Source organism: Taudactylus pleione, unplaced genomic scaffold, assembly GCF_031769625.1.
Source record: "Taudactylus pleione unplaced genomic scaffold, aTauple2 ptg000484l, whole genome shotgun sequence".
Classification (NCBI taxonomy): domain Eukaryota; kingdom Metazoa; phylum Chordata; class Amphibia; order Anura; family Myobatrachidae; genus Taudactylus; species Taudactylus pleione.
The window spans coordinates 2,903,116-2,975,204 of record NW_028284886.1 but is presented as its reverse complement, the minus strand read 5'-3'; the positions used below and the strand labels follow the sequence as shown (position 1 = coordinate 2,975,204).

Below are 72,089 nucleotides of genomic sequence, written 5' to 3'. Positions count from 1 at the left end.
GCATCTAATTACAGCTGTACCCATGTACTGTAGGATGTTGCATCTAATTACAGCTGTACCCATGTACTGTAGGATGTTGCATCTAATTACAGCTGTACCCATGTACTGTAGGATGCAGCATCTAATTACAGCTGTACCCATGTACTGTAGCATGCTGCATCTAATTACAGCTGTACCCATGTACTGTAGCATGCTGCATCTAATTACAGCTGTACCCATGTACTGTAGGATGCTGCATCTAATTACAGCTGTGCCCATGTACTGTAGGATGTTGCATCTAATTACAGCTGTACCCATGTACTGTAGCATGCTGCATCTAATTACAGCTGTACCCATGTACTGTAGCATGCTGCATCTAATTACAGCTGTACCCATGTACTGTAGGATGCTGCATCTAATTACAGCTGTACCCATGTACTGTAGCATGCTGCATCTAATTACAGCTGTACCCATGTACTGTAGGAAGCTGCATCTAATTACAGCTGTACCCATGTACTGTAGGATGCAGCATCTAATTACAGCTGTGCCCATGTACTGTAGGATGCTGCATCTAATTACAGCTGTACCCATGTACTGTAGGATGTAGCATCTAATTACAGCTGTACCCATGTACTGTAGGATGCTGCATCTAATTACAGCTGTACCCATGTACTGTAGGATGCTGCATCTAATTACAGCTGTACCCATGTACTGTAGGATGCTGCATCTAATTACAGCTGTGCCCATGTACTGTAGGATGCTGCATCTAATTACAGCTATACACATGTACTGTAGGATGCTGCATCTAATTACAGCTGTACCATGTACCGTAGGATGCTGCATCTAATTACAGCTGTACCCAAGTACTGTAGGAAGCTGCATCTAATTACAGCTGTACCCATGTACTGTAGGAAGCTGCATCTAATTACAGCTGTACCCATGTACTGTAGGATGCTGCATCTAATTACAGCTGTACCCATGTACTGTAGGATGCTGCATCTAATTACAGCTGTACCCATGTACTGTAGGATGCTGCATCTAATTACAGCTGTACCCATGTACCGTAGGATGCTGCATCTAATTACAGCTGTACCCATGTACTGTAGCATGCTGCATCTAATTACAGCTGTACCCATATTACTGTAGGATGCTGCATCTAATTACAGCTGTACCCATGTACTGTAGCATGCTGCATCTAATTACAGCTGTACCCATATTACTGTAGGATGCTGCATCTAATTACAGCTGTACCCATGTACCGTAGGATGCTACGTCTAATTACAGCTGTACCCATGTACTGTAGGATTCTCTCTCTAATTACAACTGTGCCCATGTACTGTAGGATGCTGCATCCAATTACAGCTGTATCCATGTACTGTAGCATGCTGCATCTAATTACAGCTGTGCCCATGTACCGTAGGATGCTGCATCTAATTACAGCTGTACCCATGTACTGTAGGATGCTGCATCTAATTACAGCTGTACCCATGTACTGTAGGATGCTGCATCTAATTACAGCTGTATCCATGTACTGTAGCATGCTGCATCTAATTACAACTGTACCCATGTACTGTAGGATGCTGCATCTAATTACAGCTGTACCCATGTACTGTAGGATGTTGCATCTAATTACAGCTGTACCCATGTACTGTAGGATGTAGCATCTAATTACAGCTGTACCCATGTACCGTAGGATGCTGCATCTAATTACAGCTGTGCCCATGTACCGTAGGATGCTGCATCTAATTACAACTGTACCCATGTACTGTAGGATGCTGCATCTAATTACAGCTGTACCCATGTACTGTAGGATGCTGCATCTAATTACAGCTGTACCCATGTACTGTAGCATGCTGCATCTAATTACAGCTGTACCCATGTACTGTAGGATGCTGCATCTAATTACAGCTGTACCCATGTACCGTAGGATGCTGCATCTAATTACAGCTATACCCATGTACTGTAGGATGCTGCATCTAATTACAGCTATACCCATGTACTGTAGGATGTAGCATCTAATTACAGCTATACCCATGTACTGTAGGATGTAGCATCTAATTACAGCTGTACCCATGTACTGTAGGATGCTGCATCTAATTACAGCTGTACCATGTACCGTAGGATGCTGCATCTAATTACAGCTGTACCCAAGTACTGTAGGATGCTGCATCTAATTACAGTTGTACCCATGTACTGTAGGATGCTCTCTCTAAATACAACTGTACCCATGTACTGTAGGATGCTGCATCTAATTACAGCTGTACCCATGTACCGTAGGATGCTGCATCTAATTACAGCTGTACCCATGTACTGTAGCATGCTGCATCTAATTACAGCTGTACCCATATTACTGTAGGATGCTGCATCTAATTACAGCTGTACCCATGTACCGTAGGATGCTACGTCTAATTACAGCTGTACCCATGTACTGTAGGATTCTCTCTCTAATTACAACTGTGCCCATGTACTGTAGGATGCTGCATCCAATTACAGCTGTATCCATGTACTGTAGCATGCTGCATCTAATTACAGCTGTGCCCATGTACCGTAGGATGCTGCATCTAATTACAGCTGTACCCATGTACTGTAGGATGCTGCATCTAATTACAGCTGTACCCATGTACTGTAGGATGCTGCATCTAATTACAGCTGTATCCATGTACTGTAGCATGCTGCATCTAATTACAGCTGTACCCATGTACTGTAGGATGTTGCATCTAATTACAGCTGTACCCATGTACTGTAGGATGTAGCATCTAATTACAGCTGTACCCATGTACCGTAGGATGCTGCATCTAATTACAGCTGTGCCCATGTACCGTAGGATGCTGCATCTAATTACAACTGTACCCATGTACTGTAGGATGCTGCATCTAATTACAGCTGTACCCATGTACTGTAGGATGCTGCATCTAATTACAGCTGTACCCATGTACTGTAGCATGCTGCATCTAATTACAGCTGTACCCATGTACTGTAGCATGCTGCATCTAATTACAGCTGTACCCATGTACTGTAGCATGCTGCATCTAATTGCAGCTGTACCCATGTACTGTAGCATGCTGCATCTAATTACAGCTGTACCCATGTACTGTAGCGTGCTGCATCTAATTACAACCACAGAAAAAACGGAAAAAATAAGATTCCCTCCAGCACACTGCAGCAATATTAGCAAAAATACTTGAATCCTACATGATAATAGAAATTCAGAGGTATTGGTTGCATACATTTGCAAATATATGATTAAGCGCCGGGCCAGCATCAAGGCTCCTCTATACCGGGGTCCCTAACATTAAGGGGTTCACGTCCAGGGCGCAGAGCAGCCCAAAAGAACCCAGCCAAGGACCACTCCCAGGGCATCACACGAAAAATGGAAGAAAGGTAATAGTGAAGTCTAAAGTATAGTTGTGTCAAGATAATCAATAAGTGATAATATAATAAGAAATAATTAAAATTACATACAGAATAAACAAACAAATGGAAAGGTGATGAAAAAATATCTATGTGAATTAAGTGGTGATGCCATGAAAAAGGCCCAGCCAGAGCCACTCCGGGGGCCCCACGCCCAAACGCTCACCCCAAAATAATTATTGCTACAAAATAGTAGCACCCACTCTGGGTCATATAATTACAATTAATGTACTGCAAGATAACAGCACATGTATAAGCTGAGAGCTGACTCACCTAGGAGGTACCCCAAAAAACCTCCAAATGGCACTATACGGACCAGCACATCCTCCCAATGCTGGCTCCTTTCATGCCTCTCAGAACTGCAAATAGAAAGTATGGTGGTCGCTCACATCAGCTTAATGATATTGCTCAGGTGCTTGTAAAGGGTGGGGTTTATACTGAACCACAGAAAAAAAGAAGACTCCCTCCAGAACACTGCAGCAATATTAGCAAAAATACTTGAATCCTACATGATAATAGAAATTCAGAGGTATTGGTTTCATACCGATTGCGATCCACCACATGCTATATTAGGGTTCAAGGACACTTGCTCTACAGATCAACCGCAGGTCCTTTGGAGTTATTTCCTTGTGACAATTCAGCTTGTCAATTCACTTACCAGTCCAATTGGACATCATTGTGGAATTTTTAAACTGGACCAAGTATCTTAATTATAGAAATATTACACCCATCGCAATATTTAAACAAAAGTGATGTGCACACACATGAGACTTTTTATGATTATTATCACTATGCTTTAATGTTTGCAGTATTTTCATTATTTATTTCTTATTATGTATATTTTTTATTGTGTATCGATTGTATATTTGCAAACAGCGAGAGATCTATATGTCAACTAATTGTGAGTAAAATAATTTACCTTACGATTAACGGAGCTGTGATTGCTATATCTAATTTTCTGCCATTTCACAAATGAAATATTTTTATTAGCGCAGTCCTTTCAATATATTTCTTTTTTTAGTGTGTTCAATGGGTATTCACAAATCCCAAAATTTAGGACATGCAGCTGTAATCTAATATATGAAATATACAAATGAATTACACATTGGTATTATAGAATAATATCAGGTGTGCTAGATAAGCGCCGAGATCATTCGATTTTTTTTACTGATAAATTGTCGACATGCTTAGAAAGTCGACAAAACATAACTGGTGGTCTAGTGGTGACTTACCTGGCACGGCGGTTCAGGTGGCTCCAGCAGTGTCTTACTCATGACTTCTGGCTCATGGTGCGGCGCTTCCGGCTGTAAGTATATCGCTAACCCCTAACCCTCCCCCAGTGCCTAACCCTACCCAAATTGTCACAAGATTGACCTTTCACGGATGCAAGTACCGAGCTTCAGCATACTGCACATGCACAGAAGCAAGTTCATCTTTACTTATCTCTGGGTGATTGTGATTTGGACGGATATTGGCCGGACCTCTCTTTGCTTGAAATGGGCATTTAGGGGCGGGAACTGGGCAGCAAAGTGATCTGTCTCGTGGGAGTGTCATGGAACTGTAGTGGGTGTGTAGCTAGAGTTCAGTGCTATTCTAAATCGCACGTACGGAGAAGATAAGTCTGTTCCTGTTGGATCTCTTGCACTGAGTGGCTGTGGACAGAGTGGGTGAAGCTGGTTTCCATATGAAGCCGCACATTTCCTTGCATTAGCCCTACGGAAACTCTCATTGGTATTTGCCAACTCTCTCGGAACGACTGGGAGGTTCCCGAATCGTAAGTGCATCTCCAGACCACCTGGAAGAGCATTCAAGTCTTCCGGAGGCTGACCCGCATCCTCCCAGCGCCACCCTCTTTCAGAGTAAAGTGGGAGGTCCGGGCGGCCGTTGACGCGATTCAGCGTACCCACTTTATAATGCTGGTAATCTCTGCATTGTAGATTGGGGGTGGGGCCACGATCGTGTAGTCACACCCCTGAGGGGGTAGCCAGAAAGTCGGCAAGGCATAAGATAGTAAATCTGGCTCATACTTTCCTACCCTCCCGGATGGCTGGAAAAGTGGGCAAGTTTGCTGGAGGCTGCACGCTGCCCAAGTGAAGTGGATAGTCCAGGTGACTTTATTATTCGATTTGGGGTGGGCCATAATGACTTAGCACCCCCATTCGGCAACTATGATCTGGCTTCCGCAACATCATGCCAAACAGGCGCTTCGCGTCCAATTCAGTATCAGCCACCATTTATACTATGCATATAATGGTCTTTATTACTAATTAGTGAGAGATGGGATGTAGTCGGCATCCTGGCATGCGGAATCCTGACGGGCCGGGATCCTGGCACCAGTATCCCAACCGTCGGCATCCCGAAGGTAAGTATCGGAGTGTTAGGGGGAGGTTAGCGTTAGCTAGCGGAGTTAGGTTAGAGTTAGTCATCGGGGAGGGACGATTAGGGTGCGGGGAGGGGAAGGTTAGGTTTAGGCACCAGGGAGGGGGTGTTAGGTGTAGGGTGCTGGGAGGGGGAGGTTAGGTTTAGGCTCTAGAGGGGGGAGGTTAGGGTTAGGCATCAGGGAGGGTGGGTTAGAAAAGTACTTACCATAGCGTCCTATGGGTGTCGGTATTCAGGCTGACGGGAATGCCGCTGTCGGTATTATGACCAACGGCTTCCCGACAGCCGGGATATCATACCCAACCCGTGAGAGATAGCTGCACATAAATATATATAGATAGACTATACAGCAGCGTGCAGAAAGGAGACTTTACTGTTATATACAGTGTTGTAACTCTGAAGTGAGAAACAAGCCTATACCAATCCAAAAAAGTCCAACTTAACGGTTAATTTAATGAAAACCATAAACCTTATTGTAAATTTAATTAAAATACATATAACGATTTCTACAATCTGCCTTTAATGTCTTTACAATGATATTTTTCAGCACAAAATTGGCTTTTATAGAATAATGGATTTTTTTAATACATATTATAATGTAATTGGTGAACTTAAGATATTCTCTCGTTTCCTCCGAAAAAATATTTCAGGGGAAAATTGCCCACTGTATATATTGGTACATGGGGCCTGATTCAGACCCGGTCGCAAGCGCTGAGCGCTCGCAACTGGGTCGATGTTTGCCCACTGGGCATGCGCATGACGGAGCCGGCTCCGTTGTGCGCATGCGCGAGACCCGGCTAGCGGCGGGTGCTCCGTCACTCCAGGTCTCACACCAAAGGGGGCGAGCTGTCGATGGTGATTGACTGCTCGCCCCATTTGGTAGGGGGGCAGGGGGGGGTGGCTGGCCAAACGGAGGCGTTCCCGAAGGAACGCCTGCCTTTTTGGGGTGGCCCCACTGACATCACCAGTTATGTCAGTGGGAGAGCTTCCGGCTCTATTAGAGCCAGAAGCTCTCTGGGGCTTGCGGCCACGAGACCCTACCACAAAACGCCTTGATTCAGAGCGAGCGCTCGTTCAGAGCGTCCGGCGCTGAATCAGGCCCATGGTCCTTTGTATGCACTGAGGAATAATGTTTCTAAGTAAAGATAAAACAATATCTTACAATATGCAACTTTGCACTTATATTAAATAAATAAATAACAAGGCCAAATCAATGTAACAAAAGAACTTTATTATTAAAACATTGTAAGTATTTTTTTTTTTTTTGCATAATTAAAGAAAATTCTAAATATTAAATGCATAAATATTAAATAGTAACTCAAATAACATTACATAAAGGAATTTGGCTACTATAGAACATATTCTTAATATAACTAGCTAGTAAAGAAAATAGTAGAGGAACAGATAAAGTACACACTGGCCCTGATTCAGAGCCGGACGCTCTGACAGAGCGCTCGCTTTGAATCAGGGCCATCCCTCCTACAGCTATAGCGAGCAGCCAAAATGATGGTCGCGATGGTGAAGACCATCGCGACCATCGGGCTTGCGACGAGACCCTTGTGGTAGGGTCTCGCTGTTGCAAGCCCTGGAGTGCTTTTGGCTCTATCAGAGCCAAAAGCACTCCCACTGACATCACTAGTAATGTCAGTGGGGCAGGCCACAGACGGTAGGCTTTCTCATGGGAACGCCTCCGTCTGGGCAGCCACGCCCCCGACCACCCACCAAAGGGGGCGTGCTGTCAATCACCATTTGACAGCACGCCCCCTTTGGTGCGAGACCCATAACGACGGCTTGGCCGTCGTTATTCGGGTCTCACGCATGTGCACGACGGAGCCGCCTCCGTCATGCACATGCGCACTTGGGCAACATCGACCCACTGGCGAGCGCTCGGGAGCGGGTCTGAATCAGGCTCACTATGTAAAGTCTAGTGGGTGCAGAGCCCACTATCAGGTGAAGTGCGGGGCACACTGTGAGGTAAAGTGCGGAGCGAGGTAAAGTGCAGGGCACTGTGTATGAGGTAAAGTGCGGGGCACACTGAGGTAAAGTGTGGAGCGAGGTAAAGTGCAGGGCACACTGTGCAAGGTAAAGTGCAGGGCACTGTATGAGGTAAAGTGCGGGGCACACTGTGTGAGGTAAAGAGGATTTGTATAAAGTGGATTTAAGCAAGTTTATCTGAGCTGTCTGCATCATCTATAGAAGTTTCCATGTTATACATTCCTGAGCATAACAGGAAGCATAACAGGACTTGTTTTAAAAGCCTTGCAACAAATACCCCAGCGTCTTAGGGCCTGATCAGAGATGGACGCTAATGCAATTGCAGCTGCGATTTTTCTTATGGTACACAGCAGCAAAAATCTGCTAATAGTTCCAAACCTTTCCAGTGCATAAGGACGCCCACCGCTGCCTTCTCACCTGCTTCTGACATCGCGTAGCAGCGTTAATATCAGTAACATCGACGCACATCGACCAGCAATGCAGCCCTTTCAGCAGGTCTGACCTATCTCAGATACAGCGTCTCTCCTGACACACAGAGAGCAATGGCTAATTTATGCAAGGCCATGTAACGGCATGTAAATGGTCAGACAGTGCCTGCGTTTTTTTTAACCACCCCCCTTTACTACCCCCAAACGCTGACTACCTGTCACTCACTTTGCTAATGGGTTCTCTGTGCGTGCGTAATCACAAACCAAGACGTCACTCCCATTGTTCCGAGGAGCTAGTGCCGGGGAAGGACGGAAACAGGCACTGGAACGGGGTTTAAGGTAAGTGTTGTGTGTGCGCGTGCGTGCGGGGGGGCTTACTACTGGGGGCACTACAGGATCCTTACTACTGGGGGCATCCTATGGGGGCACTACAGCACCTTACTACTGGGGGCATCATATGGGGGCACTACAGAGCCCTTACTACTGGGGGCACTATTGGGAGCACTACAACTGGGGGCATTACAGGGGCCCTTACTACTGGGGGCACTTCAAGGGGCATTACTACTGGGGCACTGCAGGGAGCATTACTACTGGGGGCACTACTACAGGGGGCATTATTACAGGGGGAATTATTACTACTGGGGGCACTGTATAATGGGCACTACTGGGGGCACTGCATAGGGGGACCACTACTGAGGGCACTGTATATGGGGCACTGCATAGGGGGACCACTACTGGGGGCACTGTATAAGGGGCACTACTGGAGGCACTGCATAGGGAGACCACTACTGGAGGTACTGCATAGGGGGACCATTACTGGGGGGCACTACATAGGCGGGCACTGCATAGGGAGACCTCTACTGACGGCACTGCATATTGGGACCACTACTGGGGACACTGTATAAAGGAACTATATAGGAGGGCGGCAGCAGCTGGGGCTGGCACAGGTGCTGGGAGGTGATAAATTTTAAAATTGGGGGTGGGGCACCAACATTTATGTTGCCTCCGGGCAACTGGGATGAAGTTACTCCACTGATGCATATGCAGCACGCAACAATCGGCCGATTGCGTGCGTAATCGCAGTTGCGATCCTTGCTGACTCAGGGCCTGATTCAGAGCCGCTCGTAAGCGGCCGCTCGTTCGTTCTGACCGATGTTCGCACAACTGCGCATGCGTACGGATTTTAATACGCATGCGCGAACCAGTCACTGCGGCTGAAAATCGTTTGTTCGCTAAATAGCGAATGCCTGCTATTTTGAGTGACAGGAGGAGGCGTATGTGGGTGGTAACGGGAAGGTGCTTGAAAACTGGGAGTGGAAATCAGAACGCAGGAGTGCTTAACGGTCAAAACGGGCGTTTTATGGGTGTGCATAATTAATACAGGAGCTTCATTGACCACGTCACTGGGTTATTTTATAGTCAGAACTGCTCGCATGATTGTGGTAGGAAAAACCAACCACAAGAATAGCGAGCAGTTCACACGCTGTTCGATGTACTCGATTAATCTATTAAATAGCAGACATGACGTATGGTGCGAGCGGCCAGGGGGGCATCTTTTTCAAAATTACGACCGCAAGTTTTGTTCGCTTGTTCAGACATAGAGGTGTGAACAGACCGCAAAGTGCGAACGGTTCATTTGAATAGCCACCCCTTTTTAATGAACGAGCGAGCGCAAATAGCGTCCGGCTCTGAATCAGGCCCATAGAGAATACCGACGGCCTGTTTATCAGCTTTCTCAAAAACAAGCATCCTGCAACCATCAAAAAACACAAGCAACTTGAAAAAAAAACAGCCCAATTCTGCTTGTTATACGCGGATTTGGTAACTGGTTATACACTGCTCCAAAAAATAAAGGGAAGACTAAAATAACACATCCTAGATCTGCATGAATGAAATTTTCTTATTAAATACTTTGTTCTTTACATAGTTGAATGTGCTGACACCAAAATCACACAAAAATTATGATTGGAAATCAAATTTATTAACCCATGGAGGTCTGGTTTTGGAGCCACACTCAAAATTAAAGTGGAAAAACACACTACAGGCTGCTCCAACTTTAATGTCCTTAAAACAAGTCAAACTCAGGCTCAGTAGTGTGTGTGGCCTCCATGTGCCTGTATGACCTCCCTACAACGCCTGGGCATGCTCCTGGTGAGGTGGCGGATGGACTCCTGAGGGATCTCCTCCCAGACCTGGACTAAAGCATCTGCCAACTCTTGGACAGTCTGTGGTGCAACGTGGTGTTGGTGGATGGAGCGAGACATGACGTCCCAGATGTGCTCAATTGGATTCAGGTCTGGGGAACGGGCGGGCCAGTCCATAGCTTCAATGCCTTCGTCTTGCAGGAACTGCTCACACACTCGAGCCACATGAGGTCTAGCATTGTCTTGCATTAGGAGGAACCCAGGGCCAACCGCACCAGCATATGGTCTCACAAGGGGTCTGAGGATCTCATCTCGGTACCTAATGGCAGTCAGGCTACCTCTAGCGAGCACATGGAGGGCTGTGCGGCCCCCCAAAGAAATGCCACCCCACACGATTACTGACCCACTGCCAAACCGGTCATGCTGGAGGATGTTGCAGGCAGCAGAACGTTCTCCTTGACGTCTCCAGACTCTGTCACGTCTGTCACGTGCTCAGTGTGAGCCTGCTTTCATCTGTGAAGAGCACAGGGCGCCAGTGGCGAATTTGTCAATCTTGGTGTTCTCTGGCAAATGCCAAACGTCCTGCATGGTGTTGGGCTGTAAGCACAACTCCCACCTGTGGACGTCGGGCCCTCATACTGCCCTCATGGAGTCTGTTTCTGACTGTTTGAGCAGACACATGCACATTTGTGGCCTGCTGGAGGTCATTTTGCAGGGCTCTGGCAGTGCTCCTCCTGTTCCTCCTTGCACAAAGGCGGAGGTAGCGGTCCTGCTGCTGGGTTGTTGCCCTCCTACGGCCTCCTACACGTCTCCTGATGTACTGGCCTGTCTCTTGGTAGCGCCTCCATGCTCTGGACACTACGCTGACAGACACAGCAAACCTTCTTGCCACAGCTCCCATTGATGTGCCATCCTGGATGAGGTGCACTAGCTGAGCCACTTGTGTGGGTTGTAGACTCCGTCTCATGCTACCACTAGAGTGAAAGCACCGCCAGCATTCAAAAGTGACCAAAACATCAGCCAAAAAGCATAGGAACTGAGAAGTTGTCTGTGGTCATCACCTTCAGAACTACTCCTTTATTGGGGGTGTCTTGCTAATTGCCTATAATTTCCACCTGTTGTCTATTCCATTCAGTGGCGTAACTAGGGCAGGGCGAGCGGGGTGCGTGCCTTGGGTGCCGTTGGACTGCGCCGCCGGCCACGGTATTGGCCCGCCCGCCCTAGTTAGCCAGTGTAGCGCCGACCGTAATGAGTGCGGTCAGCGCTACACATTTACACAGGACCGGCGCTAGGCTTCCAGCGCCGGTCCTGTGCTTCACACCTGAGCCCGTTCCCTCCCCCTGAGCGCTTGCCCAATAGCGCTAGGAGGCGGGCTCAGGCTGTGCATAACACACGCATCGCCACCAGCGCTGGCGGCGATGCGTGTGTTAAACAGCAGCCAATGAGAGTCAGATAGACTCTCACTGACTGCTGCAGCACCCACTGCAAGAGCCGGACTTCCGTCCGGCTCCTGCAGTGGGTAATGGGACTGACGTCATGACGTCTGTCCCATAATGCTGAGCGCGCCAGCCCGGGCGGGAGCGGCGTCGCGAGCAGGAGCAGAGATTCAGGTAAGTATATTTTTATATATATATATATATATATTTATTTATTTTTTAACCTATCTGCACAACGGGGGAGGGGGGTGGCTACTACTGGGGGAGGGGTGGCTACTACTGGGGGCGCCATTGGGAGGACCTCTACTGGGGGGGGCTACTCTACTGGGGACCACTATTTGGGGGGGAACTACCACTGGGGGCATTATAAAAGGGGCCTACTACTAGAGGCACTGCACTCGGGGGACCACTACTGGGGGCAATAATAGGAAGGACCACTACAGGGGGCACTGGATAGGGGGGATCACTACTAGGAAAACTGCATGGGGGGGGGACTACTGCTGGGGGCACTATATAAAGGGCACTGCATAGGGGGGGACTACTACTGGGGGCACCATATAAAGGGCACTGCATAAGGGGATACCGCTACTGGGCGCACTGCATTGTGGGGACTGCTACTGGGGGCACTGCATAAGGGGGAACACTACGTGGGGCACTGCATTTGGGGGGGCCACTACTGGGGGTACTGAGTAAGGGGAACTAATTGGGAGCTGTATAAGGGGGACCACTACTGGGGATACTGTATAAGGGGCACTAATATGGGCCTGCATAAGAGGGACCACAACTGCATACTGGGGTCATGTTGACACGCCCCATTTTTAACTGACCACGCACATTTCATGGTGCGTGGTCAACATGACATGGTGTGTCATGTTGACACGCCCCATTTTTAACTGACCACGCACATTTTTTTTTTCGAAGGCGCGCGCACGTCTCGGGATATTGAGGGGGGGGGGCTCCCTTTTCAAATTTCCCTGGGCTCCAAATACCCTAGTTACGCCACTGATTCCATTTGCACAACAGCATGTGAAATTGATTGTCAATGTTGCTTCCTAAGTGGACAGTTTGATTTCACAGAAGTCTGAATGACTTGGAGTTACATTGGGGCCCATTTATTAAGGATCGCATTTTGCAATGCGATCAGGGCATGCAGTACCGCCCATGATCGCATTGCAAAATGCGATCATACCGGCCGAATGTATGACCCGGCACATGCAGGGAGACGGACTCCGAAAAGAGCCCGTCCCTGCGATGTGGCCGGAGCGCATTCCGGGCTGCTGCGCATGCGCAGTCACGCGGACTGCACATGAGCGGCAACCATTGCCGGCGGATGTATAAGGGAGATCCCTCCGCCGGCTGAAATTCGGGTAAGTGCCCATAGGACACAGCGGCTAACGCGATCTTCAGATGACGTTAGCTGCTGGGGTCAATATCGGGAATGCTACATTTGGCAGCATCGCATCCCCCATAACAACCTATGGGGGAGGCGGCTGCCGGCGGCAATGGAGGGATTGCAGCAGGTATCGGAGATAGCTGCTGCGGTCCCTCCTTCACACATCCGGGGGATACTTAGTATTTAAGGTAGACCCCCGGAATTTACCTCAAATGCACTTTGATAAATGGGCCCCATTGTGTTGTTTAAGTGTTCCCTGTATTTTTTTGAGCAGTGTATATACTGTAAAGCTTCTGCCACCACCAAGCCTGGCCCCGCCCCTGCAGCGGCACGCCACGCCCTCTCCGGCTGTATGATATGTGTGGGTGGAGTCAGACGCCCCTCCCCCTCCCTTACGCTACTGTGTGGGCGGAGTCAGGCGCCCTTCCCTATTTTGTACACAACTGTGTGGGCGGAGTCGGGCGCGGAGAACATTCTGCTCCGGAAGTGTTGTCAGAGGTAGACCACGCCCTGTTGTTGTTGTCGCTGCTGTCACCGCTCGGTAACATGAAGTGGATGTTTAAAGAAGATCACGCACCTGGTGAGAAAGAAAGAGGGGTCACCTGGGGGCGGCGGGGCCTCTGTCCTCCCCTCTGTCATATCCGCTCACTGCTGCCAGCCTCCATTATATATGTCCTCCTTACAGCTCTCTGTCCTCCGTCATACACTGCCTCGCTATACTCAGTCATATACTGCCCTGTATCTCTATATCCTCCCTCATACACTGCCCTGTATCTCTATATCCTCCCTCATACACTGCCTCGCTATACCCCACGCCATAAACTGCCCTGTATGTCTATATCCTCCCTCATACACTGCCTCACTATACCCCATGTCATATACTGCCCTGTATCTCTATATCCTCCCTCATACACTGCCTCGCTATACCCAACATCATATACTGCCTGTATCTCTATATCCCTCCCTCATACACTGCCTCGCTATACCCAACGTCATACACTGCCCTCTATCTCTATATCCCTCTTTCATACACTGCCTCGCTATACTCCACGTCATATACTGCCCTATATCTCTGGATCCTCCCTCATACACTGCCTCACTATGCCCCACATCATATACTGTCCTGTATCTCTATATACTCCCTCATATACTGCCTCACTATACCCCATGTCATATACTGTCCTGTATCTCTATATCCTCCCTCATATACTGCCTCGCTATACCCGACGTCATATACTGACCTGTATCTCTATATCCTTCCTCATACACTGCCTCGCTATACCCAACGTCATATACTGATCTATATCTCTATATCCTCCCTCATACACTGCCTCACTATACCCAACATCATATACTGACCTATATCTCTATATCCTCCCTCATACACTGCCTCACTATACCCCACATCATATACTGTCCTGTATCTCTATATCCTCCCTCATACACTGCCTCGCTATACCCCACGCCATATACTGCCCTGTATCTCTATATCCTCCCTCATACACTGCCTAACTATACCCCACGCCATATACTGCCCTGTATCTCTATATCCTCCCTCATACCTTGCCCTGTATCTCTATAGCTTCGCTCATACACTGCATCACTATACCCCACGTCATATACTGCCTGTATCTCTATATCCTCCTTCATACACTGCCTCACTATACCCAACGTCATATACTGCCCTGTATCTCTATATCCTCCCTCATACACTGCATCACTATACCCCACATCATATACTGCCCTGTATCTCTATATCCTCCCTCATACACTGCCTCACTATACCCTACGTCATACACTGCCCTGTATCTCTATATCCCTCTTTCATACACTGCCTCACTATACCCCATGTCATATACTGCCCTGTATCTCTATATCCTCCCTCATACACTGCCTCGCTATACCCAACATCATATACTGCCTGTATCTCTATATCCCTCCCTCATACACTGCCTCGCTATACCCAACGTCATACACTGCCCTCTATCTCTATATCCCTCTTTCATACACTGCCTCGCTATACTCCACGTCATATACTGCCCTATATCTCTGGATCCTCCCTCATACACTGCCTCACTATGCCCCACATCATATACTGTCCTGTATCTCTATATACTCCCTCATATACTGCCTCACTATACCCCATGTCATATACTGTCCTGTATCTCTATATCCTCCCTCATATACTGCCTCGCTATACCCGACGTCATATACTGACCTGTATCTCTATATCCTTCCTCATACACTGCCTCGCTATACCCAACGTCATATACTGATCTATATCTCTATATCCTCCCTCATACACTGCCTCACTATACCCAACATCATATACTGACCTATATCTCTATATCCTCCCTCATACACTGCCTCACTATACCCCACATCATATACTGTCCTGTATCTCTATATCCTCCCTCATACACTGCCTCGCTATACCCCACGCCATATACTGCCCTGTATCTCTATATCCTCCCTCATACACTGCCTAACTATACCCCACGCCATATACTGCCCTGTATCTCTATATCCTCCCTCATACCTTGCCCTGTATCTCTATAGCTTCGCTCATACACTGCATCACTATACCCCACGTCATATACTGCCTGTATCTCTATATCCTCCTTCATACACTGCCTCACTATACCCAACGTCATATACTGCCCTGTATCTCTATATCCTCCCTCATACACTGCATCACTATACCCCACATCATATACTGCCCTGTATCTCTATATCCTCCCTCATACACTGCCTCACTATACCCTACGTCATACACTGCCCTGTATCTCTATATCCCTCTTTCATACACTGCCTCACTATACCCCATGTCATATACTGCCCTGTATCTCTATATCCTCCCTCATACACTGCCTCACTATACCCCACATCATATACTGTGCTGTATCTCTATATCCTCCCTCATACACTGCCTCACTATACCCCACGTCATATACTGCCCTGTATCTATATATCCCCCTCATACTCTGCCTCACTATACCCCACGTCATATACTGCCCTGTATCTCTATATCCTCCCTCATACACTGCCTCACTATACCCCACGTCATATACTGTCCTGTATCTCCACATCCTCCATCACACACTGCCCTGTATCTCTATATCCTCCCTCATACTCTGCCTTACTATATCATACGTCATATACTGACCTGTATCTCCATATACTGCCTCCTCTCTATCCTCCCTCATACACTGCCCTGTATCTCTTTATCCTCCGTCACACGCTGCCTCCTGTCTCTATATCCTCCCTCACACGCTGCCTCCTGTCTCTATATCCTCCCTCACACGCTGCCTCCTGTCTCTATATCCTCCCTCACACGCTGCCTCCTGTCTCTATATCCTCCGTCACACGCTGCCTCCTGTCTCTATATCCTCCGTCACACGCTGCCTCCTGTCTCTATATCCTCCCTCACACGCTGCCTCCTGTCTCTATATCCTCCCTCACACGCTGCCTCCTGTCTCTATATCCTCCCTCACACGCTGCCTCCTGGCTCTATGTCCTCTGTCACACGCTGCCTCCTGTCTCTATATCCTCTATACACTGCCCTGTATCTCTTTATCCTCCCTCACACGCTGCCTCCTGTCTCTATATCCTCCCTCACACGCTGCCTCCTGTCTCTATATCCTCTGTCACATGCTGCCTCCTGGCTCTATATCCTACTTTATATTGGGTATAGGGTGTGGGGAAGGGGAGGTTAGGTTTAGGGTAAGGAGAGGGGAAGGGCTAACATACCTACCGACAAGTGTCGGTATCCTTTCCCTGTTGGGATCCCGTACCCATCCCCCCTGACGCAGAGAGAGCCATGAAACTCTTTTATTATGTGGTTCGAGATAGAGAAGTTGAATTGAGAGCGATGAACATTCCGATAACTATTGGCAGCTGCATACAGCCCATTGCTAATTATCAAATTAATTATTCAACATTCTATTGTCTCAAAATGAAAAGCATATTCTAATTTCTATCTTCAAATGAAGTAATCACTGTACGTAGCATGCTTTAAAACGTCCTACAATTCATCCAAAACATATAGTACTTTTTTTGCATTAAATACAATACAAATAGGGGTATTCAATATGGAGCGAAAACTTAGTTTTTGCGATGTTTTCGCACCAATGATGTCATTTTCGGAGGTTTTGGTTTTACACCGTATTCAGGGCCTGATTCAGAGCCGGACGTTCTGACCAGAGCGCTCGCTCTGAATCAGGGCCCTCCTACCTAAAATTGGAGCGGCCTCCTGGCCACTCGCATAGCTGTGGGTTACCACCCACAGCTTATGCGAGCGGCCAAAAAGATGGTCGCGATGGTCAAGACCATCGCGACCATTGGGCTTGCGACGAGACCCTGCGGTAGGGTCTCGCTGCCGCAAGCCCAGGAGTGCTTTTGGCTCTATCGGAGCCAAAAGCACTCCCACTGACATCACTATTGATGTCAGTGGGGCCGGCCCCAGACGGTAGGCGTTCCCATGGGAACGCCTCCGTCTGGTAGTAACGCCCCCGGCACGCCCACCAAAGGGTGCGTGCTGTCCTCACCATTGACAGCACGCCCCCTATGGTGCGAGAGCCATAGCGACAGCTTGGCTGTCGCTATGCGGGTCTCGCGCATGCGCACGACGGAGCTCCCTCCGTCGTGCGCATGCGTACTAGGGCCCCATCGGCCCGCTTGCGAGCGGGTCTGAATTAGGCCCTCAATTTCAAAGACTTTTCGCAGGTTCGAAAAGTCTACGGGGATAACTTTTCACCACTGAATAGGTGGCGAATAGGTGGCAGAATTGGGGTTTAGGGGTGCAGGCTTAAAAAAAAATAGCCTGCACCCCTGGGAATGACATTTTAAAAATAACTGTGTCAAAAAAAGTTTTAAAAAAAAATAGGGACACCACAAAAAATTAATTAAAATTGGGGTGGAAAAAAAATGGGAAAAAAGTGTTTAAAAATAGGGAAATAGGTTCAGGGCTATTCTGCAAGTATGCGGCAGGTGTTTTCTAGAATAGGCTATTAGCGGCAGGTGCATAGTTGCAGAATTTTTTAAAACTTACTTTAGGGACATAAAAATATGCTAGTACCCATTTTCATGTACCCCAAATTTGATGGGACCACTTAAAAAAAGGAAAAAAAACCCCAAGGGCTCTTCTGCAAGACTTCTTCAATGTCGGGAAAAAACACCTGCTGCGGCTATTTAAATCCCAGACTTTCATTTGCAGGCTAAAATGGGGGTACCCATAGTGATCCGCCATGTTTTTACAACTTTAGGGGGGTCCTACAATTTATTCCAGGAAAATTTCGTTTTTTTTAGACAGATCCCACTTCGCAACTTCCCGTTTTCGTAGGTTTTATATTGAATACGGGGATAAAGCGGGCGCCTGCCCGCCCGATACTTTATCCCAGGAAAATCTCCGATGTGGAGCGAAAAGTCCAGCACGGACTTTTCGCTCCCATATTGAATCCCTCAAAGTGTCCTCTTATTTATGCAAAAGTGTGCAACGTTCAGTCACTGCACTTTGCTATTAATAACTTGTTTGCAACAGTTTTGGTTTCACTTCTGCGTTTGGCATCTCTATTACCAGTACAGAGCTAGAGTCATTAACAGTTCTGGGGTTTCAGTTTTCTGTTTGTTCAGCTACAGATGTGTCCACATACATCTATCCTCCATGCGCTACAAGTCACGCCACACATAACGCGGGAGCTCTGTGTGCCTCGGTAGCGCTGAGCGTATTTCGTGCAACTTTTTACCTTTAAATGCATCTTATTCACACAGTGATTCAAATAGCTAGCACAAGCAGCTTCTGCTGATTAAAATGATATACAGCATGCCTATGTTATATGTGCGTCTGCTGGTCTATCTGTATGTGAAATGCTACGTTACAGTGTCAGCGACTGTAACACTGGAACGTAGCGTTTTGCATGCAGATACACACGGAGACGCACACATAACATAGGCATGCTGTATATCATTTTAATCAGCAGAAGCTGCTTGTGCTAGCTATTAGCATCACTATGTGAATAAGACGCATTTGAAGGTAAAAAGTCGCACACTAAGACGCTCAGCGCTACTGAGTCATGCCACGGCATGGCGCCATTAGAAGGGCTGCTTAACTCCCAAGGAGGCTAGATGTATGAGGACACATCTGTCGGCACACACTATAAGATTTGCCAAACGATGGAAATGACTAGACCGGTTTTGACCAACCAAAACGATCCCAATGTACAGCCTACACACTACACAGTAATCGGTTAGTTCTAAACAATCCCTTTGATTCCAATTCATCTTGTCTCCGTAGGGGAATGCTAATTAATTAACAGACATTGGCCTAGGTCCGCACACACCGCAATTTCTGAATGATACCAAAACGACAGGAAAGACAGCGTGTGCAGTACATGCTATATCAGGAGCCCATCCTATGGGTTTTTGATCAATCTAGCACCCTTGCACCTATCACCAGTGCAATTCTTCTTTCCTGCCTGGGGTGTCACTCTTTGCTCTGGTGCCTCTAGCACACTCAGCTGATGCAACAAACTGCTGAGTTACAGACCAGAGTGTGCTAGAAGCACCAGAGCAGAGAGCGACACCCCAGGCAGGAAAGAGGAACTGCACAGTGCAGGGTGCTAGAATAAATACTAGGTTTTGGACCGACCGTCGGGCCCTGGTGCAGCGACCCAATATCTGTCAGTTGTATAGTGTGTACATGGCTTACTGTGGCCTCAGAGTTTGCAGGTATACAATGTTTCGGTGGAACGTTCCCGGACTAGGCTTACATATGCAATAGTGAGTACAGAATTAGTGGAATGGACCTATTGGTTGCTGGTTCGGTTACACCTAATTCTGAAGTTTGGCAGTCTTGATCTCTTCCCTGGGTACTTGGGATCTAATTTAAAGCTGGGGAAAATCCAGCTGAAAGTTGGGAATTTGCAGCCAGACAAACCAGGTAGCGATGCACGGTGTGTAATGGCAAGTTTCCTTTATTGCATGCAGGGAAGATACTGCCGGATTTTGCATAACCTGTCCACAGCGTAACATGGTTTTTCTAATGTGTTAAGTTACGCCCCCTTTTATCGGTTGCAGCTGTAGTCCTTAGGCTTGCGTACACACTGGAGCGATATCCGAACGAATGCCCGTCAACAGTGACTGTGCGTCCACACTGGACGACTTTAATGAACGATGTAACGATCACCGTCCCGTCATTCTTTAACAATGCATTGGCTGCTAGCGATAGTGCTAGGTTTGATGTGCAGCACATCAAACCTGGCGGCTGTCGGGAGCGCGCAAACATGCGTACACACTGAGCGATGTAGGCGATATGTCGTAACGAAACGGGATATCGTCCCGACATCGCTCCAGTGTGTACCCTGCATTACTGTAGTGCTGATGGGATTCTCTTTGTGTGACCTCCCTATTGTAATCTCTCCCATCTACACTTTCCTCAGCTACCTCCCCGGTCTTCTCTGGTGCTTTCCCTCTCTATGCTACGCTGCCTGTCACTTCATGTTTCTGGACTGAAATTAGTCTCTGCCTGAAATGTGCTGCTTAATGAACTTCATCATTTATATCTTCTATTTCTGTATCCTTCACCGAGTTCCCTCTGGTCCATAAATCTACTTAAGTTGCTAGAGATACCGGACCTGATACTGAGGCGGACGCAGTGTGTCGATTTTTTTTCTTTTTCCTTTGCACGCGTCTGTGTCACACAGCGCATGCATCCAGATAACGCGCGCACGGATTTGCGATTGAGGCGCACGGGAGACGCAAAGGTCTCAGAAGTGCATTGGAAATATAGTGGGCGTTTCTGGGCTGTGACTGGTGGCGGCTTAGGGCACGCACGTAAATGGTCCGTCTTATGGGTGCGGTATGGGAATGTCGCGGTCGTGTGGGTGAAAGTGGGTGGAGGAACTGCGCTTGCCATCGGGCTAAAGATGCACCAATTAGATTTCAGCACCTACGGACGCTGACATGTGCGCGCACGGATGTGCATCAGGGAAGGTCTTCGTAGTGGCATTTACATAAAGTCGCAGACACGGCTGAATCAGAATGAGCCCCACTGCCTCTTATCTCTCCTTCTGAATCTCCTCTGTCAGTCGTCTTTTACAAGGAAGTAGTTACCCTAAAGTCAGTTGTTGTTTTTTTAAGCTGGGTACACACTGGGCGATCAATTGGCCGGCTGGTGAGTACCCCAGATATGTCTGTGAACCCGTCGAGCTGGTGTGTACCCAGCATTACTCCTCTCTTACTTTATAGCTATTTATTTGACACCATGCAGAAAGCATTATAAACGCTAGTAACCTATATAAAAATAACATCACTAGGTACAAGGCCTAATATGGTTCTTATCCATATATGATGCCGTTCCCTCTGATCATACATGTGCTAAAGTTACTCTACTGCTGAGTAAAAGTTGCTAGCGCAGTCCCCCACACCCCCATCTTTCATGCAGCCATTTTCCCCGGGGCTCCTCCGTACAGCCACAGCCATAGACTGGGGTGTGGGGGTGTAAGGACCCACTGCATCCACATTCAGGGTAATAAGACGTCAAATCTGGCAGAAGAATCATCGCAACAACTGCAGCGCCCGTCTGTTACACACACCTATAGGGAGCCTGACGGGGATAGGTGGGGGCAGGATGTGGCTAGTACAGGGTTTTATAGGCACCTACATAGATCATATTTTATTGTTGGAGAGCTCCTGTAACATAGGCGCACATGAAACAGAATTATTTGACAATGTTTTATTACATATTGTTTATGTAGTTACATATATATAACATATACTGTATATGTAAACTATATTCTTATAATGAAATATATATTCTGTATAATATATTGCAGCAGTAATATAGGGGGCGACTATTCAAAACCCACTGAATTGATTCGCCCCCCTAGAAGTTTAGGCCAGGTACCCACGGGCATGGCATTAGCATTTTTCAGAGCAAACTAAAAGTCAAACGCGTTAGTCACTAGCGTATTTACTAGGCTTTGGCGCTCACTGTAGGCTCCCAATGTGTTTTACCCAGACTAAGCACATGTATAGGACAAGATATGTAACCGCAATGTGTAAGAAGGTAGTGGGTATGGCCAAACAATGGCTCGTTTTCACGCATTTTGGGAGCATTACATATGCTAATAAAGATGATGTAATGACCGCCGGCAGGGATGAGGCCCAGGCATTATATGTATCGGTCAGTTCTATGGGGGGTGTGGGGGGAGAATATTATTTACTAGTATTGATATTATCATTTAGCTCCTTTCTAGAAGTGTGTTATAGAAATCTTTTCCCATTCCCAGATTGAGCTCAGTAAGGGGATGGTGTGCAGATAATTGGGTCAGATAACTAGTTCACATTGTTTGGCTCAATCTGTGAGTTTAATATAATCTAGAAATAGGCCACAAGGATAAGTGCAGGCTATTTATCCCCCTGCCGGCCGGCCGGCAGACAGACAGACATAACTAACAGCATGTTGGGAAGCTCCTTATGCATTCAGTGCCTCTCACTGGTATAGTGCGCAGACTTGGAGTGGGGGGAATTTTTCCCCCCGGATTTTTGGTAGACGCTATTCAAAGAGTGATAAAGTACCAACCAATCAGGTCCTAACTGTCACGTTCCAGGCTGTTTGAAAAATGACAATTAGGAGCTGACTGATCAGTACTTTATCTCTGTCCACGGCTTAGTACATAGACCCCTAAGAACTACATTTCAGCATGCAAGAGTCACATCCTACATATACAGCGTATATATATATTTAGTGACATCACTGAGGCGCTGAATGGCTGCCTAACACTGTGCGGGTCACTGAGTTACATTATAAGTTGCTTCCTTTATCCGTCAGGAATTAGGGACCTTTTCTCATTACATTATCGCTAATCACGGTTTCTCAGTTCATTTTTCTTCTGTAGTCCTTCTCCTCGTTCCCAGATGGTGTGTAAGGGATTAAAACCACACTGCTGACTACTGTGCTATAAAGGCACATGGCATTTAGATGATCATATGCGACCGATGTGTGAATCCTTCCCCATTCCGTTCTGAGAATGACACCAAACAGGTTTATAATGAGGAGGTTTCTGTACCGATCACAACCCAGGTTATTTGACTAACAATCTTTGCTTGTTCTTTCAGAACACAGGTGTGTGGAGTCGGCGAAAATCCGTGCCAAGTACCCAGACCGTGTTCCGGTAAATCATTTTATTTTCCTGCTGCGGTATTTCTGGCGGTGACTGATTAATTATTCAGTGTGCTCTGCTGGACTTTCTACTTGTACTGGTGTTCGTAGCTGTCTTTAGATTGTCTCTGCAAACCTCAGTGAAGATATTCATACTAACAAGCACCTATCACCTATGCTGCCATATGTAATAGCAATCCACCACCAGCCAGTGACACCACTCAGGAGAGCTGTAATACAACTTTGAGATTTGCTTAAAGCGGCACTGTCGCCTGCCCGTTACATGTTATTAATATCCCCCCCACCCCATAGCCAGAGACCGGGGGACTTCTCAATGCAGCTGTGTTTTCTGGGGCTCCTCCAGTTCTTCCGACATTCTTGGGGGCCCAGGGGGAGGGGTACGAGTGCGACAAGCCATAATCTATTGATGTGATAAGTCCTTTGCAACGTTTTAAAGTGGCAAACGGGATGGATAGCAGCTCCATTGAGAATAACCCTGGGAATAACGGTTGCATTGAGAAGCGCCACAGGCTTAAAGGATGGAAGTGGTTAGAAGATGTAACATGTAGGTGGTAATGTAGCTGCTTTAAAATGTTCCTTGCCACACTTAATTAAGCATTCCTAAGATTGTCCAAGTTCCACAATCCTTCAAATATGTAAAGTCATAGGAACAGCCTCTTTAGCATTTGTTTTGTACCTGTAGAATGTGTACCCACATCAGACACAAGGGGAAATGTATCAAGCCTTGGAGAGAGATGAAGTTGCCCAAAGTAACCAATCAAGATCTGTCATTTCAGACTGGTAGATAAATGACAGAAGCTGATTGGTTGCTTTAGAAACTTCTCCTCTTTATCTCTCGCCAAGCCTTGATACATCTTCCTCACTATCACAGTTCTTCCACCAGTTAGATTAAACCAGATTAAAAGTGTAAAGGCCCCATACACGGTGAGATTCAAAGTTGGTAAGATCAGTTGTACAATTTCCCTTGAAATTCTTCATAAGATGTGGTCAAATGGTGTACGATTGATCATTAAGATCATAGGATAAGATGCATAGAAGTGTGTCACATTGTACACGATCAGTTGAGATCTCTCTGCAAAACCATCTGATCTGCGATCCAACTAGACGACGGCGGGGACGCGCATCGGGGTCGCAGAAGACTCAAAATACAACTATTTTCAAACGATCGGTCTGTCCAACCTGGGGAAACTGAAAAAATCGTGTTAAATATCGTCCCGTGTATGGCCACCTTAAGATGTAGGTAATGAAGGCAGCAGACATACAGGGACACCGCTTGGTCGCTAGCAATAATTAACAGCTCGGAAACACTATTGCTGTAATTATGCAGAATTTGTTATCATACATCTATATTTATTCATTAAAAATGTTCCAGATATTTTAGGGATTATGAAAACTGTTGTGCAGGAAATTGTGAAGAAGAGAGATTTAAACCTTTCAACCAATCAGATTACTTCCTTTCATTTATTAAACATAAAACAAATATTAGTTGGGAAATTATCAAGGTCCAAAAGAAATGATTAGACGTGAAATGCACGAAGGGTTTATTTTACAAGTCCTCCGCAGTAACAGGTGATATTAGATTCTAGTTCTGCATGTTACGCCATAAGCGGTGTCCCTTGTCGATTGCATGCACTAAGTAAAAGTTTTGCGCTTCCCAGGTAATCGTGGAAAAAGTTTCTGGCTCACAGATTGTGGATATCGACAAGCGGAAATACCTGGTTCCTTCCGATATCACTGTGGCACAGTTTATGTGGATAATCAGAAAACGCATCCTGCTGCCATCAGAAAAAGCAATCTTCCTGTTTGTAGACAAGACTGTGCCTCAGTCTAGGTGAGCCAAGGATCCGTCACTACAGCGGCTGCTGTTTGCTATAAGATGCATCGATCTGACATTGTAGTGAGGGTAACGTGTCCTGAGAACAGCCATTACATACCACCCCCAAATAACCTACACAGTACTGTAATCATGACCGTTCACAGACAGCCTCATTCACAAGAACATGGTAATATGTATTAGAATTAGGGATGTGCAGGCTCGGATAGGTTCGAGTTTGCACGTGGAGTTCGGATTTTTCCCTCCAAAAAAACGGAACTCAGAACGAGGCAAAACGTCATCTTACATGGACGAACATCATCATTCCTGGACAAAAGTCCAGGAATGATGATGTTCGTCCATGTAAGATGACGTTTTGCCTCGTTCTGAGTTCCGTTTTTTTGGAGGGAAAAATCCGAACTCCACGTGCAAACTCGAACCTATCCGAGCCTGCACATCCCTAATTAGAATGGCTTTGTACTTCATACCTGCAGCATTAGTCACTGACACGCTATCTTGGCATGTAGTATTAGTCACCTAAATGATAGCATGGCAATCAGGATTTTTACAATGCCGGTCACGTGAATGGAGCTTGGCCACAAAAGGATTTTTACAATGCCGGTCACGTGATTGGAGCTTGGCCACAAATTGCCGTGCAGTCATGTGACTGGCTAGGATACTGTCATGTGACACTGTAGTCTATTTATAAGATTGATTTTAGTCACAAGAAAGTCGTAGCATTTTCCAGCAGGTCTGGCCATTAACATACAGGCTAAGGGAGGGCAAGAGACCTACATTATGGCACTAGTGTTCCCTAACACAGTAAATTCATTTTAGAAGCATGCATTTACATAAGGACAATTTTTGTACATACAAAAAAAAAAAAATGGGCAATCCAGAACTGTCACCACTGAAATGTCATGACCTACATTCACCTGGGATGGGTCCGCCCCAACACACCAATCCTGCCACTACCTGTATCACAGCCACTATTTACACTGTGAGCTGGAATTCAGTTCAGGTAAACCAGCAACATTAATTTTTCCCAAGACAAACAATGTGACTCTTTTTAGTACTAGACACAGCGCTTATCAGCTGACTGCGTGTGACAAATTTGTGTGACATACCGGCCTACATGGGACTTGCGAGTGAGCTTCCACTGTCCACAAACGACGGCCATTTAAATGTCAGCTGCTGCTGGCTGTCGGTTACACCGATGGTTATGTGCATACGATTAACGGCAGACCAGACTAAAGGAGCCTCTGCCCTTTGGCTATTTCAGCCCATTTTGTAATCCCAACTTTTAACTTCAACTACATTCATAGGGCCCAATTCAGATCCGACCGCAAATACCATCGCAGCTGCGATTTCTCACGGACCGCAATTGCGAAAATATGCTAATGACCCGACCACGATACTGGGCTAAGAGGCGCCCACTAAAGTCATCTTACTTCCGACGCTCATGCACAAAACCGGAAACTTTGAACGCAGATCAGGTGGCCATAAGTCTAAGGCCGGGTACACACTAGACGATATGTCGTCCGATCCGGCCGGATTGGACTACATATCAGGCACATCGTCTAGTGTGTACCCATTATGTCGCCGACTATGCACGCTCCTGCGAGACATCGCCCGTCGGACCTGCAAGCCAAATGCAGCATGGCCCCAGTCGTCACCGGCAAGTGTCTACGCACTTGCTGATGTTTACACCCTGCCGGGTCCCATCGCTTACGAGGTCGGTCTAGTGTGTACCGGCTTTAAGGTGCCACAGACACAGCGGGTCTCCAGACACGCAGAGGGATCTCCTGCTGCGAGCAAGGACGCAGTGGCTAATTGATGGATGCCATGACAACCGTGTTTAAACGGTCAGACACGCCTGCGTTTTTCTAACCATTCCATGTTACTTCCCCCAAACATTGACTGTCACTCAGTCTGCCAGTGACTCCTCAGTGCATGCATGGTCGCAAAACAATCGCTGCGCGTGCGCAGTGCGACTTCAACGCATGCGCAACGGCTCAAACTACTTAAATAATCGGCATTGCGTGCGGATATGAATCAGGCTTCTAATATTAAAGTCACTAACTTACAAATACAGGTTTACGCTATACAAGACAATATAGTAACACTGCAAATTGGGAAATCTTGATACAGAAAGTTATATATATATAAAAAAAAAAACCTTTTTCTCTTCCAGTCTAACCATGGGACAACTATACGAGAAAGAGAAAGATGAAGACGGCTTTTTGTACGTGGCTTACAGTGGAGAGAACACATTTGGCTTTTAAACCTATTTACAGCTTGTGAATCTTGTAAATAATGTCGGTGGTTTCGTTTTACCATAATGCATAAACTATCCACCCTATAGGTTTAGATCCTCCTCAACTGGATGGTTTCATCTAACCAGTTCTTGTTTCTCATGTACGTCTTTGTCTAAATATTTAATGTAAATTATTTAAAAATAAACCTTCCCGCTTTATGAAGAAGTCACTTTTCCGCCAAAGAGACTGGCGGCGTATTGGAAATAGAGCAGCCATTGGTCTCTTTGGCGGTGAAAAGGGGTTTGCAGTAGTGATTTTAGGAGGTGAGTTGGAATTAACCAAACCACGTCAGTAGCATTCATCAGTATGTGGATTATGTTTTAAGTCAGATCATTCATTCTAGATCTCAAACTATTAGTGATTGGTATTGTTACTCAGTAATTACCGGATGTAACTATGCCCCTTTCCTGCAAATAAAACAATTCAGTACATTACTTGTGTCGTGTTGGTGCACTTCTCTTGTGTGGATATTTACGTCTGATGTTGTATTAAAGATAGTGGCATAGATTGTGAGTTCTTTGGCTTAAACTTTTGAGGTTAGGTTTCCCTAACGTCTTCCTTTATTTTACAATATTAGGGGTCTATTTACTAAGCAGTGTTAGGAGACAGAGTGAAAAGTGATAAGGTACCAGCCAATCAGCTCCCTACTATCACTTTTCAAACACAGCCTGTGAGATGACAGTTGGGAGCTGATTGGCTGGCACCTTATCACTTTTCACTCTGTCTCCTAACACTGCTTAGTAAATAGACCCCTTAAGCTTTTGTACCAATATTCAGCGAATGTTAAACTGTCCAAGAATGCGCTTGTTACTATATTATGTGACTCATTCAGGCAAATCACAAAGTGCTGTACAACCTGAGAGGTTTTGGTTCTGTTCCCAGAATCGCTACTTTTTCTTTTCCTTTCTTTGTCCTACATACCCTTACAGCCACTTTGTGTATGAAGATTATTGTTCTAAATACCATTTACAGGGTCCGATTCAGAGACGGGCGCAAAACCTGTCGCGACTGCGTCTTGAAAATGTGCAAATTTCGCAGCCGCCAGAATTTATCTTGAAATGCCAGCCGGCGGCCACGCAAATCCAAAAACACTTACGTACAAAGAGCATCGAACGCAGATGAGTTGATTATCAAAGTTCCCTATGATTACTCAGAATGTTACGGCGTCATTGCGACTGCGACACACGCGCAGACAAAAACATTGGCCATTTGCGATAAGATTGGCGTTGCGTCCATCTCCGAATCAGGCCCACAGTACAGATTTTATTTCCATCGCTGATAAAAGGTCACAGGAAGGGCATGATGGGGTTGATTCGTTTGCAGGCGATGCCTGCGACGTGTAATTGCGACAGCTTGGAAATGCTGGCAACGCACCCCTAATCACCCCATAGGGCTGCATACAAAGATCTGCAATCTCTGGGCGACTGTAAGCACGGCATATGCATAAGGTAGCCAAAGAAGACAAAAAACGATGCAGAGTGTAATCCTACTAATCTTGTTAACTTAGATAGACAACTTTGATTGATTGATTGATTGATTTTATATATATATATATATATATATATAATCAATCTGCTTCGCATTTCCAAAGGTACATGTTATAGCGCCTGTATGAACTTTACAATGACCTCTTCTGAGAATGTGCATAAGGTCTCTGTATTATAACAACATACCATGTGCACCACCCATCCTCATGTGGAAGGGATGGATGCACACAGTAAGGTACTGTGGGTTAATACAAGTGTTCTCTTAGCGCTATTGGGGAGGAAATATGTATGCATGGACAGTCATCTATTCAGGGCACGAGAGCAGCCTCTTGTAAAATTGATGCTTTGGGTCTTGAAGGTAGTTGTCACCCAATCATACATTTGTATCACCTGCGCTCCATGTAAGACAGGTTTGCTATAATCCAGCAGTTACCAAACTCTGGGTCTCATTCAGACCCGCTCGCGAGCGGGTCGATGATACCCAAATGCGCATGTGCACGACGGAGGGAGCTCCGTCGTGCGCATGCGTGAGACCCGGATAGCGACAGCCAAGCTGCCGCTCCGGGTCTCGCACCAAAGGGGGCGTGCTGTCGATGGTGAGTAACAGCACGCCCCCTTTGGTGGGCGTGCCGGGGGCAGTGGCTGCCAGACGGAGGCGTTCCCATGGGAACGCCTGCCGTCTGGGGCCGGCCCCACTGACATCACTAGTGATGTCAGTGGGAGTGCTTTTGGCTCATCTAGATTGCTGATGGCTCATCTAGATTGTAAGCTCTCCCACATAATGAAATCACCGTCTTATGTTATGTTAGACGGCCCAATCTCCTTGCCCTGCAGTATACAAACTTTATTTCTGTAGAATATTTAACCACTTAACTTCAATTAATTCAGAATCCATGATTTCTGGATAACCAAGTGAGAAAAATAAAGGAATAGAGTTGATCCGCAGGACTGGGAAACCGAGGCAGCTGTCCAAGGCGCCATGTTTGGGTGGCCAGGAAAATGCGGATCGTTCATTTAAAAAAAAAAAAAAAACTACCAATATCGGTCTTGTATACTGTACATCACACTATTAGAAGGGGAGGAGAGGGGCGGTTAGACCCACCTTTGCCTGGGACCCACAAGTCACATGGTGCATGAACCCACAATGCAGCGTCTATGCCCAAAACTCAGGGATAAAGTAGGTCCAACTTATATCTATACAAGATATAGGTCCGAGGCAACAAGTAGATTATTGTGGATGAAGTGGATCAATGTCTTGTTTCTCTCTAATACACAAACCTCACAGTACATCTATGTAAACACTTGTGAATGCTGGATGCTTTCTATAACTGAATAGCAGGTCTGGGATTTTCCCAAATGAGAGCAGAAGTTCAGGTAATCACGTGGGGTCTGGATCCAGGAGGTAAATGCTTGTTCCCGTAACTGCTTCCAGGCGAGCTGGTAGGATACAGCAGCTTCTTTGTAATCACGATAAGTCTTCAGTTCTTTGCCCCTAAGGAAATTCAATCCCAACATATAATACACCGTAAACATTTATAATTGGACAATCTTCTGTAAAATATACTTTTCAACTCATAAAAGTAGAATTAGTTATAATGTAAGATCATATGACTGAAAAAAAAAAATCACTGCTACCTAGTGAAATACATCACAAGCATAAGCAGCTTACACAGGGTAGTGTGAATTTATAGTTTCATAGTACAATTGACTATTATTATTAAACTTTATGAGGGGTATTCAATATGAGAGTGAAAAGTCCGTGCTGGACTTTTCGCTCCACATCGGAGATTTTTCTGGGAAAAAGTATCGGGCGCGCGCCTGCTTTATCCCCATATTCAATATCAAATCTACGAAAACGGGACCCGGCAAAGTGGGATTTACGATAAAATACGAAATTTTACTGGAAAAAATTGTAGGACCCCCCTAAAGCTGTAAAAACATGGGGGATCACTATGGGTACCCCCGTTTTAGCCTGCAAATGAAAGTCGGGGATTTAAATAGCTGCGGCAGGTGCTTTTTTCCCCGACATTGAAGAAGTGATGCAGAAGAGCACTTAGGTTACTTGTTTTGTTTTTTTACGTGGTCCCATCAAATTTGGGGTACATGAAAATGGGTACTAGCATATTTTTTATGTCCCTAAAGTAATTTTTTAAAAATTCTGCATTTGTGCACCGGCCGCTATAATTCTATTCTAGAAAACACCTGCCGCATACTTGCAGAATAGCCCTGAACCTATTTCCCTATTGTTAAACAATAACTGTACACTTGTGACGTTTAAAACCTAAAACTGGATACGACAGCTGTCTCTTATCTGGATTTATTTATTACCAGTTATTTATATAGCGCACACATATTCCGCAGCGCTTTACAGAGAATATCTGGCCATACACATCAGTCCCTGCCCCAGTGGAGCTTACACTCTATATTCCCTACCACATGACACACACAGACACATTAGGGTTAATTTCTGTTGGGAGTGTGGGAGGAAACCGGAGTACGCGGAAGAAACCCACGCAAGCACAAGGAGAACATACAAACTCCACACAGTTAGGGCCATGGTGGGAATCGAACCAGTGCTGTGAGGCAGTAATGCTAACCAGTCTGTGCTGCCCCATTTAGCGGTAGATGGGACAGCGCGGAAGGCATAGTGGTTAGTACTACTGGCTCACAGCACAGATGTCATACCCAATCTGTATATAGTTTGCATGTACTCCATGAGCATCCCCCTCAACACTCAAAAAATACTGGTAGAATATTTGACCGTAGTGTGCATGCATGTCCATGTGATACGGATTATAGACTGTGAACTCCACTGGGACAGGGACTGATATGAATGACTCTGCAACATACTTACCTACTTTTGATGTCTTCCCTCCGGGAGAATCCCAGAGAGGAGATACTAGTGATGGGGGTGGGCCGGGTGCTTCGCAGAATTAGGCCCCACCCCCTCATACTTACTGCTGCGAATCATGGGTCTATTGAAAGGGGACGGGGCCAAAATGAGGCGATTCTCACAGACCCGTGATTCCTGGCATTATGCTCCTATCCTGCGCACTACACTAGGAAATGGACGTGATGTGGGAGGGCGCCTACTCTTCTGGGTGTCCAGGGGACTCCCCGCAAATTTGGGAGTCTCCCGGCCGCCCTGAGACAGTAGGCAAGTATGTGCTGCGAAAGATGCGTGCGCTATATAAATAACGGTATCCGCTGTACAATCTAATTATTGATAGCATTGAGATCCATCATAAATACATTTCATGAACTGAAAAGCAGGACCTGCAATGTAAAGCCATGGTGCTCAATGTTTATTGGATGGGACCCCAAAAGAAGCCAAATAGAATATATGCATATGTGACTATTAGGGGGCTCCAAAAACAGATCTGGAGCCCACTTGGGGTGGCAACACATATGTTGTGTACTATAAACATATAGTGCATGAAAAGTTCTAGGTGTGTTCTGCATATCAGTAAGTTACCATAGTGATCGAAGTAATGTAATGTAAGGCACGGCATCTAGCTCCCCCATGTGGTGGTACATCTAGTGCAGTGGTTCTCAAACTCTGTCCTCAGGACCCCAGACAGGTCATGTTTTCCAGGTCACTCAGCAGGTGCACAGGTGTAATCATTACTCACTGACACATTTTAAAAGATCCACAGGTGGAGCTAATTCTTTCACTTGTGATTCTGAGGAGACCTGGAAAACATGCACTGTTCGGGGTCCTGAGGACCGAGTTTGAGAACCTATGACCTAGTGTGTAGGAGCTCTGTATTTGCTAATCCAGTTTAAACGTCCCCCTCGTACATGTCACTTGTGCTAGGTATTTTTCTGTAAAAAAAATAATTCACTTTTCTCTGCACACACCTGGTACCTATATACAGTGCAGGTGCCTCATGCCTCAGTGACCTCACTAGCTCCTAGCGAATTGATGGTCTACATGCTCATGGCGATTAATTACCTGCATCCACTATGTGTAGATGATAGGTGCGGAGGTATACAGTACAGATGCAATAAAATAGCCCATAAGTCCTTTACGTGACCCAGAACTGTATACCATGCTCTGCCCTCAACCTGCTGCTCAAACAGACCACACCTGTAATTCACAGCTGTCCTAGAGCAAGGCCCAAAGAAAGCAGTAATGCCCCTCCGCACTGTGCCTGCCTGCAAGCTGCCACACTGTACCAGGAGGAGATAGAGAACGTATAGGCAATGGTTTAATATCCTCCCCTTGTGCCAGAGACACTGCGGAGAGCATCAGCTTGTGTACCTAGATCATTAGCACTAGACAGGTTTCCATCTCATAGATAAGATACAGCAGGAAACTGGCTGCTAGGTAATATTCAGTTCTGCCAAACCTTGTGCTCATACAGTACATCCTGCCCACCCAATGTCCAGGACACCCGCAGTGATGTGCACGGCCCCCGGATTCTGCACTAATAAAGGGGGCAGATCTGGGACAACGCAGCTTTTAGATAATTATAGTGTACTTTGATCACCACAAGGTAAAAGAGGTGTTCTATTGTATAAGTAGCCAAAATTGTAATTCTTGGTCCCATTACTAGACCCAAAGGCTGTCCATGGCCCCTGATGGCAGGTCACTGGGATGGGTAATTATTTAAATGCATATGGGATGAACTCTGGGCTTAATTGACTATGCAGCGCTTTCCAAAGCCTCCGCGTCATCAGCAACTGGATTTAAAGGGGCAATTATATTCAATACAAAACACGGCTGGCTGTGTATCATAAATAATACAGAGCAGCCCATTGGCTGTGGCGCTGTACGTCTGAACATGGCGACCGAAATCCGTGCAACTGCGGGAAAAAGTCGCAGTCGCTGACCGCAACACTATCACACCTGGCTAGCTACCCCGTTGCCTCCCAGGAATGCCCACAGAAATTGCCTTTCTTTGTATCCGTATACGTTCAGCGTCTCCCGTCGGTAACCATTGGGATGATTGCACAGTGCGACGTTGCCGCTGCTTCCAATGCTGAATCTTGCCCAATATCTGCAGGTTTCCATTAGCAGTCGTCATTGATGATACACAGTATGTGCTGCGCAACTCGTCATCTGTGAGCAGGGTATGACGTCACTGAGGAGGGGTCCCTTCCTGTAACACCCTTACAGCCATCGTTATAAATGTGATGTAGACAGCTACTTTCTTTTGGACAGATACCTGTGCTCCAGTCTTCACGTATGTCTACAACATTATCTAATGGGTATTCCACCTTCTGAACTGTGCAAAATACATTGCTCTACCTTACGACAGCCTTCTGTGTATTTCATCAAAGCCTTTATATGATCTGGGCAAAGTTGCAGAGGTCTGTTGCTCCTGGATACTACAAAAACTGCTGCACAATTATATCCAGAGCTGTGCTGCAGCCATGGGCAGTCTCGGAAACCAGCTGTGCCTTGATGATATAAAGGCTTTGTTGAAAAGCACAGGAGAAGAAGAAGAACCCAGAAAAATAAAGCAACGCAGTCAGTAAAAGTTGCAGGCATGTACAAGCCAATGAATTAAAAGTAATCCGAAGGTGGATAAGCGCATAGATTAACATCTGAAAATAAACTACTAGATAAGCCGCTGTATTATTATTTATCATCCGTTATATAGTAACGTGGCTTGGAGACCGCACGTGGACACAGAAATTTGTACCAAAATGTTTTTCTGAACAAATGTATGTAATTAGCAGCAGAATGGACATCTCCTGTACAATAGTGCCCTTTTATCCCCTTAAATGCAGCTGTGATTACAAGACATTTGTCTTATTAAAGCTGAAACATCTGCTGGAGGGTGTGAGGGGTTAGATCACTTCATTATAATGTCCCCTTCGGCTGAAATTTCCTGATGCTCAGAAACCAGGCTGCAAAACAAACCAATGTTCTCCAGGCAATATAAGCTTCATTCATAGCTACACTGCACATTCGGCCTCTGTGCAATGACGGACAACCAGGGCTGACTCCCTCGCAGACATTAGCCAACTTTTCCAGGCTCTGGCGCCAGCTCTGACTTCAGACCAGTAAATGTATTTGTCTTTATATTAACAGCATCGGCAATAATTTGGGAGTGGCTGTGTTTGGTCCCTGTGCTGCGGAGAGGGGACTAAAGAACCACTTAGATATCCCATAGTAAGGGGTAAGATGCCTGATGCAGAAATGTGCCTCCAGGCAGCATCTCAGATCCGATCACTGCATCCAAAGACGCAGGATCAGATCAACATCGCTACCATCGGTTTGCGGCATCGGCCATCTGAGTAAGCCTAAGCTTAAGCAGAATGGACACCTCCTGCCCGCTTGCAAGGCCAGTAAATCTGTGACTGCAGACGAAGACACTGGCCTCGGTACTCCCAGAAAACGGGGACGACGTGCCCCCATTTTCTGGGAACACAGGCAGCGCCGCCAAGCCCCCACCTCCAAAGGGCAGCAGCTTGTCAATCATGCTGTGGCTTAGTCGGTGATCGGCACATGCGCCGATCATTAAACATCGGCCCATGGGACAACATTGGTGTTTAAAAGCTCATAGCAGCATGTATGATCGATGAATGCAATGGGATAAATAAGCAAAGCTGTTATTGCCTATGTTCTGAATAAAGCCTGCAAAAAGGACAACAATTACATTATCTGGATAATGCAGACAGGACCAGCCGACCTAATTAATGGCAAAATACACAATAAGGCAGGGATCCCCAAACTCATTCCTCAAGGTACCCTAACAGTCCAGGTTTTAAGGATTTCCATGCTTGTGCACAGATAAAATAATCAAACTGACTGAGGTATTAAGGGCCTGATTCAGACCCACTCGCGAGCGGCTGTCCGCTCGCAAGTGGGTCGATGGTCTGCACTGCGCATGCGCACGACGGAGGGAGCTCCGTCGTGCGCATGCGCGAGACGCGCCGAGCGAAGGACTTTCCTTCGCTCGGAGTGTCTGATCAAAGGGGGCGTGCTGTTGATGTTGATTGACAGCACGCCCCCTTTGGTGGGCGTGCCTCCCAGACGGAGGCGTTCCCAAGGGAACGCCTACCGTCATAAGCCGGCCCCACTGACATCACTAGTGATGTCAGTGGGAGTGATTTTGGCTCTGATAGAGCCAAAATCACTCCTGGCCTTGCGGTTGAGAAACTCAACCGCAGGCTTCTGCTCGCAGTGGCGATGGTCGCGATGGTCAAGACCATCGCGACCATCACCCTGCACGCTCGTATATGCTGTGGGTGATGACCCACAGCTATTCGAGCGTCCAGGAGGACGCTCCATATTTATGGAGGTGGGCCCTGATTCACAGCGAGCGCTGTGGTCAGAGCGTCCGGCTCTGAATCAGGGCCTAAGTCACCTGTGTGTAAGCATGGATATCCTTAAAACCTGGACTGTTAGGATGCTTTGAAGACAAGAGTTTGGGATATTTTCAAGGAGAGCTCTGCCCCAAGTGATTGGTTACAGTTTTTTAATCGGGTTTTGTAAAACTACCAAAACATTTTTCTTTTATGTCCCAAATAATGGATCTCAAACAACCTTATGCAACAAACGTCATATCCGGATAATGCGGATATCATCAATGCATCTGACCTATGTACCAGTTATAGGTGGTCTTTCAGCCTGATGGTAAATTCTTTGGCCCAGATTTATCAACGAGTGATATTTTTGGATACTAATCTTAAATGGTGTTCCAACCAATCAGCTCCTAACTGTCATTTTGCAAACACATGACAGGAGCTGATTGGTTGGAGCAGCATCTAAGAATAGTAACGAGTGATAACAGAATATCACTCACAGATAAATCTGGGCATTAGTACTTGTTCTGTAAGATAGGAGGAGAGCTACCGATGTTCCGGGCTCCCATCCGCCGGGGACCAGATTGGGTTTAACCATCTGGCGGGAGGATCTAATAAAGCTTCTAAAACAGACAAGTGGTTGTGTTGCCCAGAGCAACCAACTTGATTTTATGTAACGTCGTCAGCTCCCAGACTTGTATCTTACCTATGAGAATCATTTATGGCTTCTACGTGTTTTATTCCCCTCAATGTCCATCACGGCGTCCATTTTAAGCAAACATATCAACTAGGAGGAGGATGAGCGCAGTGGGCGGTCCTTCCCCTTAGAGAACTATATACGTAAATAAATGGTTTATATCACAATGCACATTATAAGCCATTCTAATTTAAGAGATGGAATCCAATTCGTACCGCCAGATATCGCCACACTGCCTGGCCGCGCACATTACCATCTATGCTAATTTTAACTCACGCTTCTTGAGGTGCAATTAGTGACTATATTGGGCGTTAAGTTACTGTACCCGACCATTCTGGAGGTACTTTGGGCAGCACGGTTGGCGCAGTAGTTAGCTTTACTGCCTCACAGCAATGAGGTCTTGGATTCAATACCTACCGGGGCCTTACCTGACGATGTGGAGTTTGCATGTTTGTGGAGTTTGTATGTTCTCCCTGTGTTTGCATGGCTGTTGTCCAGGTGCTTCGGTTTCCTCCCACATTCCAAAAACATTCTGCTTTCTGCAGCTGGTAAGCAGCCCCCATCAGGGACTTACAGACAGGTATGTAGTTGATTTAAATATTTACCTGAGTGAATCTGGGAGTCGCTCCTTTGACAGATTCTCTACCAGATGCCGGAATGTGTTAAATAATTCTGCTTTACAGATCCGAGATCTGGGGAAATAAATGTCCGACATTTATCAGCATTAAGATTTACAAAGATCGCCTGTCACATTCAGAGTATTGCAGTGATACAATGCAGTAAGATGGGTCACTCGTTACGGGAACCTATGGTACAATATCTCCTACCTGGACTGTGGGGTTCCAACTGCTTTTTTGGTAGTTCCTTGCCTATACCCGTTAGCGGTGACATCTAGTGGCTGGTTTGGTACTGCACACCAACTAATAGCTGTAGAGGAAAATTCATAGATTGGGTGTTACAGGTGACTGCAGAAAAGAGAAACTCTTTTTTTAAGTAGATAATAAAAAAACAACAACGCTTTCTTTGTATAACTTGCATGGAATCAATCAATGCTGATGGCTGGCAGCTTGCTACGCAGGACATTACTCTAGAACAAGAAGCTAGCCGGAGAATTTATGCTGACACGGGCTACTTATAAGACATAAAGGGATCTCTTCAAGCAAGGCCTCCAGACGATGAGAATGCATTAGTCGGCCGGGCACAGCAAAGGAAGCAATTTTGTGGATTCAAGAGTTAGTGATGTCACTAGTTTCTTGTGACCGGACAGGCAGCATTCTAATTACGGCAGCCCGCACTGTGTTTAGGTGACATGTACACTAAGGGCCTACAGTAATTCAGTAGCCACGACGGTGCCTTTATGCTAATGTCATGGCCGATGGTAATCGTACAGAGACGCCTTCCGGATGCTTCGCTAATCCGCCGCTGTGCATATTAAGACGCACCTGCCCTATGAAGGCGCAGATTACCCGTCTGAACATGGTCTGTCAGTGCAACTGAACTCTGCAACACTTGTGAACTCTGAACTTGTAGCCCCTATGGAGTGCAGTTCAGTTAAACATGGCTCCTGTCGCGCTAACGGTATGCTAACGGTATGCAGCCGACGCCTGTCATTTTACCTACGACGGGAGCCCGACCCCTGGCATCCCAATCGAAGGTAAGCCGGGCGCGGACAGCCATGGGGGGGAGGGTTAAGTTAGGCGCTCCGGGGGGGGACTTGGGGTTAAGAACCCCCCTGGGAGGGTTAGGCTAGGGGAAGGGGGGGCTAGGGTTAGGCACCCCTGGGTGGAGGTTAGGGTCAGGCTACCCTCAGGGAGGGTCAGGTTTAGGCAGCGGGGAAGGGGGGGTTAGGGTTAGGCACTAGGGAGGGAGGTTAGGCACCCCTAAAGGAGGGTTAGGGTTGGGGGGGGGGGATTAGTTAGTACTTACCTTTAGCGCAGTCAGGATCTTCACTGGTGCCAGTCTTCCGGCATCGGAATTTGAACTGCCGGACATGCGTCCGGCGGTAAATACACCGATCCCGCGCTAACAGCTGTGATAGCACAATGGTGGAGGGGCTCAGATGTCTTCAAATTAGCATATATAAGATAAAGCTTTCTGCTGACCAATTATTATCCTGGATCGGCATCAATGCTATAAACTGCATTCACCGTTCTGAGAGGACCAAACTAATATAACAGCTGTGCAGGCAAATCAGCCATCTTCTTGTGCCTCAGAAAGGACTTCACAGGCCTCACCTGCGCCACCAGGGACAAGTTTCCTCGTGCTGTCCACTTTCCTCAGAGCATCCCTCCCATGCTGGAACTGTAGATGTGACTGAATGATCTGTGCCGTATGTACCCGAAATCCTTCTGGCAAACCCGTTACATTCTGGCACCTGGAGAACAGAGCACACGTCACATACCATGTCTTACCTCGTGCCCAGCAGAGGAGAGTTTGTGGCCATACAATACCTACTGTGAAGGGCCCGTTCCATGGACAGCAGACTGAATGGACACTTCCCAACCACAAGGGGGCACAGATAGATCGGCTGCTGCAGGAAGTGTGTGAGCATCGCCCCCTGGCAGCCGACCACGTTCCACCGAGCTATCTTATCACTGCAGGACATGGATAAGGTGCGGTCCCCGCGGCCTGGCTTGACACGGAGCACTCCCACAGTGTGGTAGTCCACCCCTGGGTTGTGACTATCCTGGGCCTCCCCGGGGACACACTTGGCTCCAGTTCTGTACACATCCATGGCTTTAGGTGTGAATTCTCTGACTGTATTCTCATCTTCTACACCAGGTCCAGAACTTCTCTCACTTTCTCGGTCTCCTCCATCTTGCTTTATCTTCTTGTTACCGGGTGAGGGCTCACACGCCATCCGCTTCCTTTTACGTCCCATGTCCACAGAGCTACAAAGTAATGGCGGTTCTTCAGACACTGCAGCGATGGGACACAGTTGGTCCTGTAGGGTCATTGCGGGGATAATTGAGGCATCGCCGCCTGAGGAGAGACAACACATGGAACAAATATGGGATTCTGCCTATAAAATGTACTTAAAAGGGGTAACAGGGACCTATATATGTATTTTAGTGGTGATTTACATTCTATAAAAATGTTATCACCTAAGCATGGAATATATATATATATATTTTATTTTATTTTTAATTATGTGTATTGAAAGGTTCACATGAAATAGTATCACAGTAAGTTCAAAATACAGAACAATTATAAAATGTGAAAGAAGGAATATTTTTAATACGGTAGTGGTACAAGGTCATTCTGCTTCACAGCACTGGGAATGTAGGTTCGATCCCCACCAAGTTCCTATATGTGTGGAGTTTGTATGTTTTCTCAATGTTTGTGTCGGTTGCTTCGCTCCCACACTCCAAAAACATACTGAGAGGCTAAGAGTGTGCGTGCGCCTCCTTAGAGTAAGCTCCACGGGGGCATGGACTAATTACAGTGTCTCTGCACAGCGCTGCGCAATATGTTTGGGCGCTATATAAATAAAATGATAATAATAGTGCGCTGTGCCGATCTTCACAACTCTTTATAAACAAACAAAGTAAAACCTCAACTACGATCTGAGCTGCACTGTGTATCGCTCTAGCTCCACTGACAAATCAGCTGTGTTTACTCCGATGTTGCTCACTGGTCGCGGGATCGGTATGAAATACCGCCGGTTCAAATCCCCACGCCGGAAGACCTGCAGCAGTGAAGATCCCGACAGGGAATTAAGGTAAGTAACCCTAAACCTCCCTTAGGGGTGTCTAACTCTAACCTCCCCCCCCTAGTGCCTAACCCTAAACCATCCCGTAAGTGCATAAACCTAACCCCCCGTTCCCGCAGCCTAAACCTAACTCTCCCGTTCCCGCAGCCTAACCCTAACCCCCCCTTCCCCTAGCCTGACCCTAATCCTCCCGGGGGGGTGCCTAACCCTAATTCTCCCCCAGGAGCCCTTAACCTAACCCTCCCCCGCCGCGGCTGTCCGCACCTTCGTTCGGTATGCCAGGCGTCGAGCTCCCGGTGTAGGGAAAATGATAGGCGTCGGGATTTCGACGCCTATCATTAGTCCCCTGTCGGAAAGCCGGCGGTCGGCATCCCCTGGTCGCTGCCGTTTTTAGGGACTCAACCAAAAGTCCTGTTATAAGCAATGTATTTTTTGATCTCTTATTTGTTTAGGTGTCACACACTACTAACGTATAAAGAGGAGAAAAGCACTGACAATAACACTGATTAAGCCCACAGTCCTTTAGAACAATAGTGTGGTACTGAGCTCCTGGCGGGTACTCACAGGGAGTGTGACTGGTGAAGAATACAAAGGACACCGCTGATTTCAGCATCCACTTGGCAGAATCACTTGCAGGAACAAACACGGAGTCTTTGCTCTCTGACAGTGCCAGGGAAAGCTGGTGGAGGAGGTACCTGGCCAAAGGGGAGAAAACACTTTAATATTCTCTGTGGCTTACACTAAAAACACAAGAGGGCAACAGGCCAAAGGGTCTATAACTAGGAAGCAAAGTATCGTGTCTGCAAGACGAGCGTCCTGGACCATCACTGCCGTCTGTCTGGTCTCTAGGTATTACAGACCGATAGTGCAGCACTAACTCAGAAATGGATTCTGCGCAGTCATTGATACTTACATATTACAGATATGTTCCTTCTATTCCCTAGTTATTCCATTAACAAAGTGTTCATTTGATTAGGTATACCTGCTTGTTAGTGCTCAGCGGGTTCCTCTCCTGCTAATAACAGACATTAGGCTACAGTGGGCATAGCGTCACCAACACCAAATGCCGCCTGGTTTGGCAAATCTCAATTCCTGCTGTGACAGGCAGATGGTAAGGACAGAGGGCCTGAATCAGACCCGAACGCTAAGCCGCGATCGCTCGCTGCCAAAAGGGGCCGGGTATGCAAATTCCGCTATCGCACTGTGTGGCGTAAGGACGCCCTCTATGTCTTAGAGCCACGGCAGTGAGTGAACGCTGGTGTATAAACACGCCCACTTTCCTAACACACATCATCTCCAGGAAGTGTATGATTAATCGGTAACATCGAGAGCCATCGGAGCTGCACGCAGCGCTTGAGGTAGGCACTAACCCGCCGCAAGCACTGCGATCACTGCTGACTGAAATACAACCAGGTGACGTGTACAATGACGCCTCCATGCTAATTATGCACACCTTTTAAACGCCGATTTGATGGCCAGACACGCCTGCGGTCGCATCACCACTCTCCCATTCACAAGCACCTTCCCCTGTTACCACCCACAAACGGCGCTATCTGTCACTCAAGGTATCGCTAAGTCTTTGTGCTACGAGCGCACGATTCCCGATCGCAGTAACTGGCTCGCGCACTGCGATGCATACGCATGGGCAGACGGGCAACAATCGCCCATAGCGAGCGATCGCGGCTTAGCGTCCGGGTCTGAATCAGGCCCATTATTCAATGAAAGTATTAAGCCCCTAATTACCAAACGAGTATTGTTTAAATGCAGCAGCCTACCTGAGTATCATTGCTGCTGACCCCATGTGTCCCTTTATAGTCACAGTCTACCCAGCTCTGCCACCGACATAACGTAAGCTTACAGATGATGTACACAAGCATAAGATGTTGGAACAAGCCGAGATCCTTCAAAATCTGTGTGCAAGTGTACCGAGAAAAATTGGTGCTGGTTTGAAGGCAAAGGGTGGTCACACCAAATACGGATTTGATTTATATTTATCTTCTGTTCATTCACTTTGAATTTTTCAATTGATAAAAAAAAAAAAAAAAAATCTATTAGCACTTCTATTTTTGAAAGCATTCTTACTTTGCAGCATTTTTACCACACCTGCCTAAAACGTTTGCACAGTGCTATAAAGGTTGAGACTCCTTCTGTTTTGGTATTTGCACCCCACCCATCTGCCCTCAGGTGTTTTTAACCTTCAGCCCAGGTTCCTGCATTTCTATCAACATATTAGAATGGGCACTATTACAGGTATAGGTACCCATACATCTGCAACGGATTGTCGCGATTTTGCAAAGCGATCGGAAATGCCGATCTTCCGGGTGGAAATGCCGACCGCCCACTATCGATGTTCAGCGATCAGTCGCAGGATCGCTGAAATTTTACATGTTAAATGTCCCCAATTAGACAATCACGGTAATTTTTTGATCGTCAAATCGGGAAAATCCAACATGTTGGATTTCTGCGATCCTGCGATGCCGGGTTGCAGCTTCGCAGGATCGCGACAATCCGTTGCAGATGTATGGGTACCTTAAGTCCTGGCTACATTTAATATAGTGTGTAGTATTAGGGATGTTAGGGACCCATCTTACGGGGTTCACCTTGACGTGGTGGCTGGTCAAACATTTTTGGACAAACATGTACTAAGAACCTCACTTATACTCCATGTTAATTGTAGAGTTTATCAGGATTATTTTGTCTATCACTGTTCTTAGTACCTAGAGTGTGCGCCTGCATTCTATCTCCAATGCAAAGTTCCACTTCCCAAACAACTTTTCTCAGCAATGTATAGATCAGATCCAGCTTTCATTCTGTTCCAGCTGTCCCTGAGACACCCACAGCCTGACAAAATAACCAGGAGCTCCTTAATGCTACACCCCAAGGAGCTCAGCTACACTATACAGAGTCCGCTGAGAGACGCTGCAGACATCTCTCAGAGCACCATGTGGCTGTTGCCCGGAACTCAGGGATCTGTTCAGGTCACTTTAGGTTCACTTGGGAGTGAGTCCGTTTCCCATGCTTTTCCCAAGGTTAGCTTGCCAAGGATTCTGCTGGATATAAGAGGTGTTTGGGAGCAGTTGTATGCAGGAGAATGTTCCAAGGGCCGGATGCCCAAGACGGCAGCAGCAGATAAGTGAAGGACATGGGACAAGAGTGAGAAAAAGTCGTCTGGTACCACAATAGTAAACAAGGCACCACCAGATCTGGGAGAGGAGGCAGAGCAGGCAAAAGTCCACAACAGGGAATCAGGACAGAATCTAAAGCAATGCCATTATATTGGCACGTAGCCCTGCCTTCTGGTAAAGCACGCTTATAGGATGCCATTTAAGTAGTGTATCATGCTTTCCAAATGGTGCACACAGCGGTTCCAATGCTTGGATCCGACCGGTCACAATGGCCGCCGCCGGCACACAACACAGCTACAAGCAGGGCACATGGCTGACTAATGTGTGCACCAGACAGGCTTACGCCCAAAACCTGACCGTTTATGTAAATGGAGACTACTATTAGCACCTCTCACAAGAACGCAAACCGTAACAAAAACATGGCAGTCACCAATAAAAAAAAATACAATAATATATAGAGCATATCGTTATAATGCCTGGAAACTGTTAAGCTGCATACACACACAACGATTTTGTTACCAACGATTTTATGTCAGATTTTTTAAAGTGTAATGAACGATTTATTTGAACTACAAACGATTTTTGCATATTTACTTAATGAAAACCGTTGTGTGTGTATGCAGCTTTAGCATACAGAAACACAGCATTCCAGCAATATTTATAGTATTAAACTGTCTAAAATAAACATTTTAAAAACAAAATGTTTTTTTTTTTCACTCTATAAGGCTAGCTGACAACAAAAATGGCACTTTTCAGCCATAACTACACTGACAGTAATAACCCCAGAGGCAGTCATTTATATCGGCAGAATGCAGTAGAACATAATTTCATGGAAAAAAAAACGCTACTGATCATCTAAGCATTAGCTACAGCGAATCCATTGATCTACATGCGCTCCTGTACAGGACCGGCTCTAAGTTTCTCAGCACCCAGCGCTGTCCTGTTCTACACTCCCATTCCCTTCCCTCCCACACTCCCTCCCCTGAGGTTATATTCTAATAATTTCACCGTGCGGGTGGAACTGGTCAAGTAGCGATCCTGGCGCCCTTGTGCGCACTGACAGATCATGCCTCGAGTCGGCCCTGCTCCGTGCGGGTGGAACTGGTCAAGTAGCGATCCTGGCACCCTTGTGCGCACTGGCAGATCATGCCTCGAGTCGGCCCTGCTCCTGTAGTTTAGCGAACAGAGAGCCTGATTCAGCAAGGATCGCTATTCTGCTAGAACGCACGACCCGCAGTTGCTAATATTAGCAGCTTACCATAAGGACACCCACTTCCCCTTACACACATCCGTATACTTAGGCAACATAGAAAAATAATTGGTAACATCGAGTAACATCGGACCCATACGCACAGTAAGGCAGGTCAGACCTCACTCAGGGATTGATGACTTCAGCGCAGGATATGAGGCCTCAGGCTGCGTATGGAATTGCAATGGATAATTTATGCGCGCCCATGCAACGCCATCCCAATGCACTAGCACGCCTGCGTTCGCCCGACCACCCCCCCGTCACCACCCACAAACGGCACTTCCTGTCAATCACTTTGCAAGGGGTCTGCGGAGTCTCTGCAAACACAGTTCCCATCGCAATTGCTAGTTTGCGCACTGCGATGCATGTGCAATGCGAATTAATTGACCGATTGCGTGCGTCCTTGCAACTGCGATCCTTGCTGAATCAGGTCCAGACCGCGGGTGAGCGCAGGGAGGGGGATTACCTTCTGGATCTGTGACGCAACCTTCATTAGATGCTTCAACGCAACGTAACTGTCGTAGTGCCCGAGACAATAGCTGACAAACCACCAACGCATTTCGCAGCATTTAATACAGCCGTTTGCGCCTACCAATTCCACCCCACCATTTAGATGTTATTATTTTGAATACTTCAGTCATTTCGCATTTTGTGTTCATAGGATGCTGTGTCTGGGTCTTCCCTTCCCCCACACGGGATAGGAAATACTTTATACTGACATGTATCCTTATGCTATATTAACGTACAGGTACTCGTACTTATTCATGTGATGATTACAAACAGCTATGTTATATTTACACATCAAATTCAGTACTATACAGACTATGCAGAAAACTGCAAACTTAAATTTGCTTTGGGCATAAATGAGGGTGGGGGAAATGTAAACCTGCCGGTAAGAACTGGCAGGACATCCGAGAAACAAATGAAGTCTTCTTGCCGCGATACAGGATTGAACCATTCATTTAAAGATTTAGAGCTCCATAGTCCTTTAACATAAGGTTGTAACTGCTGTACTGCAACCGCAGCCGATTAACTATAAAGGACATTTCAAATAGAAGTTGCCTCATGTATAATGAACGGTTGTTGATCTCCTGAGTGCACCATAATTGATGTTTGGAATTTTTAATAAACAAATACAGAACATTACAGGGTTTCTTCCTGTTCTGGAAGGACTAATGGCTCAGATGACCAGATCTTCCACAATGCAGCGATTCATTGTGGCCTGAGCTACCCTCAGATGATAAGAAATAAGAAGCATCTGTACCTCTGAAAACTCCGCTTTGCGATGATCTCTGCGTGGCTGTCATGGAGGAGATCACCTGCATAGGCAGAAAGAATTGGAAATGTTAATTACAAGACACTGAAACAAAAAGATATAAAAAGGATAAGGATGAATAGTTCAGAGAAACTTGCCGTATCATCCCTTTAATTCGGGACACATGTGAATTACACAGGTTCTGTGGCTAATTAAAACCAGGTGCAATGGAGACTTGTAGTCAGCCAGTCACAGAACATGTGTAATTCATGTCTCCAGAATTAAAGGGATGACATGGCAAGCCTAACTAGATAACTTTTTAAATGGAGATAAAACAGCAAGTACTTTAGCACCTGGGTAAAACCATGTTGCACTGCAGGTAAAAATGTGCAGAGAGATTAGATTTGTGAAGAGCGTTTCCAAACTCAGATCTAAATTGCAGTGTAAAAATAAAGCTGTCCAGCTGTCAAGTGTGACCACTACACTCTATACCCCACAGTCATCCAATGGATGGACAGAGAAAGAGGTCATGTGTGTTCAGACAGCCCCATACTTCTAGAAATACATTGTACAAGTAAAGAAGCAATGCAAATGTCAGTGCTAGTAAAGAAAAGTAATACTGACCACCTGATAGTCATCCAACTTATTAAAAATGAATGCAAAAATTATACTGATCACTCTGGAACATTCTTCTGGCGTTTTAAATACTACAGATTAGCATTGGGACAATTAGTTATTTATTTAAAAACATTATTGCCGAGTTATGCCCATACAAAGTTCCAGGGTCCAGGCTTGCCAACGAGGTAGAGCAGCGCCAACAACATGTTTGGGGAACAACACCCTGAACAAAAATAACCTTATAAAGGACAAGTATAGTATGTATTTATTTTCAGATAACACAATTTGGTGTTTACCTGTCTTGCGTAATTTTGATTGGCTGATGCATTTTGTCCCAGTTCCCATAGCAACAACTGTAAGGGAGGAAACGTCCAGTCACGTTAATAACAAGAACGTCTTCTGACAGATGCTTGTCTAGGTGAGAGCGTGACATCATAGCGACGGGCTGAAAACTACAGAAGGTGGGCACCCAGGAATAGGATGGCATTTAACCCTCGCACCAAATTCATTTCTCTTCTACCACCCTCCTATGTAACCCAATTCTCCCCTACCACCATCCAAGATCCACTACTCAGTAATTTATTACTCACCCAATCTGTCTCTAATGCACTCCCCCTCCCTCACTTTATCCTGTAATTCAGCCCCATCAGTCTCTCCTTGGCTCTCTCTCTTCTAATTCATTCTAGTATCTCTCTCATGTGAGTCACTCTCACCCTCCCTCTCACTCCTGGAAGTCAATCTCCCTTCCCTCCCTCTCACTCACTCACTCCAGTAAGTCACTCTCACCCTCCCTCTCACTCCTGGAAGTTACTCTCGCCCTCCCTCTTACTCCTGGAAGTCACTTTCCCTTCCCTCTCACTCCTGGAAGTCACTCTCGCCCTCACTCTCACTCCTGGAAGTCACTCACCCTCCCTCTCACTCCTGGAAGTCACTCTCACCCTCCCTCTCACTCCTGGAAGTCACTCTCGCCCTCCCTCTCACTCCTGGAAGTCACTCTCACCCTCATTCTCATTCCTGGAAGTCACTCTCACCCTCCCTCTCACTCCTGGAAGTCACTCTCACCCTCCCTCTCACTCCTGGAAGTCACTCTCGCCCTCCCTCTTACTCCTGGAAGTCACTCTCGCCCTCCCGCTCACTCCTGGAAGTCACTTTCCCTCCCCTCTCACTCCTGGAAGTCACTTTCCCTTCCCTCCCTCTCACTCCTGGAAGTCACTCTCCCTTCCCTCCCTCTCACTCCTGGAAGTAACTCTCCACCTTCCTCACACTCCTGTAAGTCACTCTCACCCTCCCTCTCACTGCTGGAAGTCACTTTCCCTTCCCTCACTCCTGGAAGTCACTTTCCCTCCCCTCTCACTCCTGGAAGTCACTTTCCCTCCCCTCTCACTCCTGGAAGTCACTCTCCCTTCCCTCCCTCTCACTCCTGGAAGTCAATCTCGCCCTCCCTTTCACTCCTGGAAGTCACTCTCGCCCTCCCTCTTACTCCTGGAAGTCACTCTTCCCCTCCCTCCCCCTCACTCCTGGAAGTCAGTCTCTCCTCCCTCCCCTTCACTCCTGGAAGCCACTCTTCCCCTCCCTCCCTCTCACTCCTGGAAGTCACTCTCGCCCTCCCTCTCACTCCTGGAAGTCACTCTGCCTTCCCTCCCTCTCACACCTGGAAGTCAGTCTCTCCTCTCTTCCCTTCACTCTTGGAAGTTACTCTCGCCCTCCCTCTCACTCCTGGAAGTCACTCTTCCCCGCCCTCCCTCTCACTCCTGGAAGTCAATTTTCCCCTCCCTCCTGGAAGTCACTCTTCCCCTCCCTCTCACTCCTGGAAGTCACTCTTCCCCTCCCTCCCTCTCACTCCTGGAAGTCAATCTCGCCCTCCCTTTCACTCCTGGAAGTCACTCTTGCCCTCCCTCTTACTCCTGGAAGTCACTCTTCCCCTCCCTCCCCCTCACTCCTGGAAGTCAGTCTCTCCTCCCTCCCCTTCACTCCTGGAAGCCACTCTTCCCCTCCCTCCCTCTCACTCCTGGAAGTCACTCTCGCCCTCCCTCTTACTCCTGGAAGTCACTCTTGCCCTCCCTCTTACTCCTGGAAGTCACCCTCGCCCTCCCTTTCACTCCTGGAAGTCACTCTCGCCCTCCCTTTCACTCCTGGAAGTCACTCTCGCCCTCCCTCTTACTCCTGGAAGTCACTCTCGCCCTCCCTCTTACTCCTGGAAGTCACTCTCGCCCTCCCTCTTACTCCTGGAAGTCACTCTCGCCATCCCTCCCTCTCACTCCTGGAAGTCACTCTCGCCCTCCCTCCCTCTCACTCCTGGAAGTCACTCTCGCCCTCCCTCTCACTCCTGGAAGTCACTCTGCCTTCCCTCCCTCTCACACCTGGAAGTCAGTCTCTCCTCTCTTCCCTTCACTCTTGGAAGTTACTCTCGCCCTCCCTCTCACTCCTGGAAGTCACTCTTCCCCGCCCTCCCTCTCACTCCTGGAAGTCAATTTTCCCCTCCCTCCTGGAAGTCACTCTTCCCCTCCCTCTCACTCCTGGAAGTCACTCTTCCCCTCCCTCCCTCTCACTCCTGGAAGTCAATCTCGCCCTCCCTTTCACTCCTGGAAGTCACTCTTGCCCTCCCTCTTACTCCTGGAAGTCACTCTTCCCCTCCCTCCCCCTCACTCCTGGAAGTCAGTCTCTCCTCCCTCCCCTTCACTCCTGGAAGCCACTCTTCCCCTCCCTCTTACTCCTGGAAGTCACTCTCGCCCTCCCTTTCACTCCTGGAAGTCACTCTCGCCCTCCCTTTCACTCCTGGAAGTCACTCTCGCCCTCCCTTTCACTCCTGGAAGTCACTCTCGCCCTCCCTTTCACTCCTGGAAGTCACTCTCGCCCTCCCTCTTACTCCTGGAAGTCACTCTCGCCCTCCCTCTTACTCCTGGAAGTCACTCTCGCCATCCCTCCCTCTCACTCCTGGAAGTCACTCTCGCCCTCCCTCCCTCTCACTCCTGGAAGTCACTCTCGCCCTCCCTCCCTCTCACTCCTGGAAGTCACTCTTCCCCTCCCTCCCGCTCACTCATGGAAGTCACTCTCGCCCTCCCTCCCACTCCTGGAAGTCACTCTAGCCCGCCCTCCCTCTTACTCCTGGAAGTCACTCTCGCCCTCCCTCTCACTCCTGGAAGTCACTCTAGCCCGCCCTCTTACTCCTGTAAGTCACTCTCGCCCTCCCTCTCACTCCTGGAAGTCACTCTCGCCCTCCCTCTCACTCCTGGAAGTCACTCTCGCCATCCCTCCCTCTCACTCCTGGAAGTCACTCTCGCCATCCCTCCCTCTCACTCCTGGAAGTCACTCTCGCCCTCCCTCCCTCTCACTCCTGGAAGTCACTCTCGCCCTCCCTCCCTCTCACTCCTGGAAGTCACTCTTCCCCTCCCTCCCGCTCACTCATGGAAGTCACTCTCGCCCTCCCTCCCACTCCTGGAAGTCACTCTAGCCCGCCCTCCCTTTCACTCCTGGAAGTCACTCTCGCCCTCCCTCTTACTCCTGGAAGTCACTCTCGCCCTCCCTCTCACTCCTGGAAGTCACTCTAGCCCGCCCTCCCTCTTACTCCTGTAAGTCACTCTCGCCCTCCCTCCCCCTCACTCCTGGAAGTCACTCTCGCCCTCCCTCCCCCTCACTCCTGGAAGTCACTCTCGCCCTCCCTCTAACTCCTGGAAGTCAATCTCGCCCTCCCTCCCTCTCTCTCACTCCTGGAAGTCACTCTCGCCCTCCCTCCCTCTCACTCCTGGAAGTCACTCTCGCCCTCCCTCCCTCCCTCTCACTCCTGGAAGTCACTCTCGCCCTCCCTCCCTCCCTCTCACTCCTGGAAGTCACTCTCGCCCTCCCTCCCTCCCTCTCACTCCTGGAAGTCACTCTCGCCCTCCCTCCCTCTCACTCCTGGAAGTCACTCTCGCCCTCCCTCCCTCTCACTCCTGGAAGTCACTCTCGCCCTCCCCCCCTCTCACTCCTGGAAGTCACTCTCGCCCTCCCTCCCACCCTCTCACTCCTGAAGTCACTCTTCCCCTCCCTCCCTCCCACTCCTGGAAGTCACTCTCGCCCTCCCTCCCTCTCACTCCTGGAAGTCACTCTCGCCCTCCCTCCCTCTCACTCCTGGAAGTCACTTTCGCCCTCCCTCCCTCTCACTCCTGGAAGTCACTCTCGACCTCCCTCCCTCTCACTCCTGGAAGTCACTCTCGGCCTCCCTCTCACTCCTGGAAGTCACTCTCGCCCTCCCTCCCTCTCACTCCTGGAAGTCACTCTCGCCCTCCCTCCCTCTCACTCCTGGAAGTCACTCTCGCCCTCCCACCCTCTCACTCCTGGAAGTCACTCTCGCCCTCCCTCCCACCCTCTCACTCCTGAAGTCACTCTTCCCCTCCCTCCCTCCCACTCCTGCAAGTCACTCTCGCCCTCCCTCCCTCTCACTCCTGGAAGTCACTCTTCCCCTCCCTCCCACTCCTGGAAGTCACTCTTCCCCTCCCTCCCACTCCTGGAAGTCACTCTTCCCCTCCCTCCCTCTCACTCTTGGAAGTCACTCTTCCCCTCCCTCTCATTCCTGGAAGTCACTCTCGCCCTCCCTCTCATTCCTGGAAGTCACTCTCGCCCTCCCTCTCATTCCTGGAAGTCACTCTCGCCCTCCCTCCTCTCATTCCTGGAAGTCACTCTCGCCCTCCCTCCCTCTCACTCCTGGAAGTCACTCTCGCCCTCCCTCCCTCTCACTCCTGGAAGTCACTCTCGCCCTCCCTCCCTCTCCTGGAAGTCACTCTTCCCCTCCCTCCCTCTCACTCCTGGAAGTCACTCTTCCCCTCCCTCCCCCTCACTCCTGGAAGTCACTCTCGCCCTCCCTCTAACTCCTGGAAGTCACTCTCGCCCTCCCTCCCTCTTACTCCTGGAAGTCACTCTTCCCCTCCCTCCCTCTCACTCCTGGAAGTCACTCTTCCCCTCCCTCCCCCTCACTCCTGGAAGTCACTCTCACCCTCCCTCTAACTCCTGGAAGTCACTCTCGCCCTCCCTCCCTCTTACTCCTGGAAGTCACTCTAGCCAGCACCCGCCTCTCACCCCTGGAAGTCACTCTTCCCCTCCCTCTCACTCCTGGAAGTCACTCTAGCCAGCACCCGCCTCTCACCCCTGGAAGTCACTCTTCCCCTCCCTCGCCCTCCCTCCTGGAAGTCACTCTTCCCCTCCCTCCCTCCCACTCCTGGAAGTCACTCTTCCCCTCCCCCTCACTCCTGAAGTCACTCTTCCCCTCCCTCCCTCTTACTCCTGGAAGTTACTCTCGCCCTCCCTCCCTCTCACTCCTGGAAGTCACTCTCACCCTCCCTCTCACTCCTGGAAGTCACTCTAGCCAGCACCCGCTCTCACCCCTGGAAGTCACTCTTCCCCTCCCTCGCCCTCCCTCCTGGAAGTCACTCTTCCCCTCCCTCCCACTCCTGGAAGTCACTCTTCCCCTCCCCCTCACTCCTGAAGTCACTCTCTCCCTCCCTCTTACTCCTGGAAGTCACTCTTCCCCTCCCTCCCTCTCACTCCTGGAAGTCACTCTTCCCCTCCCTCCCCCTCACTCCTGGAAGTCACTCTCACCCTCCCTCTAACTCCTGGAAGTCACTCTCGCCCTCCCTCCCTCTTACTCCTGGAAGTCACTCTAGCCAGCACCCGCCTCTCACCCCTGGAAGTCACTCTTCCCCTCCCTCTCACTCCTGGAAGTCACTCTAGCCAGCACCCGCCTCTCACCCCTGGAAGTCACTCTTCCCCTCCCTCGCCCTCCCTCCTGGAAGTCACTCTTCCCCTCCCTCCCTCCCACTCCTGGAAGTCACTCTTCCCCTCCCCCTCACTCCTGAAGTCACTCTTCCCCTCCCTCCCTCTTACTCCTGGAAGTTACTCTCGCCCTCCCTCCCTCTCACTCCTGGAAGTCACTCTCACCCTCCCTCTCACTCCTGGAAGTCACTCTAGCCAGCACCCGCTCTCACCCCTGGAAGTCACTCTTCCCCTCCCTCGCCCTCCCTCCTGGAAGTCACTCTTCCCCTCCCTCCCACTCCTGGAAGTCACTCTTCCCCTCCCCCTCACTCCTGAAGTCACTCTCGCCATCCCTTTTACTCCTGGAAGTCACTCTCGCCATCCCTTTTACTTCTGGAAGTCACTCTTCCCCTCACTCCCCCTCACTCCTGAAGTCACTCTTCCCCTCACTCCCCCTCACTCCTGAAGTCACTCTTCCCCTCCCTCCCTCCCACTCCTGAAGTCACTCTTCCCCTCCCTCCCTCTCACTCCTGGAAGTCACTCTTCCCCTCCCTCCCTCTCACTCCTGGAAGACACTCTTCCCCTCCCTCCCTCTCACTCCTGGAAGTCACTCTTCCCCTCCCTCCCTCCCACTCCTGGAAGTCACTCTTCCCCTCCCTCCCTCTCACTCCTGGAAGTCACTCTTCCCCTCCCTCCCTCCCACTCCTGGAAGTCACTCTTCCCCTCCCCCTCACTCCTGAAGTCACTCTCGCCATCCCTTTTACTCCTGGAAGTCACTCTTCCACTCCCTCCCTCCCACTCCTGGAAGTCACTCTTCCCCTCCCCCTCACTCCTGAAGTCACTGTCGCCATCCCTCTCACTCCTGGAAGTCACTGTCGCCATCCCTTTTACTCCTGGAAGTCACTCTCGCCCTCCCTCTTACTCCTGGAAGTCACTCTTGCCCTCCCTCTTACTCTTGGAAGTCACTCTCGCCCTCCCTCTAACTCCTGGAAGTCACTCTCGCCCTCCCTCCCTTACACTCCTGGAAGTCAGTCTCGCCCTCCCTCCCTTTCACTCCTGGAAGTCACTTTTACCCTCTCTCTCTCCAGTGATTTATTCACCCCCTCTCCTTCCCCATCCCCAACTTTCATGTTCTTCAGAGTGCAGTGATCAGAGTGCAGCAAGAGGAAGGGGGCGGTGTTTTGTTTTGTTGTTTTTTTTCTTTCCTTTTTACCTGGACATTTCTGCAGTTTAGAGAGTCAGTCATGTAACAGATATGCTCTGTTCACTAAAGTACTTAAGCCCACCATTGGGAGGTAATAGGACCTTATATTACCCTGTGTTAGTATTGGGAACAGTGGAGCATAGTATATTCTTAGTATGGTTACCATAAAATCGATATCTAATATTTACAATTACATGGATGTCTTACATGTATATACCACAAATTAACTTAATAAAAACAACTTAAACATTCTGTCGTATCATTTAGTACATATATTATATTTCCACTGTTGTACATTTAGGCATCAGTGGTGGTGTTCCAGTCTACAGAAAGCTTCACAGCAAAAGCATCAGTGACACCTACATGTGAAGAACTTTTTTTTGTCTCTGAAAATGAGGTCTTATCTCATACGTCAGCATTTTGCTTTCAGACTTATTTAATTTTCTGATCTGACAAGCCTACATACTGTATGTAATGGGATGCAGTCAGAACCAGACACGGCACTAAAGATAGGCGTTTAAATTCCAACACCTATCTTTATCCCAAGTCCGAAACCTGACAACCGCCATCCCGCACGAAGATAAGCGGGCACTGTTAGGTGTTAGCCATTAGGCACCCCGGGGGGAAATCAGGCACCCCAGGGGGAGATTAGGGTCAGGCAGCCCCCGGGAGGGTTAAGCTACGGAGAGGGGGAGGTCAAGTGTAGGGCGCGAGAAGCGGGGGTTAGGGATAGGCACCACTGGGGGGAGGTTTGGGTTAGGCACTACAGGGAGGAGATTAGGGGTGGGAGAGAAGAGGGTTAGGGTACTCAACAGCCCATCGGGATTCTTCACGATCGGGATGCCGGCGTCAGTGTTTTGACCACCGGCATCCCATCCATCGGTATGTCATACTGATTTCGTGCGTAATAGCCTGGTAGTGTAAACACTCAGAACAACTCAGCCGCATAGCTCTATATTATATGCTGTGACCTGTTGATTGCTTAAATACACAGGAAATAAAAATACATTCACCTTTCCTGACTCCTTCCTTTCCCTGTGCGGCTTCAACTTGTACCACAGCTGCCATCAGAGTCCACTCCCTGCTAGGATCCGGCAGGCCTTGCTTAGGTAACTTGGTGCGGTAATGATCATAACACAGAGCCGCAATCTCATCTGCCGTCCCCAGCCTTTAGATACATCAACCAAAATAACAATTCACCAATAACACACGATGTGTATGTACAGTACTACCTCAACCGCAATAGCGCCAACACCTCCTAACTGCCCTTGCCCCTTCCATCCCTCGCCTCTCATTGCCTACAGAGTGGAAAGTGCGAGATGCCGTACACTTAGATGGCGACCCACTAACATTAAATATGAATTCATATTTTTATATTTAAAAGAACTCGCTCATCAATGAATTAATCCAGCCCAGGTAAGTGCAATAGGAAAATAAGTAGAAAAATCAGTAGTAGTATTTTTTATTGCATATTAGGGGGTCGGCACACTAGTCTCCAAGACTTCAAACCTGCCCTCAGTGCCCACCTACCATTAAAGCCCATCAGCCCTCATAACCACTCTGCCTTAGCTGCCATGTCTACTCTCCACTTAATTGCCACCCTATGGGGGGTATTAAATTAGCCGCGGGGTTTATCCCACGACTAATAGTCGGCCAAAATCCTCCCGGTGCGGGGAAAGGTGATTCAATTAAATAGCCTTTTTCCCGCACTAAAAAACTGGGAGTCCATTTGTGGTTGTTTTTTTGTTGACTTTGCGCTGCGAGATTCAGTCCGACTGCGGGAACTCGCACGCGGGGTTATCCCCACTAATTGAATAGCTCCGGGACGGTAAACCCCGCGGGTAATTGAATACCCCCCTATGTGCGTCTACCCCTTCCCTCTAGAACAGGGGTTCTGAACTCTAGTCCTCAAGTACCACCAACAGGTCATGCTTTCTGGATTTCTTTAATCATGCACAGGCGAGTTAATCTATTTTGCTTGGTCAGTAATTATCCCACCTGCTTCTACAGACAGAAACCATCAAAACGTTACCTGTTGGGGATTGGAGTTGGAACCACTGGTACAGGATATAACATCTCACGAGCAGGGCCCTCTTCCATCTTACCACTGTACCCGCCTCACCAGTCCCATTTGACAAGCTACACTCCTGAGCACTGGCCTACCTGACATGGGTGCTACTTACCACTGATGCTCACTGTCCTGTCTGTAGCTGGGTCTATAATTCTATCTTCTATTTACACTGTCAATTTCTTGTTGGCTGGTTACTGTATAATTTTGTATTGCCGAATTACATATGTATTATTCTTTGATGTCTATTTTATACTATTATGGTGTTCTCTGTTCACCCCTACATATGGCACCTTATAAATAAGACATTAATATGCTGTCAGGCCACACAGCAGTTGCCTGGCAGATACAGTTAGAACTAATGGGCCCCATACGTCTGTGACGGATTGCAGCGATCCTGCAACTCGCCATCTCAGGATCGCAGAAATCCAACATGTTGGATTTTGGCGATTGGACAATCGCGATCAAAAAATGATCACGATAGTCAAATTGGGGACATTTAACATGTCAAATGTCAGCAATCACTGAACATCCTTGGCGGGCGATCGGAAATTTCCAATCGCATCCCTGCATCGCGACGATCCATTGCAGATGTATGGACACCTTAATCCTTTGGTTCAAAGACGATATTAGATCTACAGCAAAATAAATGGCATTTTTATTGTGCAAAATTCTTGTAACTATTACAAAGATATCCAATTATTTCTGAGAGCAAGACTGATCTTATGTAACAGATCAGTCCCCCCACACACACACTTAGATCAATACAGAAAGCTAGACTAGGATTTTACAAGCTTTGGCTCCCAATGGTGGAACTACAAGTCCCAGCTTGTAGTTGGAATCCAGTTATTTATAATACCACACTATATGGGGCGCCAGAGTGCCTAGCTTTTACCTAGCATTACTGTGAGTCTTCTATAACTACGCAAGGTCAACAGAGCAGGCCATGCAGGTACTTGTAGTCCCACCCCCACATGCTGTATAAATGCGCTCCATTATCACTTATTACCCTGCTGCCATTCTTCTCTTCTTGGAGCGGCCTCTTAATGATGAAATCACACAGCAGCCGAGGCTGCAACTAGCCTGGAGAGAGTGGAGTGGGTGAGACACCCAGGATACGTCAGAGCGCGGACTTCTGGGAAATGTAGTTCTCTAGCATTGGCTGATGACGCTTCGCCAAGCAGGGAGCTGCCCAGCTGGACTACAGCTCCGTGCAGCGCCATCTAGTGTACAGTATAACAATAGCACCTACAAGCAGGCGAATCATGGTCAAAAAAGAGAAAATTCGGGATTTTAAAATATAAAACAAAAACTTCGAGGCAGCCGCATAATAACCAACTATAAAATGGAAGTGAAATGTAAATGGGGGCACAGGACTGTGGATGAATAAAAGTGCTTTATTAATTACTGCGGTTTAGTTAGTTGTGCTCTTTACTCCATAGGGCTCAATCCTAATTAGGTGGGAGTTGTTAATCATGAATCAAGCACATTATCCTAGGGACAGCTGCATTGTGTAATGTAACTTTAGTATTGCACTCACTTAAAGCAGTAGTGTCTACCAATAAGTGTCATGGACTATTTACGGCAACCTGCCAGCAAAATGGTTCCCTGTGGGAGACGTCTGGTCCGGTAAGTAACACCAACACTCGGTTTGGACAACTCTTAAGCTGGCCATACACCACAGCAACTTTCCTCCAACCATGCAACTAGTTGGTTGGTTGGAATGAAAATCTGGTAATGTAAGTGAGCAAATTACAATCAGTCATTTGCTCCCAAACTCCAGAAAACCGCCGAAAACGTTTGATTTAAATGGGATGTACTCAGGATCCTGACAGTCGCAATACTGACAGCCGCATCCTTATGGTCAGAATCCCGACACATTCTGGCGGTAAGTATAGGGTTATGGTGCATACACACGGTCAGATTTGATGAACGATTTTTACAACAATTGGAACAATTTCATCAACAATGAATGATTTCTGACAGTATTAAAATGAATGAAATCGTCAAAATCTGACTGCAAACATGGACAACGTCATATCTGATATGCGGGAACGCGCATCGTTCGTCGATGCATACCCTACCTGTCAAAGATATGAACGATTGAACAATTTTTACAATCGTTATCGTTCATATCTGATAAGAAATCTGACCGTGTGTATGCACCATTAGGGGGAGGGTTAGGGAAGGGTTAGAATATTCTTCTAAATCCGTCTAGATTTTGACTGTCGGGATTCTTATTGTCAGGACCCCATACCTAACCTATTTAAACAATTTGTCTAAACAACAGTTTTCGTCCGTTTTCCAGTGTTTGGGAGCAAATTGCGAATTGTCATTTGCTCCCATACATTACCAGATTTTCATTACAACCAGCCAACTAGTCGGATGGTTGGAAGAAATCTGGGGCCTGATTCAGACCTGCTCGCAAGCAGGTTGATGGTCCCCCACTGCACATGCGCCGCCTCCGGCGTGCGCATGAGCGAGACCCGTCCAGCGACGGCAGCTCCGTCACTACAGGTCTCGCTACAAGACTGGGCAGCTGTCGATGTTGAATGACCGCTCACCGCGTTTTGTAGGCGGGGAGGGGGAGTGGCTGCACAAATGCAGGCATTCCCTTAGGAACGCCTGGCGTTTGTGGGCGGCCCTACTGACATCACTAGTGATGTCAGTAGTGGACTTCCTGCTCTATTAGAGCAGGGAGTCCACTCGGGCTTGCGAGAGCTGAGACCCTACCACAGGGTCTCCTCGCAAGCCCGATAATCGCGACAGGCACCAGGACGCTCACAAAAGCTGTGGGTGGTCACCCACACCTTAGCGAGTGGCCTGAAGATTAAAAAAACACGCCCTGATTAAGAGCGAGTGATGTATGGTCAGCTTTACAGTTGTCTTTGTTGATAGAAAGCTGCTAACATAATGGCTTTGAAAGTGGAATATGGATTAAATTGGTTTATTAATTAGTATGGTTTGTTTGTGCCCATTTTTTATGAATTTTAATGACAGCTGAGGCATGGATAATATATTCTGCTTTTACCCGGGTTTAAATGTTCAAGTTATTAAGTTTTATTCCAAATCCATCCAGTGGAAGGGCCCAGAACAGGCTCCCAGGGTCAAAGATCTGCCCAGCGTACACCAGTGGGGGGCCCACCGGGATCTGTATGTCTTCTGGGATCCAATGTTACCACTCTGTGAAGTTTTCATCCAAATCCATCCAGTGGAAGGCTCAGAGCAGACTCCCCAGGTCAAAGTTCTGCCCAGCGTACACCAACAGGAGATCTGAACTGTACCCTAACCCCACTAAAACCAGGATCCAACTGGACTTTGGTTTCATCCCAATTAGTGCAGGGGTGTATCTTCAAGTCATATTATGTGATGTCGTCAACATCCATCTAGTGGAAGGCCCAGAACAGGCTCCCTGGGTCACAGTTCTGCCCAGCATACACCGACGGGAGGTCTGACCGCTACCTCAACCCCTTAGTATGTCTTCTGGGATCCAATGTTACCAGTCTGTGAAGTTTTCATCCAAATCCATCCAGTGGAAGGCTCAGTTACAGCCTCCTCGGGTCCGAACAGGCTCCCTGGGTCAAAGTTCTGCCTAAAGAACTCCGATTGGGACCCAAACCACTCCATTAGGCATCCCAGACCTATTGCCACCCTCTGTGAAGTTTTCATCCAAATCCATCCAGTGAAAGTTGCAGAACAGGCTGCCCGGGTCAAAGTTCTGCCCAGCGTTCTCGGGTCAAAGTTCTGCCCAGCCAGGACCGGACTGCCCATCTGGCACTTCTGGCAAATGCCAGAAGGGCCGATGGCCAGATGGGCTGGTACGGCTGCAAACCCCGGCCGAGAAGCTCCACCTCCCAGCCCTCTGCTCGGCCGGGACACTGAAAGACAGGGGCGTACATTGAGGCCAAGCCCCGTGACTCGCTTTGAGGCATGTCATTCCCCCTTTGAGCAAGGCCACGCTCCTTTTGCGGGAGTGCGCGCATTAGGGGGACTGCCAGGGCTGCTGAGCAGCCCCAGTCCATCCCTGTGCTCAGCAAACTTCAACAGAGGTCCGACCAGAACCTCAACCCCCTTGTATGTCTTCTAGGATCCAATGTTACCACTCTGTGAAGTTTCCATCCAAATCCAACCAGTGGAAGGCTCAGAACAGGCTCCATGGGTCAAGTTCTTCCCAGTGTACACCAACGGGAGGACCGACCAGGACCTTAACCCCCTAAAACATGGCCAAGATCCAACTGGACCACCTCACGTTGGTTTCATCCCAATCGGTGAAGGAGTGCCCCAATGCATAATCAGACACACAGACAAACAAACAAACAGACCAATAAATTTTATATATAAGATACTAATCATACATTATACCCTGATTTCTTATTTACTCTTTTTCTCTCTCTTGTCTCTTCTCTTTAAGGGCTCTTCTGCTTTTCTTACTTCCCTGCTGGTTTCTCTACTCAATTCCTTTAAGGGTGCAGCCAGGGGCGGACAATGGCCCTGCCTATATGGGAGTCTCCTATTGGCAGCGGCTCCCATCTAGAGTCGTAGGGGGTAAATTTACTAAAGTGAGAGTTTCTGAGAAGTGGAGATGTTGCCCATAGCAACCAATCAGATTCTACTTAACATTTAACTTGCACCTTCTAGAAGATAATAGCTAGAATCTGATTGGTTGCTATGGGCAACATCTCCATTTCATAAAACTCTCACTATAGTAAATTTACACCATAGACTGATAGGAGTCACTTGTTACTAATTACTGTAAGTAGCATGTATTTAAATATTAATAAATATGGGTGCCCCTTATTAAGAATGAGTCTCATTTATTCTATTTTTATTGTATTATCTGGGGGTGGGGAGACATTGAGGACACTTGGAAGGCTCTGGGTGACACTAATGCTAAGTACAATGCATCCGGGTCACTAGGCTGCTTATTGTTCAGCCGGCTGTCAGCTGTGCGTGCCTGTGACTCACTCAGCAGAGCACAGCCACACAGCAGTGGTGATACAGCCGCCTATGCGTCCTTTACGATCCTTATCACATCCTTTACTAAGTTTGGTCCTACAAGGCTCCCGTAGCCCTGTAGGACACAAACACCCCTAATGGAATGAGATAGATCCCCTTCCGTTTGTGTATGATGATGCCATCAGCCAGTGGGCCTGATTTAGACCCGCTCGCGAGCGCTGAGCGCTCGCAAGTGGGTCGATGTTGGCCCAGTGCGCATGCGCACGATGGAGCCGGCTCCGGGCCTCGTACTAAAGGGGGCGTGCTGTCGATGTTGAGTGGGCGGGCCGCGGACGTGGCTGGCCAGACGGAGGCGTTCCCATGGGAACGCCTACCGTTTGGGGCCGGCCCCACTGACATCACAAGTGATGTCAGTGGGAGTGCTTTCGGCTCTGGTAGAGCCGAAAGCACTCTAGGGTTTGTGGCAACGAGACCCTACCACAAGGGTCTCGTCGCAAGCCCGATGGTCTTGACCATCGCGACCATCTTCCTGGCCGCTCGCTATAGCTGTGGGTGGTCAACCACAGCTATGCGAACGGCCAAGAGGCCGCTCTAAAAAAAGAGAGGGCCGTCCCTGATTCCCAGCGAGCGCTCTGTCAGAGCGTCCGGCTCTGAATCAGGGCCAGTGTCCAAAGTCATTCCCTACCATCCAAGTGGGCATAGAGGGGAAATATATTCCTGAGGCGAGCGAAGCGAGCCACCGTGCCCGCAAGGGGCCGAATTTCTTATTCTCCTGGAAAGTGTGGGCAAAAACATCCACTTCCGCCCTCACTCACGTCACTTCCAGGTACAGCTACTGAAGGGGTTTTATACTCTTCCAAACACTAATGATGCCAATACAGATTAGTAGGCTGCAGATTTAGGCCGGTGCCGCCGATCGCGATCTGGTCAGTCACTGGACCACCAGGGCTCTTACAGCGGGGGAGGCGTCTCAGAGCTCCCGGTAAATTTAAAAAAGAAAAAGGCATAATGTGAGCTGTACAGTAATCAATAAACCAACATTGATATTTACCTAATTCACACAAATCCATTTTGACCACTGTACCAAATGACAATACTCTGTAAATTAATGCAACTCTGCAAAATAAATACTAATCTCCCCTCACATCACATTACAGTCAGTGTTGCCGTCACTCACCCAGTATTCTGCGTTATTAGATAGGCAGGTTCCCACAAATATAAGTCTTAGACTTCAGACAAAGTTTGACGCTAAATAAGTTTAATGCAGCCACTAATGTAGATTTTCCATGCAGCTGCCATGATGGTAATAAGTTCTCCCCTGAGCAGTAGGTGGTTAGAGGTCGTCGCTCAGTTCCTATACAGCAGTTTCCTCATCCTGGTTGTTATCCTTTCCGTATCAGAGAAGGTCCTGGTGTTAGCTTCTGCTTCAGCAGTTCCTTTTGCGTCCTTAAAAATCAATGAGGGACACAGGGTTATTGGTAGAACTATGGCCGTGATTCAGACCCACTCGCGAGCGGCTGTCCGCTCGCAAGTGGGTCGATGTTATGCACTGAGCATGCGCACGACGGAGGGAGCTCCGTCGTTCGCATGCGCCAGACGCGACGAGCGAAGGACTTTCCTTCGCTCGTTGTGTCTGATCAAAGGGGGCATGCTGTCGATGTTGATTGACAGCACGCCCCCTTTGGTGGGCATGCCGGGGGCGCGCCTCCCTGACGGGGGCGTTCCTAAGGGAACGCCTACCGTCAGAAGCCGGACCACTGACATCACTAGTGATGTCAGTGGGAGTGATTTTGGCTCTGATAGAGCCAAAATCACTCCGGGCCTTGCGGTTGAAAACCTCAACCGCAGGCTCCGGCTCGCAGTTTCGATGGTCGCGATGGTCAAGACCATCACGGCCATCAAACTGCACGCTCGTATAGGCTGTGGGTGGTGACCCACAGCTATACGAGCGTCCAGGAGGACGCTCCATAGTTATGGAGGACGGCCCTCATTCAGAGCATGCGCTCTGCTCAGAGCGTACGGCTCTGAATCAGGACCTATATCTTATCTGCACTTCTTACATGTAATACCCCTTTCACACCGGAGCTAAAACCCGGGTTTTTGAAGGGTTAACCCGGGCAGCTTCCTGGTGTAAAAGGGCAGAGGGTTGGATCGCCGGGTCGAGTGACCCGGCAATCCAACCCAGGTAACTAGCAGGGTTTAACACGGGCGTAGCCCGTGAAACCCTGCTATGGGAACAGCGCACTCCGGGGCACGAAGACCAGGAGTGCGCTGCTAGCTGGCCGATTGGTCCGGCTTCAGTGGCGCTTGGAGATTACGTCATCTCCAAGCGTCTACTTTCACTCCGCAAAAGCCGGGTCTATGCAGACCCGACTGCGGTGTGAGCGGCGCTGACTCGGGAATATCCCGAGTCAGCGCCGGCAAAATTCCGGGTCTGATCCGGATAGGAACTTTGGCCCTCATTCAGAGCCGCTCGTTAGCGGCAGTACGCTCGTTCCGAGCGATGTTTGCACATCTGCGCATGCGTACGGTTTTTAGTACGCATGCGCGAACCAGTCAGTGCGGCCAAAAATCGTTGGTACGCAATATAGCGAGTGCCTGCTATTTTGAAAGACAGAATGAGGCGTATGTGGGTGGTAACAGGGGAAGGTGCTTGAAAATGGGGAGTGGAGATCCGAACGCAGGCGTGCTTAAAGGTCAAAACGGGCGTTTTATGGGTGTGTATATTTAAAACAGCAGCGTCATTGTTCACGTCACTGGGTTATTTTATAGCCAGAACTGCTCGCAAATTTGTGGTAGCAAACACCAACCACAAGAATAGCGAGCAGTTCATACGCTGGTCGATGTACTCGATTAATCTAATAAATAGCGGACATGACGTAGGATGCGAGCGGCCAGGGGGCGTTTTTAACAAATAAACGAGCGTATGTTTTGCTCGCTCGTTCAGACTTAGAGGTGTGAACAGACTACAATGTGCGTACGGATCATTTGAATAGCCACCCCTTGTTTTTAAACGAACGACCGCAAATAGCGAACGGCTCTGAATAAGGGCCTTTGTTCCAACTCCGGGTCAGACCCGGAATTTAGGTGGAAAAGGGGTATAAGTAAGTAACATCGTTATGTGAGAGAATGGCCATATTACATAAGTTATGTATAATCATAAACCACAAGTCATGATGTACAAACATACAATGTAAGAGTGACCTGCAGTTCCTGAGTAGAGCTACATTGTTGTCTATATAAGCTCAAATACAAAACAATCTACCCTGTAGGAATAAAGTTGATCTAAACCTATAACTGACAAAGGGGTCTATTTACTAAGCAGTGTTAGGAGACAGAGTGAAAAGTGATAAGGTACCAGCCAATCAGCTCCCAACTGTCATCTCACAGGCTGTGTTTCAAAAATGACAGTTGGGAGCTGATTGGCTGGCACCTTATAACTTTCTTATCACTTTTCACTCTGTCTCCTAACACTGCTTAGTAAATAGACCCCAAAGTTTTTCTGGGCCCCACCGGGATATCCCGAAGGGGAGAGGACCAAGTGGGGTCAGGGGGGTCATCACGAATCTATGCGCCACTGTACAGTGCCACGATTTTTGGCATTGGGGGTGGGACTAAGAAAATGCAGATCAGCACAAATGACATCAGCAAGCCCCCGCACTGCGCACTTCACTTAACAGGATTCAGGAGAACTACCCAAAATTTGTGAGTCTCCCAGATGTTCCAGGAGAGTGGGTAAGTTTGCCTACACCTGAGTAATAATAGTACATAGGGATTATTTCATACCAAATAGTTCCCTTAGTTGTCTCTTTCTGCAGACCTCCAGGCCTTACATCTTTCCCTCCGCTGTATTATTTGGGGCAGTCGCCTGTTTCTAATCTGCCCTGAGATCTTGTCCTCAAAAAGCAGAATGAGACCTGCAGCAATACCTCTTAGTGATATGATAGTGACTATCACTGACTGTTACTAATATGGCAGTAATACACATGTGTCCTCTTAGTGATATAATAGTGACTATCACTGACTGTTACTAATATGGCAGTAATACAGATGTGTCCTCTTAGTGATATGATAGTGACTATTACTGACTGTTACTAATATGGCAGTAATACAGATGTGTCCTCTTAGTGATATAATAGTGACTATCACTGACTGTTACTAATATGGCAGTAATACAGATGTGTCCTCTTAGTGATATAATAGTGACTATCACTGACTGTTACTAATATGGTAGTAATACACATGTGTCCTCTTAGTGATATGATAGTGACTGTCAGTGACTGTTACTAATATGGTAGTAATACACATATCCTCTTAGTGATATAATAGTGACTATCACTGACTGTTACTAATATGGCAGTAATAAACGTGTCCTCTTAGTGATATGATAGTGACTGTCACTGACTGTTACTAATATGGCAGTAATACACGTGTCCTCTTAGTGATATGATAGTGACTGTCACTGACTGTTACTAATATGGCAGTAATACACGTGTCCTCTTAGTGATATGATAGTGACTGTCACTGACTGTTACTAATATGGCAGTAATACACGTGTCCTCTTAGTGATATGATAGTGACTATCACTGACTGTTACTAATATGGCAGTAATACACTTGTGTCCTCTTAGTGATATGATAGTGACTGTCAGTGACTGTTACTAATATGGCAGTAATACACATGTGTCCTCTTAGTGATATGATAGTGACTGTCACTGACTGTTACTAATATGGCAGTAATACACGTGTCCTCTTAGGGATATGATAGTGACTGTCACCAGTGGCAAACGCAGGATTTCTAGAGGGGGGATTCCAAATGCCTGATTTTAGAGTGAGTGTGGCCAGTCCATGAAGAGGGCATAATTACCATTTATGCAGCTTTAATATGCGTCATACAAAGTGTATTGTGTGTCATAATTCCAGCATATACAGGACCAGCGATCACAGTAAGCCATTAAATGTGGCAGTAGGGCCATCCTACCTGAGCTGAATGTTTTTATTTTAGATGTGGGCACCATTCCAGAGGATGGGAGCAAGTCCGGGAGTCTGGGGAAGCAGCAGAAGAACCTAGCACTGCCCTGGACATATATGTAAATATTGGGCTCTATAGCAGTGCATCCCTAACAGTGCATGTTTTCCAAATCCCCTAATTGGTGCACAGGTGTATTTATTACTGGCTGATACATGTTAAAAGATCCACAGGTGGTGCTATTTATTTCATTTATGGTACTGAGAAGAACATGCAGCGCTAGTAAAATTCCATTATATTACTATTTCTATTGTGGTCATGATGTGGGCTGGGGAGGGGGTTTCCAGGAAGATGGAAACCCCCCCTGCGTTTGCCTATGGTCACTGGCTGTTACTAATATGGCAGTAATACACATGTGCACATGTGTCCTCTTAGTGATATGATAGTGACTGTCAGTGACTGTTACTAATATAGCAGTAATACAGATGTGTCCTCTTAGTGATATGATAGTGACTGTCACTGACTGTTACTAATATGGCAGTAATACAGATGTGTCCTCATAGTGATATGATAGTGAATGTCACTGACTGTTACTAATATGGCAGTAATACAGATGTGTCCTCTTAGTGATATGATAGTGACTGTCACTGACTGTTACTAATATGGCAGTAATACAGATGTGTCCTCTTAGTGATATGATAGTGACTATCACTGACTGTTACTAATATGGCAGTAATACAGATGTGTCCTCTTAGTGATATGATAGTGACTATCACTGACTGTTACTAATATGGCAGTAATACAGATGTGTCCTCTTAGTGATATGATAGTGACTGTCACAGACTGTTACTAATATGGCAGTAATACACGTGTCCTCTTAGTGATATGATAGTGACTGTCACTGACTGTTACTAATATGGCAGTAATACAGACGTGTCCTCTTAGTGATATGATAGTGACTGTCACTGACTGTTACTAATATGGCAGTAATACAGATGTGTCCTCTTAGTGATATGATAGTGAATGTCACTGACTGTTACTAATATGGCAGTAATACAGATGTGTCCTCTTAGTGATATGATAGTGAATGTCAGTGACTGTTACTAATATGGCAGTAATACAGATGTGTCCTCTTAGTGATATGATAGTGACTGTCACAGACTGTTACTAATATGGCAGTAATACACGTGTCCTCTTAGTGATATGATAGTGACTGTCACTGACTGTTACTAATATGGCAGTAATACAGATGTGTCCTCTTAGTGATATGATAGTGACTGTCACAGACTGTTACTAATATGGCAGTAATACAGATGTGTCCTCTTAGTGATATGATAGTGACTGTCACAGACTGTTACTAATATGGCAGTAATACAGATGTGTCCTCTTAGTGATATGATAGTGACTGTCACAGACTGTTACTAATATGGCAGTAATACACATGTGTCCTCTTAGCGATTTAATAGTGACTGTCACTGACTGTTACTAATATGGCAGTAATACACATGTGTCCTCTTAGTGATATGATAGTGACTGTCACTGACTGTTACTAATATGGCAGTAATACACATGTGTCCTCTTAGTGATATGATAGTGACTATCACTGACTGTTACTAATATGGCAGTAATACACATGTGTCCTCTTAGTGATATGATAGTGACTGTCACTGACTGTTACTAATATGGCAGTAATACACATGTGTCCTCTTAGTGATATGATAGTGACTGTCAGTGACTGTTACTAATATGGCAGTAATACAGATGTGTCCTCTTAGTGATATGATAGTGACTGTCACTGACTGTTACTTATATGGCAGTAATACACATGTGTCCTCTTAGTGATATGATAGTGACTGTCACTGACTGTTACTAATATGGCAGTAATACAGATGTGTCCTCTTAGTGATATAATAGTGACTATCACTGACTGTTACTAATATGGCAGTAATACACATGTGTCCTCTTAGTGATATGATAGTGACTGTCACTGACTGTTACTAATATGGCAGTAATACACATGTGTCCTCTTAGTGATATGATAGTGACTGTCACTGACTGTTACTAATATGGCAGTAATACACGTGTCCTCTTAGTGATATAATAGTGACTATCACTGACTGTTACTAATATGGTAGTAATACAGATGTGTCCTCTTAGTGATATGATAGTGACTGTCACTGACTGTTACTAATACGGCAGTAATACAAGTGTCCTCTTAGTGATATGATAGTGACTGTCACTGACTGTTACTAATATGGCAGTAATACAGATGTGTCCTCTTAGTGATATGATAGGGACTGTCACTGACTGTTACTAATATGGCAGTAATACACATGTGTCCTCTTAGTGATATGATAGTGACTGTCACTGACTGTTACTAATATGGCAGTAATACACATGTGTCCTCTTAGTGATATGATAGTGACTGTCACTGACTGTTACTAATATGGCAGTAATACAGATGTGTCCTCATAGTGATATGATAGTGACTGTCAGTGACTGTTACTAATATGGTAGTAATACACATATCCTCTTAGTGATATAATAGTGACTATCACTGACTGTTACTAATATGGCAGTAATAAACGTGTCCTCTTAGTGATATGATAGTGACTGTCACTGACTGTTACTAATATGGCAGTAATACACGTGTCCTCTTAGTGATATGATAGTGACTGTCACTGACTGTTACTAATATGGCAGTAATACACGTGTCCTCTTAGTGATATGATAGTGACTGTCACTGACTGTTACTAATATGGCAGTAATACACGTGTCCTCTTAGTGATATGATAGTGACTATCACTGACTGTTACTAATATGGCAGTAATACACTTGTGTCCTCTTAGTGATATGATAGTGACTGTCAGTGACTGTTACTAATATGGCAGTAATACATATGTGTCCTCTTAGTGATATGATAGTGACTGTCACTGACTGTTACTAATATGGCAGTAATACACGTGTCCTCTTAGGGATATGATAGTGACTGTCACCAGTGGCAAACGCAGGATTTCTAGAGGGGGGATTCCAAATGCCTGATTTTAGAGTGAGTGTGGCCAGTCCATGAAGAGGGCATAATTACCATTTATGCAGCTTTAATATGCGTCATACAAAGTGTATTGTGTGTCATAATTCCAGCATATACAGGACCAGCGATCACAGTAAGCCATTAAATGTGGCAGTAGGGCCATCCTACCTGAGCTGAATGTTTTTATTTTAGATGTGGGCACCATTCCAGAGGATGGGAGCAAGTCCGGGAGTCTGGGGAAGCAGCAGAAGAACCTAGCACTGCCCTGGACATATATGTAAATATTGGGCTCTATAGCAGTGCATCCCTAACAGTACATGTTTTCCAAATCCCCTAATTGGTGCACAGGTGTATTTATTACTGGCTGATACATGTTAAAAGATCCACAGGTGGTGCTATTTATTTCATTTATGGTACTGAGAAGAACATGCAGCGCTAGTAAAATTCCATTATATTACTATTTCTATTGTGGTCATGATGTGGGCTGGGGAGGGGGTTTCCAGGAAGATGGAAACCCCCCCTGCGTTTGCCTATGGTCACTGGCTGTTACTAATATGGCAGTAATACACATGTGCACATGTGTCCTCTTAGTGATATGATAGTGACTGTCAGTGACTGTTACTAATATAGCAGTAATACAGATGTGTCCTCTTAGTGATATGATAGTGACTGTCACTGACTGTCACTAATATGGCAGTAATACAGATGTGTCCTCTTAGTGATATGATAGTGACTGTCACTGACTGTTACTAATATGGCAGTAATACAGATGTGTCCTCTTAGTGATATGATAGTGACTATAACTCACTGTTACTAATATGGCAGTAATACAGATGTGTCCTCTTAGTGATATGATAGTGACTGTCACAGACTGTTACTAATATGGCAGTAATACAGATGTGTCCTCTTAGTGATATGATAGTGACTGTCACAGACTGTTACTAATATGGCAGTAATACACATGTGTCCTCTTAGCGATATAATAGTGACTGTCACTGACTGTTACTAATATGGCAGTAATACAGATGTGTCCTCTTAGTGATATGATAGTGACTGTCACTGACTGTTACTAATATGGCAGTAATACACATGTGTCCTCTTAGTGATATGATAGTGACTATCACTGACTGTTACTAATATGGCAGTAATACACGTGTGTCCTCTTAGTGATATGATAGTGACTGTCACTGACTGTTACTAATATGGCAGTAATACAGATGTGTCCTCTTAGTGATATGATAGTGACTATCACTGACTGTTACTAATATGGCAGTAATACAGATGTGTCCTCTTAGTGATATGATAGTGACTATCACTGACTGTTACTAAAATGGCAGTAATACACGTGTCCTCTTAGTGATATAATAGTGACTAACACTGACTGTTACTAATACGGTAGTAATACAGATGTGTCCTCTTAGTGATATGATAGTGACTGTCACTGACTGTTACTAATATGGCAGTAATACAGATGTGTCCTCTTAGTGATATGATAGTGAATGTCAGTGACAGTTACTAATATGGCAGTAATACAGATGTGTCCTCTTTGTGATATGATAGTGACTGTCACTGACTGTTACTAATATGGCAGTAATACAGATGTGTCCTCATAGTGATATGATAGTGAATGTCACTGACTGTTACTAATATGGCAGTAATACAGATGTGTCCTCTTAGTGATATGATAGTGACTGTCACTGACTGTTACTAATATGGCAGTAATACAGATGTGTCCTTTTAGTGATATGATAGTGATTGTCAGTGACTGTTACTAATATGGCAGTAATACAGATGTGTCCTCTTAGTGATATGATAGTGACTGTCACTGACTGTTACTAATATGGCAGTAATACAGATGTGTCCTTTTAGTGATATGATAGTGATTGTCAGTGACTGTTACTAATATGGTAGTAATACAGATGTGTCCTCTTAGTGATATGATACTGACTGTCAGTGACTGTTACTAATATGGCAGTAATACAGATGTGTCCTCTTAGTGATATGATAGTGATATGATAGTGACTGTTACTAATATGGCAGTAATACAGATGTGTCCTCTTAGTGATATAATAGTGACTATAACTGACTGTTACTAATATGGCAGTAATACACGTGTCCTCTTAGTGATATAATAGTGACTATCACTGACTGTTACTAATACGGTAGTAATACAGATGTGTCCTCTTAGTGATATGATAGTGACTGTCACTGACTGTTACTAATATGGCAGTAATACACATGTGTCCTCTTAGTGATATGATAGTGACTGTCAGTGACTGTTACTAATATGGCAGTAATACAGATGTGTCCTCTTAGTGATATGATAGTGACTGTCACTGACTGTTACTTATATGGCAGTAATACACATGTGTCCTCTTAGTGATATGATAGTGACTGTCACTGACTGTTACTAATATGGCAGTAATACAGATGTGTCCTCTTAGTGATATAATAGTGACTGTCACTGACTGTAACTAATATGGCAGTAATACACGTGTCCTCTTAGTGATATAATAGTGACTATCACTGACTGTTACTAATATGGTAGTAATACAGATGTGTCCTCTTAGTGATATGATAGTGACTGTCACTGACTGTTACTAATACGGCAGTAATACAAGTGTCCTCTTAGTGATATGATAGTGACTGTCACTGACTGTTACTAATATGGCAGTAATACAGATGTGTCCTCTTAGTGATATGATAGTGATATGATAGTGACTGTTACTAATATGGCAGTAATACAGATGTGTCCTCTTAGTGATATAATAGTGACTATAACTGACTGTTACTAATATGGCAGTAATACACGTGTCCTCTTAGTGATATAATAGTGACTATCACTGACTGTTACTAATACGGTAGTAATACAGATGTGTCCTCTTAGTGATATGATAGTGACTGTCACTGACTGTTACTAATATGGCAGTAATACACATGTGTCCTCTTAGTGATATGATAGTGACTGTCAGTGACTGTTACTAATATGGCAGTAATACAGATGTGTCCTCTTAGTGATATGATAGTGACTGTCACTGACTGTTACTTATATGGCAGTAATACACATGTGTCCTCTTAGTGATATGATAGTGACTGTCACTGACTGTTACTAATATGGCAGTAATACAGATGTGTCCTCTTAGTGATATAATAGTGACTGTCACTGACTGTAACTAATATGGCAGTAATACACGTGTCCTCTTAGTGATATAATAGTGACTATCACTGACTGTTACTAATATGGTAGTAATACAGATGT

General features: G+C 46.9%; 2 protein-coding genes across 3 annotated transcripts; one reads left to right on the top strand and one right to left on the bottom strand.

The window, feature by feature from the left end:
* The first annotated feature begins 13,626 nt into the window (after positions 1-13,626).
* GABARAPL2 (GABA type A receptor associated protein like 2) lies at positions 13,627-27,910 on the top strand. Its single transcript, XM_088449428.1, has 4 exons — positions 13,627-13,745; positions 23,282-23,337; positions 25,004-25,176; positions 27,353-27,910. The coding sequence occupies exons 1-4, from the start codon at positions 13,712-13,714 to the stop codon at positions 27,441-27,443; spliced, it is 354 nt and encodes a 117-aa protein (XP_088305554.1). The 5' UTR covers positions 13,627-13,711; the 3' UTR covers positions 27,444-27,910.
* Positions 27,911-29,597: 1,687 nt separating this feature from the next.
* Positions 29,598-56,981, bottom strand: ADAT1 (adenosine deaminase tRNA specific 1). Of its 2 annotated transcripts, none has more exons than XM_088449391.1 (10): positions 56,885-56,981; positions 54,821-54,975; positions 47,176-47,232; positions 46,271-46,325; positions 41,197-41,327; positions 39,371-39,902; positions 39,155-39,294; positions 37,748-37,847; positions 37,526-37,612; positions 29,598-30,455 (listed from the first exon to the last, which is right to left on the bottom strand). In XM_088449391.1, the coding sequence occupies exons 1-10, from the start codon at positions 56,893-56,895 to the stop codon at positions 30,254-30,256; spliced, it is 1,470 nt and encodes a 489-aa protein (XP_088305517.1). In that variant the 5' UTR covers positions 56,896-56,981; the 3' UTR covers positions 29,598-30,253. The 2 variants fall into 2 exon arrangements, with proteins under 2 accessions (XP_088305517.1, XP_088305518.1); XM_088449392.1 differs by lacking the exon at positions 56,885-56,981 and adding an exon at positions 56,771-56,836.
* Between the last annotated feature and the right edge of the window lie 15,108 nt (positions 56,982-72,089).

Coding starts and splice junctions, on each gene's coding strand:
- GABARAPL2 (XM_088449428.1), top strand. CDS start 13,712: ATGAAGTGGATGTTTAAAGAAGATCACGCACCTG. Junction 13,746..23,281: donor TAAAGAAGATCACGCACCTG/GTGAGAAAGAAA, acceptor TTGTTCTTTCAG/AACACAGGTGTGTGGAGTCG. Junction 23,338..25,003: donor AGTACCCAGACCGTGTTCCG/GTAAATCATTTT, acceptor TGCGCTTCCCAG/GTAATCGTGGAAAAAGTTTC.
- ADAT1 (XM_088449391.1), bottom strand. Junction 46,326..47,175: donor ATCAAAATTACGCAAGACAG/GTAAACACCAAA, acceptor CTGCCTATGCAG/GTGATCTCCTCCATGACAGC. Junction 39,295..39,370: donor GAACGGGCCCTTCACAGTAG/GTATTGTATGGC, acceptor TCTGTTCTCCAG/GTGCCAGAATGTAACGGGTT.